General features: G+C 35.3%; 2 pseudogenes; one reads left to right on the top strand and one right to left on the bottom strand.

Moving 5' to 3' along the window:
• Window positions 1-32,437: 32,437 nt before the first annotated feature.
• On the top strand, window positions 32,438-32,577 carry LOC113257152 (U2 spliceosomal RNA; annotated as a pseudogene).
• Window positions 32,578-43,245: 10,668 nt separating this feature from the next.
• Window positions 43,246-43,735, bottom strand: LOC113270343 (ubiquitin carboxyl-terminal hydrolase 46-like; annotated as a pseudogene).
• Window positions 43,736-72,089: the final 28,354 nt, after the last annotated feature.

Genomic DNA, 72,089 nt, shown 5'->3' with positions numbered 1-72,089 from the left:
ATCACTCCCCCCTGGTCTATCTCCTCCCACAGTCTGTTTAATTCCTTCTGAAATCTTTAGCAAATTGATGATACTAAATACTGGATGATAATATTGTTTCCTTAGAAACGATGTTATAAATAATACTGAAGTTCACAAGTTAGCTTTCAGAGACCTAATTATCTGAAATGTTGATATTTCTACCTTCACTTACCTTTACCTTTACTTTTGCTACATATTAAGATCCCCTGAGTAGTTTAAAACATTCTAACGATCAAGCAACTGAATGCAAAACAATTGAGTCACAGCCTCTATGGAGATGATTTTTAAAGCTCTCAAAATTGGTTCTAATGTACAGTCTCACTTGAAAACTACTGATACCACCATTTCCTAGATTCTAATGCTAGAATTATGGGAAGAACATTCTTCCATAGCCTAAGTTAAACTGATTTAATAGGAAAAGTCTATCTTTAGCTTTCAACTACCCTTTTCCAAAACTTTTTTTTTTTCCTCCTTCCCTTGGTAGTACTATCTCCAGGTAACCAGTCTTTATGCCTCTTCATAGCATGGCTCTTTCTTTTTCCCCCTACAGGTAACTTTTTCATCAATACTTATTTTATTCTTCCTGCTCCACATTTAAAATTGTCTTCCCCTCTTAACCCCCAACATATGTGCTTTGAAAGCACTTGTCTCTTAATTGAGTGTTACTTAATTGAGGTAAGGAGCTTGGGTCAAAATATAAGTTTACCAGGTCATTAAGAACACCATTTAGTTCACCTGTCATTCCTTTAACAACTTTCCCCATGAAAGAAGATGGGCATTTACTTATATCCTTGTACAGTTTCTTATCATTGCAGAAGAAAAATAGTTGCCGGACTGCTACAGGTCCACAGCCCCGGCCTCCGGTGTTACAGCTACTAAAAATATGGTCTAGCAGCACCTGGGTGGCTCAGTCAGTTGACTGAGTTGGATTCTTGGCTTGGGCTCAGGTAGTGATCTTCCAGTGGAGAGATCGACCCTGCATTGTGTTCCTCACTCAGCTCGAAGTCAGCTTCCCCTTTCCACTCCCTTTGCCCCTCCTCCTACTTTTGTGCATGCTCCCTCTGTCTCTCTGTCTCTCTCTCTAAAAATAAATAAATAAATCTTTAAAAAATAAGTAAATAAACCATGGTCTGTAAACCAGCAGCATCAACATCACTTAGGAGTGTGTGAGAATTGCAGAATCTCAGGCCACATCTGAGTCAGAACCTGAATTTTATTTAATAAGATCAGCAGGAGATTCATATGTACAGTAAATTTTGAGAATCAGTGATCTACAGTATACTTTAAAAAGGAAACAAGCTGACAGAAAAATGTATGCATACGTTGCTGGTTGACATGCTAACAGAGGAATTATATTTCCTAAATGTAGTAGAGTGATGGCGTAACATTAGGAAGTATGAACAGAACACCATTTTTATACCTGAAGCATATCAACTGTTCTACTTATTGACCATGTGACATTAGGCTAGTAATTCAATCATAATGAGCTTCATTTTCTTATAAAATAAAGTTAATAATACTTACATTTTGGAGTTTTCATAAGAGTTAGTTCTAATGTGAATAAAGCACTTAGTACAGGCCTGACATATTACAAATGCTAAATCTGGAGTTTCTTATGACATTGGAAAGTAAGCCAATTTGGAAGACAGGCCCCGGGCAAGGGTAGTCATTTGATTTATCATTCAGGGGTTATGCTGTCACTTAAAAACAGTGAGCTGATGTTCAGGAGATACGGATGCTAGTTCAAGTTTGCTATTTGCCCAGCAGGCTGATCGATCATCATGGACCTAAATTTTCAATGCTTTTGTCCTCTCATTTATAAAAAGGTAGTTTAAAATGAACAAGTTCAATGCCATTTGACATTTACATTTTTTGAATCTTATAGTTAAGCAACAGTTTACCTCTTTAATTATAACAGTAGTTTCTTTCAATATGTTGAGTTATATTAAATTGGATCTTGAAGAGTTGAAATTATTTAAAATGGCTAGAAACTTGTAATGATTCTCTTAACCCTTAATTCTACTCTTTTTCTATCTGAACATTATACTTACATGATAGGAATGATATAGCCAAATATTGAATGTATTGTTTTAATTTCTCTATCATATCAACATTATACAATTTATCAAAGCAGTGGGCCATCCCTCCCTTTTCTTTCATATTTTGACCTTAAACATGTCTGCTTATTGTCTTTATTAACTTGTTTTTGCAATATAAAACACATTCTTAGCATTGGCTTTTCTGAGACTTTCCTACCAATGTTAGCGCCCCTTCTTAACTGTATGGAATAGGAGATAGCTTTTCCTAAGTTCTACCTTCATTTTCTCTGAGAAGAGACTTCTACCTGCTGTATTATTACCTTGTTGTTATAGGAGAGGAAAAATTATTTTCCCTCTACTCTTCTAAGTTCTTGGCTGAGGCCTTTGTAATAAAAGATTAGAGAAAAAAAAAACAGAATTTTATTAACATGTAAACTTCAAGTATATATGGGACACACCCTGGGAAAAATGAATAACTCTCTGAGGCAGCCCAAGACACTAGCTTAAATACCATCTTCAGCAAAAGACAGAAGAAAGTTGTGGGGAGGCCAGTTATGGTAAGGTTACCAGGAAAAGTCAGATTTTCCTGGTAAGGTAAGGGTAGGATTTCTTATGATTAAGCAGGGTCTTCTCCACTGTTAAGATTTTCTGGTGATTTAGAGTTGTCTTCTCTTCCTGGTACAGAGAGATTACCCTTACAAATGGAGATCTCCTTTGTAAACGTAAATTTCCCTACAAACAGATAACTTTTGCTTTGTGTTTAGAGCTTCTCCTGCACCTACTCTTCCTCAAAATAATCCTTATGCCAAAGAGGCATATTTTGGGTGGCATATTCTGATACGCTTTACTGTATTTTTCATATTTTACCCATAGGCACTGTCCGCAGATTCTTTTCTGCCCCCAAGAATTAGCAACTATCATGAATTTAAAGCAGTAATAGGGCTACATTTTTTTAGACTCTAAGAATACAGGGTGTTGGGGGAGACTTTAAATGACAAAAAACTGAGCTATGCTGTAGATATTTATTTTACCAGATGTAGAGAGCAAGATGGAGTCCCTCATGTCAAGCAGGGGCCTGTGTCAAGCAAGGATGGAAGCAGGTGAGGGCACTGCAGCTACCAGATATCATCAAGACCAGCACTGGTTGATGACAACTCGGAACTGATAACTAGCAGAAGCAGAATAGGGCTGTGGAAGTCCACAACTGATGAAATCCCTTTAATAAGGGAAAATTTTTGCAGCAAACTGTCAGACTCCTCAGATACTGACCAGTGTGACCACTTCAAAAAGGCAGCTGCCACTGAAGGCTCTGCCCAATCCATCTCCCAAGAGAACTAAGATCTTTCACTGCTTGAACATAATAAACAGTAAGCGCCAAGAGCTGACCCAGACCTGACCAAGGGCGTATCTCAACTGCACACCCACAGACTGACTTCACGCTTGGTTCGTTAACTTCCTACACCCTATGTTATCTTGTTTGTTATGTGACTTGTCTTGTGTCCAGCTTCCTGTGCAGTGTAAAAAGCCAAGTTAACCATGTAGTGAAATGTCACTGAGTTTGGAAACCTGAACCTGCTTTATAATTATATTAACCTTGCTTTATGACTGAATAAGCAGACACTGTGGAAAGACACAACTCATGTGTGCACCTTCCTAGCATGCTCAAGACAACAACCCACAAGGTCTCTAAAATCTTCTGATCAGGATGCACAAGCCATGGGTCATGGCTGCTCATCATCCTATTGACCAAAGTAAGTCACATGACCAAGACCAAAGAAAATGGAAGAAGGGACAAAATAATATCAAATACTGCTATCATCTATGAGAACCACAAAAGGGTCATGAATACAAGAGTAAGAAGAAAATAAAGCAGTATTAGTACCGCAAATAGAAATAGTGAAAACTGAGTCTAAGAGAGCTATTATTTTTACTACAATTCTAGCCTATATGACATTCATGAGAGTTCATATTTAATTGCTATATCTCTGGTTATACATATTTACGTATTTTTACATTATGCATAACTTTAGAAATTTGATAACTAACAGTATCAATTGGTCTTATAGTTCAGGATTTTTTCTACTACAGTGAACTAGATCTAGAAGAATGCTACTGTAAAGAATAATAAAGAAAGAGGTAAGAAAGGTAAACAAAAATGGATAAAGGAGAGTCTACAGAATATACAATTAATGAAAAATCTAGTATTACCTACAGTTTATCTTATATGTATAGTCTTGAAAAGGTCATCTCCTATAAGGACTAAAATTTCTCAAGAAGTCTCATCATCCACAGTCTGCTAGCTGGAGAACCAGGAAAACTGGTAGTATAATTTAATCCAAGTCTTAAAGTCTGAGAACCTGGAGGCCAATGGTGTTAAATCCCATTCCAAGACTGAAGGCCTAAGAATTGGAGGGCTGCTAGTTTAAGTCTCAGATTTCAAAGGCCCCAGAACCAGGAGTTTGATATCCAAGGGCAGGAAAAGATGGGGAGAGAATTCAACTTTCTTTTGACTTTTTGTTCTATTCAGGCCTTCAATGGATTGGGAGATGCCCACTCACATCTTCTTTACTCAGTCTACTGATACAAATCTCTTTCAAAAACCCACTTGCAGACACACCCAGAAGTAATGTTTTACCAGCATTCCAGGCATCCCTTAGCCCAGCCAGCCAGACACATAAAATTAACCATCACACTTCCCAAACTACTAAAATCAGCCTCATTATACAGCCTGAGAGATGCTACCACAGCTAATTTTCTTGAATGTTTGAGCTGCAGCTGCATGGAGCTACACCTCCAAATTTCTAGCTTCCTTACACATTTACTTAAGGCAAACCTCAAGAAGGAAATGTGAGTTTATTAGAAGTTGGGATAAGGAAGAACAATAAATAATGTCAAAATGAGAGAAAATGAAAAAAAAAAAAAAAAAGCAAGCTTTAGAGTTCTGTTCCCAGGGTGCTTACGGTTGCCTGAAGGCACTGATTATCCTTATAATGCACACAAATAAATTACTAATATTTTCCAATTGTGTTTGTTGGGCAGAGCCTATAGGAACATAACTTGTAATATAAATAAAATTATACTAAATATAGATTAGCCAAATATAGATGAAAATTGTTTTTTAAATAATACAAGGATTTAAAAATCTGTAAACAAGAAATAAAAACCTCACAAGCATTTCTACGTCCTGCTTTTCCATGCACCCACCCATCCTCTTGCCACACTGCTTTAGCCATATTGCCAGAATCTTTTATATTTCTCATACCTTTTGTGATTTGCTTCATGCTATTTAGTTTATGGAGCAGTCTTCTTAATTTGTCCACTAGTCCAAGTCTTACATATCTGGTAAGGCCCAGATAAAGCAAGGCTCAAATGCCACTATCTTAGAGAAGTGTCCCCAACCTTCCTGTAAGTGTTGACAAATTCCTTTGCTGGACTCCCACAGGCTTTATTTTATATATATCTATCTCCAATTCCAACATGAGTTCTGATGTGTGTGTTATCCCCCACACCACGAAGCAGTTGTCCAACATCAGATGGATGTCCTACAATTTGGCTCAATTCTGAAACTACATACCTGGAGGTTAAGGGCTCAGTCTTACAAGACTATTCCCTCAACCCTACTTCAGATGCCAATTGCAAGTCCAGGTTGTCACCTGTGCTTCTGACCAAACCAGCTATAGATCAGAGGTTCCAACGAACTCCTAGGGTATGATTCATTTGCTAGAGCAGCTCACAGAACTCAGAAAAACATTTTACTTAATGGATTACTGGTTTATTATAAAAGGATAACTTGGGAATAACCAGATAGAAGAAATGATTAGGAATGTTAGAAGGGGTATGTAGCTGCCATGCCCTCTACAAGCAGACCATTTTCCCAACTCCTTCACCTGTTCACCAGTCTAGAAGTTCTCCAAACCACATCCTTTTAGGTTTTTAGGGAGGCCTCATTATATAGTCATGACTGATTTAAATCTTGGCCATTGAACTAAAACTCTATCCCTCTATACCCAGAGTTGGGGTAAGACTGAAAGTTCTAATCCTCTAATCACATGGTTGGCTCCACTGGCAACCAACCCCATCATCAGGTGCTTTCCTAAAATTATCTCATTAATATAACAAAAGACACTTTTATGCCTCTCGTCATCTAGGAAATTCCTGGTGTTTTAGGAGCTATATACCAGAAACTGCGGATGAGGACCAAATATATATTTCTTATTATCAATCACAATATGACAATATGATATATATATAATATTGATATGACATTAAAACACAGTATATAATATTGGGGTGCCTGGGTGGCTCAGTCAGATAAGCGGCTGACTCTTGATTTCAGCTCAAGTCGTGATCTCAGGGTTGTGAAATCAAGCCCTGCATAAGGCTCACCATTCAGCAGGACGTCTACTTGAGATTCTTTTCTTCTCCCTCTTCCTCTGTGCTCGCTCTCTTGCTCTCTCTCCAATAAAATAAATAAATCTTAAATATATATATAAAAAATATAATATGGATTCTAATTACGTATTTGGCTATTTCCATTATGACTGTGTTCTGCTTTAGAAACACAGTAGAAATCATGCTTTATTTATCTATTCCTGCAACACTGTCTGACATGTAGCTGGCATTCAAAAAAAATGTTTGCTTAATGAGCAAGTAACTATAAATTAAGTTGTTTTATGGCCATTGGCTGAGTATATTGACAAAGTATGTAAATTGAAAATTCCACACAGCAAGTAGTATATAAAATTTCCCATGCTTAAGTTTTCCATGGTTAACAGCTCAGGTTTTCTTTAAGTTACTTTGTTTTTACACAGAGTTGTTGCTACCACTTCAAAGCTAGGATTTGGGCCTTGTAATTGATCAGGGAAAAAGGATTAAGAAATAAATAGGAAAGTCAATGGCTCATGTGGGCATGTCTACTGAAAATGTACTCTATATTAACTATTAAATTTTAAATGTACTAAATATTTGTTACATTTTTGTCTTCTTTTTGAGAACTGTTGCTTATTTCACGTGATTTTTTCCCCCAATTCCTTGAATCCTAAGACACAAGATCTTGGATTTGATCTTGGTTTACTCAATGAACCATAGTGATTATTCTAAGAATACAATAAAAAGTACATAAAAGCCCCAATGCAAACACTTATTGTACAATCCCACTAAATGCTAGGGAAAGCAGACCTTTATGTTTTCTGCGATCAAGAAATTTAAGAACTAAGTATTTCTGGATATGTTTATGGTCATATTTTTGGGATGTGAAGAGAACTTGCAAGAAAAAGTAGCACAACAGACAAAAGACCCAGTATAAGAAATGGAGAAAGAGGAGAAACGCATGTATCGAAAAGGAGGATTCTATCATTTGATCGCTTGGCTATAGTGATGCCTGAATCTACCTATTCAATTCCAAGACTATGCTGCTAAATGACTTTATAAATTTATTTTGGGGTTAAGCTGGTTTGAGTTTGTTCTTGCTTCTGCTATGAATTTTCATCGTACCTCTTCTTGTTGCTTTTCATTAGCACTGTTCCTCTGGAACTGATAACATAATTAGTATGATTTCACATTCTAGAACACAATTATTAACATTGAAATTTTTTTTTAATCTATAACTCAGGCTTCACTCCAGACAGACTAAACATTATTTATTAACCACTAAATTCTACAGAACCTATAGTTAAAGGAACCTTGATGTTTTCCAGTCTCCTCTTGGAACAAATGCAACAATTTCACCCATACCTTGGGGAGAAAGATGGCCAGCTTAAGTCTTCATCAAGTGGGAGCTCCCAACTTCACACTGTAAACTATGCCAATAATAAAGAGAGCATGGGAACTTCTGCATATGTCAACTCCAAATCTGCATTCTTGCAATTTCTGACTTCAGAATGATACTGAGTAAGCATCTTCTTTCCTACATTTGACAACTCCTCACATAATCAGATACAGCATTTTCTTTTCTCTTGTGTCTTTTTACTTCTGAGTTAAATTTATTTCCTCAACTACTTCTCTTAAATAAAATCAAGACTATCTACTATTTTCCTTTCTTCTCATGGATGCTCTCTGTTCTGATTAGGTCATTTCCCCCTAAAATGTGTTACCTTGAATCAACATCAATTTGCAAAATGCTTTTCTGGCTGGCTTAGCATATAATGAAAACATTCCTAATCGTGACTGTGATACAACGTAATTACTGGTGCAGTCTCACTCTGTGTTATATTTTAGGATGTTTTTGAACACTGTTGAGCTGTGGTCAACTAAAACCCACAGATCATTTACACATAAATTGCTGCAAACATTGAACTTTACTAACATGATGATGTAGAGAACTAAACAATTTATCTACAATTTGCTTCTCTGCATATTTTGTTAATCATAAACTATTTAGCACTATTATTTTGAAGGTTCTTAGCAGAGTATTTTACAAAAACAATTTAATCTAAGTTGACTGAAATACTTAATTTTAGTAAGCATACAGTAAGCATACAAATGGCTAGTGGATTGCCTTTTTATTCTTAACTGTGTAGTTCTGTTTATTTCATTAAATGAATCAAATAGGTTAATACCTTCGTAGGCCCCAAATATCTTGTTATATCATATTCTGAGACTTAAATTTTCATCAATATATATTTTATATGTTTTCTGCTGGTAAAATTTAAATATGCTAATTTAGAAAATTTGGAAGGGACAGCCAAAGACATGAATTATTTGTAACAGAGTAGAATATTTTATGTTTTAGTAATCAGTCATTAAGAGTTTATGGACTTTTTAAAAAATATGTTATTTCTAAGTAAACCCAAGGGGGCTGTAAAACAAGACTTGTGGCTGCTCTGAGGGCCCATTAGTATAATTCCAGAAATGTCTGGATAACAGATCTTTTTGTCTATCCAGTTCCTGGGTGAAGTTCAGGAAAGTCCTTGGATCTTTTGTTAGTCAGTGGGAGCCGAGAGTGATAAATGTAGGCTCGCTTGATGTCTGTGTACATTGTACTCCATGGTACTCTGTAGTCCTAATGCATATCTCATAATACCAAGATTTATGAGGTGTACCTGGACCAGCGGAGGTAGTTCCTGGCACAAAACCAGATCCATCCCTGTGCTGAATTTCATCAACCTAATGCATGCCAGGTTGAGCCTGGATGGTAGCAGTGGAGCATCCAGATGGCCTGAAATAATCTGAATGTCTTAGACCATGATCCACAAGCTTGTATCTCATGGTCATGTGTTTTGGGGGCCAGAAATTGACACCTCCTTTGGAGAATGTCTCTGATCATGCTGCTGTGTTTCCTGACCATGCTGACTGCCTTCTGACTCTTCACACATTTAAACCTTACTTTATTTACACTTGTGGGCTCCACATCTCTCCCTTCTATTAATATAAACTCAGGATGAAATTTTTTCTTTGTCGTAGTCATGCCTTTGTGTCCTAAAAAGTACAGCATGCAAAAGAAGGAAAAGAGGTCTTTGTTTCTCATAAAAATATCAATCATTAACCCCATCACATTTACAGGTAACAACTTATGGCGTAATTAGAATATATTTCTCTCCTTTTCATTGTTTTAGATTTTACTTTTTATTTTAATTAGCCTTTGTCTAGAATGGGGATTTCTGCTGTTATTGGCCAGACAACAGCAAATGTTTCGAATGCGTTAATAAAAGGACACAAAGTACTTCATATAAGAAGTGCCAAGACCCTTCCAATACCACATATTCTGTGCTGTTTGAAGTGCACTCTTTTAAGTTCTAGTCTACCTAGAATAACTCAGTATTGGGAAAAATACATATTTCCCATAATAAAAAAACCTTGCACAGAGAAGGCGTCCTTTGGAGATAAGAGGTGTGGCTTCCTAAACATGCCATTCTGCTGAGGCTCTGACTGACAGGGAATATGTTCATGAATATGAAGGCTTGTATTTCTTTATCATATATAATGAATCAGATGAGTATAATACATCACAACTATACTGTTCACCCTGCAAACCTCTGGTCTCTGTTCTCTTTCTGGCTTCTAATGTGTATTTATATTTGAGGGCAGCCTGATTCTTCTTCCTTTGCAGATTAAAAAAAATGTTTATTCTAGTTGAATTGTATTTTATTTATGCTCAAAATTCATATTTTATATCTGAATCTCAATTTTACCTTATCCTTGGCAATCCCTTTCTATATTCAGAATCTGACATTTCATAAGTACAGGAATATTGCCTTTTACTATATATTTAATTACTGGGTTTGTTCAACTTCTCTCTTCTTTAGGCATGAATACTAATATTCTGAACTTGGGATTTCTGTTTTCTTTTAGATATATTTATCACCTCTTCCATTATCTTTTTTCATTCGTATCTTCCCCCATCTTTGATTTTTAATGACATTTCTGTGTATTACTTCTTCTAGTGTAAATATTAATCATGCTATTCATTTATAGTTTTCTTACCCCTCCTTATCTCATCTACCTTCAATTTTATTTTTGCCTCATGATAGCTAGTACTTTCTTCAATTTTGTTGGCCTCCTTCTCTTAGGTCACTCTGTGAATCTAATTGACAACATAAAGTAGATGCTTTCTAAATATTTTGCTGTTGTCACTCTTCAACTTGAATATTATTTTCTCCTTTGCTGATACAAAACATTTTCAGAGATCTCACTCTTACCTATTTTCAGTGCCCCACTACTTCAACCATAAAGATCACTCTTAATAAGAGTTTTGCCCATAAACAAGGTGGGATGTTTTCCCCGTTTCTCCTAATTGTGTATTTTGATATTAGGAAGTACTCCCAAACATAATAGCCTGGAAGACTGGTAGACATGTACAACTCATCCCTAAATTCCAGGTAGCAAGAATTATTTAATATTGGGTAGTTACTGGATTAAAGGATAATGTTCTGTTTGGCCTTTCTGGCCATCTTGAACAGTCTGAATTCTTTCTATTAAAGTGACAGAGGGAAAGAGAGAGGGAGAGGAAGTGTGAATGATAATCAAGAGCTCTCAGCAAGCAGCTTTCCTACAAATTATCCCCACATAACGTTCTTTGCACTACTCAATTCGTATGTCTTATGTAAAATTGCAAGGCCTGTTCACTAATGCTCTGGATTTATAGTATTTCTGGGAATCACTATGTAAGACAGGATGGAAAAAAATAATGCTATGGCTGTATAGACATGACGGAAAACAAACAGTGGGTCATAGATAGTAGCTCCCAATAGTAAAGTGACACTTTTCTGGTTGGTGTAGACCAGGAGTTTTCTACTTTTATGGATGTATTTAGTTTGGTATACATAGTTCTTTCAGATTTTTTTTTTTTTATTTGAATGCCTTTGGACAGGCTATTCACTCCCTTTATATATGAGCTCAACTTTCCCTATGGGTGAGAATAGAGTCTGATTTACAAGTTTATGTTGCCTACCTGCCTCTAACAGGTATCTGAATTTATAATTAACAGGATAGATCTCACGTCTACAAAAGAAGGCCAGCAAGTTTAACTGTGATCCATCCAGAGGATCAGCATAGTCCATACATTTGGATACATTTTAGTCTTGTAATTACTGAAAGTGTCTTCCAAATTTAACAATAGTGTGGCTCAATATTATTCTAAGTTTTGTCTTATGCTGAGGTACCACAGATACTTCATTTGGAAAAATAATTTAATCATAAACTCAAAAACATATTTGTACTTTTTGATCCAATCAAATTATTTGATTCCCAGAAAGTTCCTTCAAGGTACTTTAGTCTGACTTCCTTTTATAGGTACATTTCAAAAATCTGAAATTACTTTGCAAAGATTATATTGCCTGTATATGAGAAAGCCAATATTCTTTCCATACTTCTTTGCACATTTTAGATATTTCATATTGAACTTGTTATTTTGCCAATCCTGTCCAGGACGTCTACTTTTAAGTTTTTTTAACCTATTTATTTTCTTGTTCCAAGGGCATACATGAAAAACATCATTTGAAAATTCATGTAGTTCTAATAAAATAAAAACAATTTTAGATCATTTTTTTAAATTTTTAAATTCAATTTCTAAAGCGCCAGCACCAACCACTTATTTTATTTATTTATTTTTACCTGACGTGACATATAATCAATATTTTTGTGATCATTAAGACATTTTGTGGCTTGTGAAATATACTTGTCTAAATCGTATCACCTTTACTCCTAATTTGTTTTCAACTCAGAGCATTTTGAACCCTTATTTGTATGTTCTTTTTTCCCCAGACAGTCCTCACTTCTTATTTGTGATCTTCAAAACTTAACACTTACTTTATTACCATAAGTAGTCTACAGAATATTTGCAGCAACCCACGGTTAAATTTGTAAAGTCAGAGCCATGGGAATGAATAGATCTATATTAAGCTTTTTTGCTGTTCTTAGTTTTTGTAGAAACGATCCTGGGCTTTTCTTTCAAGCAATCAAAATTAGCATTAATTAAAGACATTATAAGATAATGTGTATTATCAACACAACTTTGTTAAGAACAACAAAGTAATTGAGATATTATCCCCATAAATTGAAAAAAAATGTGTACACACACACACACACAAGAATTAAAATAGAAAGCAATTCTCAAGTTTTATAAGTTAATCCTTTCCTTTTATGTGGGCATATATGACTTTTTTTTTGGTCTTCTAATGTTAGTGACAGAGAAAATTATGGGCAATGTCTTTATCCCCCAAAAGAGACATTTTTTATGCTTTCAAGAGTAATCATCAACTTTATTTAGGGGTTTTACTGATACTTAAATAATCGTTTATATTTAAGCTAGTGTCATTTGGGTAACCCTTTGTATACTGTTTAATTACTTTCTCTTCAACATAGTTTCAAACTATCTCTTTGTCAGCTCATTGAGAGTTATGTCTTAGGTCCAACATTTTAACACAGTAGTGAAAAGCTCCATAATACATGCTCAAAGAATATACTTATTTACTGGAATTTATATTCACAAAAATGACCTTAAATTAATTAGAATATACTCTAATTCCACTAAACAGGTATCTGGTTTATCTTAACTAACCTTAAAGAAGATGTTAATATTTTATACCACATAGAAATACCCACTGACTATTCAATCATTATGATAATGAGTACTGTAACTCCTAAATCTACACACATCCTAAGACAACGAAAATTTCAACGTGGATACAGTTTTGAGTGGGTAAGATTTGGACAATATCCCTGGACCACTTGTCATGCCTTCCTTCTTCACTTATTATTTCCTTTCAGCTACTGGATGTAAAAAGGTGGCAAGATCAAATTCTTAAATATTCCACAATTGGTAGAACTGATAAAAAAGATGACTATTTCTTAATACACCAGGTGTCAGAATATAAATTATTTACAATAATGGGCTCAAAAGTACTCAATTTTAAATTTATTTACAGTTAAATTTCTTTTTTTATTCTTGGTATTTGCTAATGCTTATACATTATGAACTTTCAGTAAAATTAGAAAAGGAACTGGCTGTCTCTGTAGCTCATTATATCCACCGCACTTTACTTACAGGCATCATTTAAATGCATTTTATCCTCAGTAGTACTCTCAGTTGTTCTAACTAGTTGAAATTGAAAGCCTAACCGCCCAGGGCTTATCTCATAGCAATTTCCCTTTTTGTCCTGGATTTGAAGGTCTTTGTAAAGGAGCCTAGCTATATATACACTACTATTTTGCAAAGCCCTATTACTATTCCGATTTTGCCCGACCCATATATTTCAAAACAACCAGTAACTTGACAAACACATTCACATGCTTGTATGGCCTCAAGGACATATCTGAAATTAAATAAAGTAACCACCTCAAAATAAAAACTTCCTTTTGTCCTAAAAGTTGGCTCCCTTTCCTATACCAGGTGTAATAATTAAATTTCTATTGCATTAACCAGGGACAGTATCTAAGAAATATGAAATTAGACATTTCTCTTCTTCTTCTTCTCCTTCTTTCTCTCATCCATTAGGACTTAGACACCAAAGAAATATTTAGCTTCCATAACTTAACCTGCACATCAACGTGTCTTCAATTAAGAGTTTATTATCCAGTATAGCCCTGATTCTCAAAGTGGGGTTTAAAACCCTTTGAGAACTCAAAGGGATCTGAATTATTTTTGTTCCCTCAGAGTAGGCCCTTATTTCTATCCTTGCAAATATGTTTCACTCCCTCTAGAGTTTAAGAACATGTCAATGTCATCTCTTTCAAAGTTGCTCTCCTTCCTGGAAGGGTCACCTATGGTAAATTTCTAAGTCTGAGTGATTTTCATTAGTGTGTTTTTTTTCCTTAAGCGACTATTTGACATATCTTAGATATTTAAACACCTTTAGTATGGAATTATCTAGGAAAGGAACTGAATGAAGAACAATAAGGATAAAGTGCCCTTTGAAAACAAGCAAAAGAAACATTTTTCCCAAAAAAATAAAAATTTTAATTTATAAATGAAAACAAAAGCATGATTAATTTAATACTTATGGATAATTTGGAACTTTTTTAAATATAAAAATAAGAAAAACTGAAAGTCTTAGAAATGGGTAAAGGAGATTATTGGGTTTTCCTTCAGTGAAAGCTGGGCACTGTCTAGTGGACGCTCTGGGGTCTTCTGTTACTGCAGAATATATACCTTTGAATGTCTTCGATTAAACTATTTTATAATTCTGTAGAAGTTAACTTGTAGAAAACTGAAAGCAATACAGATTTTTCTTGTTCATAATAATTACATGGTTCTCATTTGTGTTAATGGAAATGAAGTTTAACTGGTAAAGGATGTAAATCTCTGTAATTCAGATTTTTATTTTATTGATTTTAAACTCTTACTAGTTCCCTCATTAACTATGAGTGAAAAAATATTTGACGTATGTTCATTTTACATTTGCATAAAAATAATGGTTGACTTTTTTAAAATCACTGAAACACCTTTGGGGTCTCTCCAGACAGGGCAGAGCAGGAAGGAATCTCAAAGAAAAGCCTGTTCACTTGAGTCTGGCAAATATGGACTTTATTCTTGTGACCTCTTTTGTTTCCATAAACTTCTGAGACCTGAAGGATAATCCTTGAGGTTATGACAAAGGCCTGGAGATATCACTTACTAAATGTGCACTGACCTGCAGTGGAAGAAATTTCATAGACGTTCTTGACTAAATAGCTTTTATTGAAAACTTTCTTCAATTACTAATGATATCTCCCTAAAATTGTTTTCTTACCCACCATCAAAGTTCGTATTACTAGTAGCAGATGAAGTTAAAATTAATATATAAGTTGTTTTGTTGAGTTTTCTGCTTTCTCTCTCTTATATTTAAGAGCTGTATGACCAACTTTTATAATTTTTAAAATACTTATAAATGGGGTCTGGTAACATTTACCTGAGGGACAGAATACGAGAGATCATGGCCAGGGAAAAATTTGAGAAATCCAAGCATATAGGTATATTTATGAAACATTTATGCAGTATTTTGCTACATGAATCTATTTTAGAAAAAAAAATGTTATCTGTTGAAATATAAAATAACAGAAAACTGTTATATCTATATTATTTCCTTAGAAAAATTATTTCTTATCTCCTTCCTGGAATAATTCTTAGATTTAAATTTAGATATTAAGGAAGCATTCACCTTAGTCCCAATAATTAAATATATTAAGTTATATATAACACGTACAATATTCTGAACTAAATTCTTAATTGAGCTGCCTCATACTGTATGTGGAATGCCTTTCACGTTAGCATTCTATTAATATCTGGAAAAATGCATTCATGATTTGAAAACAAGAAAAAATACTTGTAACTTAGGATCAAATTACTTATGTATCCACTCAATACATTTTTATTGAGCTCTGCCTGTGTGGCAGGGCAAAGGTAAGGAGGAAATTAGAAAAGCATGTAGTCTAAACTTTAGGACCTTGCAATTTAGTGGTTTTAGGGCCCTGGTCAGGCTGCCCCAAGGTGGGCCACTTTGGCATAAAGATTTCGAGTTAAAGGTAACCAAAACTCAGCAGATGCAGGAAAAGCTTTGTGCCTCCCCCTCAATGCCTAAATTCAGATTGGAAAGAAGACCCTATAACAAGAAGAGAGCTATTAACAAAGACTCCCCTTTACCTAAGGAACTTATCTGCGTGATAGGGCAACCTTGTTTTTCTTTTCCTTTTTCTTTTTTATTTATTTATTAGAGAGAGAGCAAAAGCAGGGGTGGGGGCAGATGGAGAGGGAGAAGCAGTCTCCCAGCTCAGTAGGGAGCCTGACTCGGGGCTTGGTCCCAAGACCCAGAGATCATGACCTGAGCCCAAGGCAGATGCTTAATGGACCGAGCCACCCAGGTACCCCGGGCAACCTTGTTTTCCTAAACATCTCCTTTCACCTTCCTGCTAATGGTCTTTGTCCCCTTTGTATCCTCAGGCCCTACCCTTATCCTTAGCTCATATAAGCATCAGGTTGCCCCACTGTCTTTGGAATTTCCACGTCAGTGTGGACTCCCTGTGAGCATGCTATTAAATTTAATTTTCTCCTGTTAATCTGCCTCATGTCCATTTGATTCTAAGTTCAGCCAGAAGGACCTTTTAAAGCAGAGGAAGGCCTTCCTCCCTGACACAGTAAAGGCAGACGCATATGCTCACAACTGTATTTCAAATCACACTGTGCCTGAAACATTAGAAGAGTGGTGAACAGAGCACTAGACAACTTATAAAGCTGTGAGTACTATAAGGAAGAAATTAATTCCAAGTGCAATAACGTGTTAAGATTTCAAAGAGTAAGTAGTATTTTACTTGAGCTGTAAAGATCGGTAGGAGTTTACAGAGCAGAGACGTAGAGAAGATGGATGAGCACGCAGGAGCCAGGCAGAGACAGAACAGAGTCAGAGCCATAACAATACATGGAGAACGGCGGAAAAAGTAAGTCATTCAGCATGACCAGAGGGCTGTATACATACAGAATGAGAGAAGAGACGCAGCTAGAAATTCAGATTGTGGAGTATATACTACATGCCAAAATAAGGAATACTGATGATATTAGTGCCCAGTGAGGAGCCACTGATACATTGTTCCATTGTGAAGGAATATAACAAAGCCTCGTTATTTGCGTACTTCAGAGTTTTATAATAATTATATTATTCTCACAAAAATTCACGTCTAGATTAATAACTTGAAAATAGTAGTGGAACCCAAATCTTCGCTCTGTGTCAGTTCAAATCTAAAACTGTGGAAGTTTCCTTAAGTTTCAGGAAGTTTGTACCTTTTCAGAAAGGTCACTTTCTTTTTAAACCATGGACCTCAGTATCCAAAATCATTTGTGGGGGCACCTTGGTGGCTCAGCCATTAAGCGTTTGCCTTCAGCTCAGGTCATGATCTCAGGGTCCTGGGATCAAGCCCCTCATCGGGCTCCCTGCTCAGCGGAAGCCTGCTTCTCCCTCTCCCACTCCCCTTGCTTGTGTTCCTTTTCTCGCTGTCTCTGTCAAATAAATAAATAAATAAAATCTTTAAAAAAAAACAAAAAAACCCCAAAATCATTTGTGAAAGTTCCTTCAAACTACCGGCATGTATTTAGCATATATTTTCTGAATTTTAAACATACTAATTTAGAGCTTTATCTTTTAGTGTGCAAAAATTCAACAACCTTGGTAAAATTATACAAGTACAATGTAAGTACATTTTATTCACAAAACATACCCAAACATAGGTTTTAGTTTTAAGTTTTATGAAGTGAAAAATTACCAAAAAGGGCATCCTTTAAAGTTTCTTAAACCTTTCATTTCTTTTCCCACAAAGCCTTTATTACACACAGCTTTAAAAAAAAAAATAATTAAAACCCCTCAAGCTAGAGTTTATAGCAATTTATGTCACACTGAAAAGTCAAGTGAACTACAGATCTGAATCATGGAGATTTCTCTCCTGTTATGAAATGGTCAATATTATGAAGTTTGCTATTATATATTCATGATGCTGTTCAACCCCTACATACAAACATTTACTATCTGACAATAATACTCAATTTGCCAAACTAGCTCCAGTCATCTGAAAGGGCTCAGTATGCAGAGAAGCATTAGCTATTTTGTGTTGGTTTTTATAGAGGGTCTTGTAGGGACCAGACAGGTTCCTTCCATTTTTCTCTTTGAACAGCTGGGTTGCTGATCTCACAAATCATATTTTGGTTGGAAATGAAAGGTGCGCCACTGCCAGCATTTTGTTAGAAATAATGACACACTTTACTACCTGTAAGTGCTGACCGAGTGGTTCTGCCTTTTCTTCCCAAGGTGACTGTAACACAGATTGATGAAAGATTCTGCAGGACGACAAAGGTTAAAGATGCAGACCCGGAGCTAGAAGCCGGTGCTGACACTGATGGAGTGGACTGCGATGAGGATGCCCACATTATTGTCCTATCCTCTGATAACCAATGTAATATGAAAACTGACTACAGAAGAAAGGAACAAATTAAATCCATTAATCAAGCATATCTCTGCTAAACAGTTGTTCTAAAGAGATGAACAAATGAAAAATTTACTGTTTGTTTTCATGCTTTCAAGGATTGGGGAAGAAAATTAATTATAAGGTACTGGCCACACTATTAGTTAAGTTTTTCTTGAGGAAACTATTTATTGCGTTGTCAAAGGACAAATGAACCTCATTAGGGAGATTAGTTTCAGCTGGTAGTTTTGCATTAGGACAAACTAATAATACACACTTCAAAAGATACCCTAAGTAAAATTATGGAAATTGAAAATCCATTTTTTACTTCATTTATGAACTGTTCAAAAATGACCACTCTATTACCTAACATGCAACCAGAAGGAAATCGAATGTAGCCCCACTTTTCACCCAAGTGCCTGAAGGAGAACTATTCCAGTGTGGGTTTTGCAAGTGTTGAGATGATGAACTTATGTATTCAGGGGTTAGAACTCAGCAATGGCATTTTACTCTTACGTTGAAGCATGTCAAGCAGAGCTCCACGCCAAAAGCAATTTTTGATAAGCTCCTTTGAAATCCTTTTCTTTTCAAAATGTTTTAAGTGCCCTGGATAAATAGCAAGCTGACGTCTGGTATTCTGAATTTCCCTTTCAATCCACACAGGTCAAGGCAGGAAAAGGAAAATGCTCCTCTGCTATCAATCCTGTCTGGCCAGTGGACTGAAGCTCCTGAGTTGGCCACGGCCAGTACAGCTCAGTTTCCACGTTCATTTCCACCCTGGCCTTTCTGTCGAGGCAGCTAACAAGGGGGCCAATTACCGAGCTGTGTGAGAGGAAGGGCTAGGCTGCGGACACCTGTCTTCCAAAACCTGGAGTGAAACCAGACTCATTCCACAGAGTGTATAAATCAGCTGTGAAATAATAATGACTTTTTTGGATTCAACTGACCTGGACTGGATTCAGACTGCTGACCCAGAAAGAAAAGGCTTCACATATCCCATTACCAGTCCAGTGAGCCATTGAAGACATCCCTATCCTATTCTGACTCGCTTTTATTTATAGAAGTCTTGCTTTTGTTTATGGGAATGCAAGCCAAATTGACATTTACTTACTGTTTGTGTTTGGTTTGTAGTTTAACTTCTCTAATTTAACAGTAGCTTTAGGGGCATGGCCGTTGACTGAATCAGGTCAAAATGGTATCAAAGTTCACTGCTTCAATCCCTAAGCCCTGCTATTGAGGAATGATGAAGGTAGAGTTTTAAAATATTTTTCTTAATATAAAACTAAAGGGTTTTCTTCAGACAGATTATCTCATGATATTAAAAAAGAAAGAAAAAAGAAAGAAAAGAAAAAAGTTCCAGCTTATTTTTTTTTTTTTTAAAGAAAATTATGTGTGTCTATAACAGTCATTCACACTGCCAATCCCATTGGCCTGGGGTGGCTAGGGATCTTTCAGAATTAGCTAAGAATTTTCTTTTTCCAAAATAAGTGTGCCACCTGAGAGGAGGATCCCAGTTGTGTAGGGCTTGGAGATTAAACAATATAGGGGCTCCTTTTAAAGAAAAATAATATAATTTGCAAATACAAAACCAGATCTCTTAGTTTGGGTGTCCCAAAGGCAAACTTCAAAAGGAGAATATGGGTAAAATTAGCTTATGTGGGAAGCGACCCAATAAGCACAATGAGGAAGTGAAGTAATGACATGGAGAAGGGAGAAAGCCAATAAAGGAGCACCAATAATAGAGTCAAAATTCAAGCAGTTGGGGCTTGCCCTTGCTGTGGGTACTCTGCAAGAGAATTTTTTTTGAAGACTGATTGATTGAATGATTGATTGATTGACTGATTTACTGTAGAGAAGAGGGGAGGGGCAGAGGGAGAGGGAAAGAGAGAATAGAGAGAATCTCAAGCAGACTCCCTGCTGAGTGCAGAGCCCGATGCCAGGCTCGATCTCATGACCCTGAAATCATGACCTGAGCCGAAATCAAGAGTCAGATGCTTAACCAACTGAGTCTTCCAGACGCCCCATTCTGAGGTCACACCTCAGAATCCCACATCAAGGGACAAGGAAACTGGGGTCTATACTTCTCCTATTCCTCACTGATTGAAAATTATAACTGAGAGGGGTAGGAAACTCCCTGGCATTTGGGACCTTCTCTATGCTTGTGTATATTCATAGGCTATGCACACTCACAACCAGAGCAAGTCCATAGGAAGGGAAGGCTTTGAGGTAGCAACCATGGAAGTGGACAGAACTGCCCAGCAGAGCCCTAGCTGACTTCTGGAGGAAGCCTGGGGTAGAGAATACAGGAAGGGTACTGACAGCTCCTTCTATATTAAGTATGAAAGCACATATTTAATTAAATAATAAAATGAACCACAGCCAATCACGAATTTTAAAATGTGACAACTATGGTTATTTCAGTGTTACCCACAGTGAAGGTAAGTATGACACAGGGAAGGCCAAAATGGGGTGTGATAACAATCTTAATTGAGTGCTAATTTTATTGTTTTATTGTTGCCATGGCATAATAATGATGATGATGATGATGATGATGATGATGATGATAGTAGTAGTAGTAAATGCATGAACACATTGCCAGGGTCTTTCCCAGTATGTCAAAAGGGATCAACATTAAGTGAGGGCCCCTGAAATTCGGGCTTAAGTAAATTCTCAGTAAACTGCCTATGGCTGCTATTACTGAGTTTTTCTTATAACCCTCATATGCATAATTCAGAAATTAAGTTGAGCACCACTTGTCAAAGTATTTTTTTTTTAAGATTTTATTTATTTATTTGACAGAGAGAGAGGCAGCCAGCTAGAGAAGGAACACAAGCAGGGGGAGTGGGAGAGGAAGAAGCAGGCTCCTAGCAGAAGAGCCTGATGTGGGACTTGATCCCAGGACCCCGTGATCACGCCCTGGGCCGAAGGCAGACGCTTAATGACTGCGCCACCCAGGTGCCCCATGTCAAAGTATTTTTGAGTGAGAAAAAGAAATACAGGGGCATCTGGGTGGCTCAGTTGGTTAAGTATCCTTTTTTTTTTTTTAAGATTTTATTTATTTATTTGACAGAGACAGAGACAGCCAGCGAGAGAGGGAACACAAGCAGGGGGAGTGGGAGAGGAAGAAGCAGGCTTCTAGCAGAGGAGCCTGATGTGGGGCTCGATCCCAGAACGCCGGAATCATGCCCTGAGCCGAAGGCAGATGGTTAATGACTGCACCACCCAGGCGCCCCTAAGTATCCAATTCTTGATCTCAGTTCACGTCTTGGTCTCAGGATTGTTGCGTTCAAGCCCTGTGTTGGGCTCCATGCCCAGCATGGAGCCCACTTTAAAAAAATACAAAAATTTCAATACATGCAAATATTTGTGATAATAGATAAACTATTTATACCCTAATTGCTCAACCATGGCACTATTGCTACTTTGAGCTGGATAATTCTTTGTTGGGGGGGGGGCATCCTATGAATTTTAGGATGTTTAGCAGCATCCCTGGCCTTTACTACTGAATACAATAGCACATCTCCCCCAGTTGGAACAAACAAAAATGTCTCCAGACATTGCCAAAATGTCCCCAGGGCCAAATCACCCCAGTTGAGAACCAATGAATTAGAGGACAGGAGAAGTTGCAAACTAGAGATTTGACAAATTAAAAATATCTGGGATTTGTTTCAATTTGGTTCACTTGCCCACACATCTTAAATTTACTTCTATGCTATTGCATGAATAAAACAATCCTCCTACTCATTTTTTTAATATTTACACTAGGATATTACCTACACATTGTGTGAAGGAGGAAATGTCTTAATGACTGAACCATAAACTTGTTTTGAAGTTACAATTGAAGATTATAAAGATATAAAGACCCTTTAAGGAGCTACGTAGTTATCCCAGATTGCTCAACATTCCAGAAAAGTAAAAACATCTACTGTTTTTAAACAATTCTGGGATAGAAGCCAAATATTCTATTAGTTATTTAAAATGTTTATGTAAAAATGGTGGGCTAAGGGCAATATTAAATTTCTCTCTGGTACAATATACAATGAAAACTTTAAAGAAATATTTATGATCTATGATACATGTATAAAAAGTATTTAACATAAAATATACACTAATAAAGAATAGTGTTTCATTGAAAACCATAACTGTATAGTAAAAATTCCATTAAATTCAACTGTCACTTCACAAACAGCTCCCATATGCTATAAAATTTTGCCAAGTTCTTAAGGTAAACAAGTAGGTTGACCCTTGAACAACACAGGGTTGAGGGTACCCAATCCTGTGGCAGTCAAAATCCACTAATAACTTATGACTCCCCAAAAATTTAACCACCAATAGCCTACTATTGACTAATAACCTTACTGATAACAAAAACAGTTGATTAACACATATTTTGTATGTTATATGTGTTATACACTGTATTCTCACAATAAAGTAAGCTGGGAAAAAGAAAATATTATTAAGAAAGTCATAAGGAAAAAATACATTAACAATACTGTATTATATTTTTCAAAAAGTCTGCATATAAATAGACCTACATAGTTCAAATCTGTGTTGTTCAAGGGTCAATTTTATAAGCAAGATAAACTTTTTGCCCTTAGAAATTGACAATCAAGTAAAGGAAGGAATACAAGTTCATGAATAATTACAAACAATAAATGTAACAAAGAGTGCCCAATGATGCTATTCCTTCCAAATAGTAACCTAGTAATACTAAGAAATGTCCACAAAAGAAGGTAAGCTCCATAGTTAAATAACTTCGGGAAATACTGGATGGCATATTCATAGAGACATCCACATTATCATATAAAAGCCTCTGGGAGATTTGTCAGAAGAAACATCTATTGGAGTTTGCTTAACCCAACATTTTACAAACTAATTTGTACAGAGCATAATTCTTTCACAAGATTAAAATTTGTTGAGCTATCAAATCGGAAAAGATGTATTAGAGAATTTAATTTCCACCAAAAGATGAAAGAAGTATAGTAGAGAAAGTGCAATTTGAAGGAGATACTATACAATGGAGAAAATTTTCCTGTAAAGAAATGTGGACAGAGACCACAGACGGTAGAGGAAATACCAAGATTTAAAAAATTCAGGTCTTATCATGAGACAGCCTGATGGAATTATAAATACATGTGGGAAGCTATTCCAGCAGAAGTAAAATCTCAGCAGTATAAGGCAAGTGCTTCTGAAATTTTAGGTTAAGGTCAGTGAATTCCAGGGGAAGGTATCTGGACTTTATTCTGTAGGCCATGTAGAGACACAGATGTTTTGTAAGAACAAAATGATCAGAATAGTAGCTTAATATTGGAAGATGAAAAATTAAAGTAGAAAGCAAGTTACAAAGTCCCAGAGAGCTTAAGAACATTTATTCTAGAACCACACCTTGTGAAATATAAGCAAGTGCAGAGTTCCAACCAGAGACCCTACTGGCCTCTTCACTTGGAAATAAAGGCCATGATCCTTGGCCTGATAGTTAAGGCCCTTCACAAACTGACCCGTTTTTGCTCATTTAATAGCTATCCTTCCCAGTCTTAAGTCACACACCCCTTCTCATACAATCTACACTCTATAGTCTAACTGAATTACTCAGTCCTCAAGTAGTTCATCTATAAATCAGAAAGGAAATTAGGAATAGAAATTTAGATATAGAAGTAATCCATTTGAGATAGAAATAAGTTATGTTACATAAAATAACTCTTCCAAAAAAGTTACTCACAAAGCACATCTGAATAAATTGTGGTAGAGTAATTATAGCACATATTATTCAATTATTGCTTTTAGAATAGACGAGTTCAGGTCCTGGCTATCTCAGTGACTAGCTGAATTTGGCTGGTAATGTAACTGCTAGTTGTGTGCTTCTGGAAAGGCCTCAACCCTTCTATGTCACAGCTTTCTTGGTTCTTAAATGGGGGTCATAATAGAATTTATCTCCAGGGTTGTCATGAGGATTAAGGAGGTAATTGATATACATGCTCAGTGCAAGTTCTGGCACATATCCTAAGTAATCAATAAATGTTAGATCTCATTCTCATTATAATATGATTAAGTATTACATGAGTATCACTACTTTCCTCTGGAAAATGGGTCTACTGATTCACTGAGCTCCTCACAAAGGCATTACGAATCTCAGGTATCTACTTTATGTGAAAGTTCTATTTATACTCTAAGATGCTATCTAAGTGGAAAATACTATGAGTATCACTTGACTGGCTTTTACTTCCATCTACAGTGACTCAATGAATCAAACTACCTTCCTCTTCTATCCTGATTAATCAGGATTGTTTGGCATGAAAACTGGATTTTCAAGTCTAGGTTTTGCTAAAAGAGCTTCTTTATTGGAAGAATGTTGGGGTAACACTGAGTTGAAGAAAAATCTGCAGAAACTAGGGCTCTTCTGGAGGCCTCATTGACTATGAAACACATTTTTAATCCAAGAAGGACTTTTACCACCTTTTCCCATCCCATCTCTGCTTCTTATGTGGGTCACCTTCATTCACCTTCATTCACTTAGCCTCTTCCATGGAGGCATGAAAGCTGATGGCTCTGAGACTACATTCTCAGAACTTAAGGACCTGAAAAAAAAAAAAAGGATTTCCCTTCCAACTAACTATTCTTGGAAAACTCCAGGAGAAGGAATTTGATTGTGTCTTATATAACTTTTTTTTTCATGTGTCATTCCATTAATTCAGTAAACATTATATGAAAACCTATTAAATTCCAGGTCATGTTCTCAGCCTATGTATAAAGGAATGAACAAGACTGTCTGTCTGTCTGTCTGTGTCTCTCTTCGTGTGTGTGTGTGTGTGTGCGTGCTGAATTACAATGGAGGAATCAGAGAACCATTAAGAAAAAAAAAATAAAATTTAGTTAAGTAAAAGTACAATGAAGAACTTAATACAGAATGGTGTGTGACACAAAGAGGGCACTTTTAGATAGCCAGAAGAATGGCAGCACCTTACTGGGTCAGTTTAGTTAGGGTTTTCTGAAAGAAAGTGGATCAGAAACATAAAATTGAGATGAAGAAGCCACAGTTCCCTCAAAGGAAAGGGGTGTGGTTATCTCCCATTTTGTTATCCCCAAAGACAGGATGCTAAGTAAACAAAACAAAGATGTCCATTACATCCTCCTGTTCTGGTTTTTTCATCAGTCTAGGTAAGTTTAAGCTTCAGACAAGACATGATAAAACCCCAGGGTCACATTACAGATGGCCTCCCGGCCATATTAGCTATGGAGGATTGTAGCCACAGAAGATGCTGCTTAGCCATTCCATCATTTCGTAGTTTACACAACAACACTAAAGTTTCCAATCCTCTCATTCAGGAAGTAATAAAATTATTAAGCAGTTATTAAGCAGTAATCTTGAGAAATCATTTTAAACGGGGAAATAAAAGTATATTCCTAAAAATGTATGGAAAAATTATTACTTAATAATACATATGTTGGAGTATATCTCTTGCACAACTAAAAGTTTTAAAAACTGATCCTTGAGATAGTGGTTGAAGAAATAAAGTGTAATGAATGACCAAGCTACGTTCTAATTTAGATATTGACAGTTCTTTTGTACACATTTCTTAAGGCTGCTAATAAACTTTCCACTCTAATTTTCATTCTTTTTATGTGTTTTGTCTTTCTACTGATGGAGTTACAAGAGTCTGGAGGTAATAGGAAGAATATAAAGAGAGACTCCCTCCTCAGTACTGCTTCTCATCCTTGTACACAATCTTATTAAAGCACTTCTTATACATTATTTTAATGTATTTGTTTATGGCTCTGTCTCCCCTACTGGTCTGGATGTTTATGAGGGCTGGTACTACTCAGAGTTTTTTTTTAATCTCTAATTCTTCTCCTTAAAGAACGTTTCACCTTACAGAAACAAAATGGATGAAGCAAACTGATCACTTATTTCACTTCTCAGCATAATGTCGGAAGAGTCATAAAATTGTTTCCCTTCATCGGGGGTGCAATGTGGCAATACAGGGGTGGTCGTGCAGACTCAGCTCAACCTTTCCAGCAATTTAATTGGATGCCATTGGGTGCTGTCTCAGTGGAGCATTTCCCATAAGAAAAGGATTCTTTTCTGTGACCTCCGATGTAGTGAAAACTATTTGGCTCAATTTCATCTTTTCCAGAAGAACAGATCCAAAGAGAAATTACAAAAGAAATGTAATAGCATTTTTACTCCTTTCTGCTGGAGGGGTTTGCAATGTGACTGCTTTAAAACTTACTATTTTGCAAAAGCCAATTTTCTTCAAGAGGCCGTTGGCACTCAAATCAGCAGCACAATAAACTTGCTAGAATCAGACTATATGTTGAATGATGAAAAAAATCGCTGCAATTTTATAGAGCAGAATGACTCACTTTGTTATATTATTTATTTATTTTACTATATAATACATGTTAGAATTGAGATGAAATGGGTGTTTCTGGTTTAAGTTCAATGCTTACTCCACAATTTGGTGAACCCAAAAGCAGATACTCTATTATACTTTCAGAATAGGTGGCATCATAAGGGTTGACTATTCAGACATCTGAGCCTGACAAGCCCGGATTCAATCCACAACTCTGTCACTTACTAGCTCTATAAAATTAGGTAGCTTCTCTGTGCCTCATTCTTTTTCTGAAAAATAAGAAAAATATATATGCGTATCTCTACATAAATATATAATATACTAAGACATATTCATAATATATGTTCATATCTATGTATACATGTGCTGATATGTCAATCCCAATTATATATTCAAAAACTGGTAAACATTCACCAGATTGGTCCACAAAGCCACTGGAACCACTGGACTTTAGCTATTATTGGACACTTGTGAACTGGATTTGCCCATTTGTCACCCATCCTCTACACAGCCCCATTCCAAGAGGAGGGCCATAATGATTTTTCAGGTCTTGATATCAACTCAAACCCGGTATGCAATAATCCTGGGAATACCTAAGCATTGCCCTTTCCTCAGTGAACAGTCACCTGAGCAACCCCCTTCCACAGCTGCCACACTTACCAATCACCACGTTATAAACTTGTTCCTTACCTTTACCTGAAGTAACTGCTTATTAAGGTTTGATGAAAATGTGCTTCAACTTCTGTTTCCCTGAAATCCAAAACTGTGACTATCTCTTCTTACTTCTCACTCCGTTTCCTTTCTTACTTATAAACTTGTGTATATTTCAGGCTTCTAATCCCTAACCCCTCCCCTATATTTTGTTCCCAAACCTGGTTTAAGTTCCCCAATCTGGCCCCTCAGTGACACCACGATGTTCTCCTATTACGGTTCCAGTCCAAATAAACATCACCAGCAAGACAGTATCCCATAGCAACTCAGCTAAAATGCCCACCTTTTCCTCTTCAAACTCTCTAACTCTTCCCCTCTATTGCTGAACTTACTAGTATTCCTCTGTGGTATCAATAAATGTTGACTTCTCAACTTTTCAAGCTACTTATATAGCTGTGCTTACATGTGATTTTACAAAAGACACAGTCACCTATGTTCTTGTTTTCTTACTGTCATTCTCTAAATGGATGTTTTTTTTAAGATTACCACCACCATCTACTCTGTTGTTGTTGTTGTTGTTGTTGTTGTTGTTCTGAATGTTAAAACAAAAACTGGCTGAAAATTCAGAATACTGTGAGGCATTAGAAAAATATATGACATATAATTCTAACTGAATGCTCATTCTGCTCAAATATTTTAAGCCCTAGAATACTCCCCTGAGTACTGTTTCACACTTTTATGATTTTCTAAATCTTTGCAGTTGGCATCATAGTCACACAACATACAGATTTAGCATTCTGATATCTTCCTTTTGAATTGAACTCTTTATCATTATGTCATGCCCTTCTTTAGATTTAGTTATGCGTTTTAGGGCAGGGCTCTATACTGGTAAGACTCCATCAACTGGTGCACCTTTGTTCTAAAGCATTACTTTTCTTCTTGGGCTTTTAATTGACATCTTATGGATCTTTATCTCATCACTGCAAGATTGCAGGATACTGAGTTTTGCCCTTCAGAGGTTTTTAGCTCAGCTCTTTAACATTTCACCTCACACAGTTTCAAAGTTTGATTAAGGTCTTGAGATTAAAAAAAAAAATGGGTATGTATTTGAGTTCTCTCACATGGGCCTTTTCAGTCCCAGATGAAGGCCAAAGAAACTCCTGGATCTCTATCCCTCAGCTGATTTTTTACCAGGACTATTTCTGGGTTCTCAGACTCTAAATAGCCCAAAAATAAATGTGTACCAGCAAGAACGAACTCTAAATCCCTCCTGTCACTTCACTCTTGCTTTTTATCTTATCTGATCTCTCTTGTTCTCAAGCTCCTTCCCCCCAGGTGGGTGGGCCTTTGTTTTTAAGCACTATGTCATTTCACTGGCCCTTTGAGTTTCAGAAAATGTCTGGTACAAAAACCTAATCATATATTCAAAGCCCTCCACTCTCAGGTGGAAAAACAAAACAAAACAAACAAAACAACAACAACAACAACAAGAAAAAAGCCCTCCAATCTCCAAATTTATCATTTTAGCAACTCATACCACCATTAAAATATTTGATGATTTGGCTCTTGATCCAGGAGGGGCCTTTGGCTTGGTCCATGTTCCCATCTACAGTCCATGCCCAGCACCAGAAAATTGCTTACACAGAAAAATAATAGCTGCCAAACATCAGTTCACATATGAACAATTCTCCCTTCAATGGAGCTTTCATTCACTTTAGTCCTTCCACGCCTTCCACAGCACTTGGCTTTAAAAATACAGTTTTTGGAACATATCCAGGTTTCTCTAGTAGTTGTCAGAGAAAGCACTGCCCTGCCAAGACCAACTACACCTAACTCAAAAGCAAGAGTTCAGTTTTGTTTTAATGTTCAATTTGTCCCTCTTGGCCTCTAGTTTTCTTTCCTGAAAGTTGAAATTTCTATCTGATCCTATTTAATACAATCTTCAGTACCTGTGAAAAAATATCTTCCTTCTGGCAAGGCTCACCTTGAGTTTTACTATCTCAAATACCAAATCAGTTATTTCACTAAGAATCCTGGTTCTTCTAGTAAAGAATAGCATTAGAGCAGTAGAGACCAAAATCTTGGCACTGATGTTGTATTTCAGATTGTTTCAAGGGACAGCTGGGTAAGTGCTACCAGAAACTCAATAGTTATAAAAAATTATCCCTTGAAAAATGATGAGTTTGTGTTATTTCTAATTTGATTACAAATATTACTATAATAAATTTATTGACATACTTCCTCCTTTCAATGAAATTTGATGTACTACTTTCTGATATTATAATGTATTGTTTAACTTATTACCAAATCTCCCTTTTTTTTCTTCCTTTTAATTCTTGAATTAAGTATCCAGAGATTGGTTATATGGCAAGAAAGTCAGTAGATAACATTGTCAAACACATTTTAATATCAATTATCCAGAAAATATTTAAAAAAAAACTGTTAGCCTTTCTCTGAAAGCAAATAATACAGACAAATTCACTAACCTAGGTCATATATATTTCAGATAAAGTCATAAACAAGGAAAAGTATAAGCAGACCAATATAACATTTTGGTTTTGTATTTTGCTTTCCTAAAATTCGTCTTCTCTCTGTGACAGTGCCATCATTTATACGGTCAATTGCTCTGATCTGAAAGAATAAATATTCTTTTATCTTCCCAAGAGAGTCCAGTGATTGTAGCCCACACTAGATTCTTACATTAAGCTCCCTCAAATGCCAGGAGACTGGAATGCTGTCTTCCTAGATACTTACATTTCCAAAGAATGAAGTACAGACCTGAGAGACATCTCTAGATCATAAAAGCCAGAGACAGTAGGCATTTGTCTAGTCCTTGGAAAAATGTATTTACATTCCAAAAAGTTAGTATGAGATCAAAGGACCTTTCCATCAAAGGAACAAAGGTGTCTCCCTTCTTTTAGGAATCTCTCTGTATATATTTTTGGGAATAAACACACACACACACACACACACACACACACACACACGTATATATACACATGTATATACACACACACACATATATATATTCCCAAATACACACACACACATATATACACACATATGTATGTACATATGTATATGGATATAAATGTGCATATATGTGTACATATATGTATATATTTATATGCATATATATGTATATGTATACAAATTGGGGAAAAACAACCACCTATTTTTGCCCTTTATCAATGAAGTGCTGGCCATTTATGTAGATTTTTCTGGCTGAGTTTCATCATGTTACTAGAGGTAAGGTCTGGGGCAAGAAGGGCTGAAGCACTTCTTATTTGCTATACGGTAATCAATTAGAAATATATCTTTGACCCAGGGCATACTCAGGAATGTATGCAAGACAATAGTACTTTTAGTTACTAACATATTTTATTTGTAGCTTAAAATTTACATTATATTTAGGAACCTACAATATCAAAACATGTATAGGGGCATGGTGTATCTATGGTCTGCTGCACTATATTCTGATGTAGCTGTTCCAATGCAAGTTTTCTCCATTGATTATTGCCCTAAACACTCGGCTCATAAGCTCATATTTAGAACTCCTAATGCCATTAGATTTATGTGTATGTGGCATGTTGTGTATCCAATATACAGCAAAGCAATATAATGTGTGTGTGTGTATGTAATCTTCACAGAGCTACCCAATTAGTATCCTCACAACTTTAATAATTTAAAAAATATTCTACAACATGTCACTTGGGGTTTTTTTGCCCCCAAAGATTTGTAGACAGATACAATGCTACTATCCTCCACTCACTTCCTAGTTCAGACGCTACCAAAATTATAGCCATCAGTCAACCTAAACAATTTCACTGTTTATAGTCTTGAAGAGGAGTAATCTTAAAATAATTACATAAGCATTTTTTGAAACTCCATCTTATTTCTAAACTAAGAAAGTCATCTTCCCCTAAAGAAAATTATAATAGGAGGAGAAAAGTCAGGCAATATATTAGTTATAGTGCCTTGAGACTATCTCAATGTATTATATAGAGTAACACCAGGAATGAAGACACTTCTCAATTTCTCAGGTATGAATAAATCATTTTCCCCAGCCTGGCATCACATAGACATTTATATATCCATTTAATGAAATCAGAGGTTTCTTCTTGTATACTCTGTAAAATTTTTACTGCCAATTGAAGAAATTCAGGACAAGCAACCTCAAAATATGATGCTTTGGTATATTGATTATTTTGATCTGAAGGCACTTGAAAAACAACAAATGCAGGGAGAGGCTTTCTCTAAATTCCCTTTATCTGCTTAAAGAAGGATCCTCCAAAAGGAAATCAATGGTTATAAATCCCCTCCCAAAGTGTTTCACCAACCAGGGAAGTCTGACTCTTTTCACAGAAGAGGAGACAAAGAAGTCAACACCATAACCACACAAATTGTCACAAATTATCATACTCCCCCCATCTATTCTTCTAAGGGCCCATTCATCTTTCCTAAAAATAATTTATACTCCCCTAAGTTACCCATTCCTCTATCAAGGCGATATATAAGCTCTTAAATCTCACTGCCTTTTTTGCTATTTTTGCTATTTTGCTTTTTCTCCTGTGATGCCCCCATGCATGTAATATTAAAAATAAATAAACTTATAGACTTTTTCTCTTATTAATATTAATGTCTCTTGTCAGTTTATTTTATAGACTCAGCTATGGAAACTAGGAGGGTAGAAGGAAAGTCTTGCCCTCCCCTACACAATTAATAGTAGTATCCCTATTTTTACTTTTATGCACAAAAGTGTTCAAAGTTTCTCTGTGATAATGAGATAAAGCTTTCCAGGTCTTCCTTAAACTAGCTTTGATCCAATTTTCTGCCACTCTGATCCTTGTTCCCAGCAAAGAAATTCTCAGATCCAGTTTGATTTGATACTCCCCATCACCCAAATGTACCACAGGAATTGTTGTATCATATTTTCTTATCTAGTTTCTCCTATCAGTGATGGCTTTCTCTAATTTCTTTCACATTAAACTTCCTATTTTATAAACAAATTAGAGTATCGCTTCTCGGCCTTTTGGCTAAGATCAAGTGTAGAAACAAATTAGAGTAAACATTTGAGATTTTGTAATTCAAATACCATTTCCCTTTCACCTTGTGAATGAACCTATATTTTCCTTAGGGAATTATATATTCCCAATCATATAATCCCAATTAAATATATAATTCTCCACTTACTGTGATTTAAATGGCACTGCCCCCCATCCCTCACTGTCTTAACTGAGGTAGGCAGTGGACTCTGCCCTTCGCAACCCACATATCCCACTTTTCTGACTACAAGTCAGTGATGGTCACATGACTCTAGTCAGTCTAATCATACATATCTGTAGGATTGCAGCTGGGTAACCTCGAGGAAAGGATTTCTTTTTCTAATGTGCTTGGGAGTTCTGTGAATTTATGCCTGAAACCGTAAGGGATGAAATGTGGAAAATGCTTAGTTGATACTGTTGAATGGGAAACATTTTTCCCTATCCATCAAGGTTCTTCCAGGTGGTCTAAGACCAAACTGACATGAGACAGATTAACAGAAGAAAATCAAACAAAATGTTAATAACACATATATCTTCTGTATACATGGGAGAGACCCAGGAAAACTGAATAACTCCCCAAAATGGCTGAAGCCATCACCTTAAATACCATCTTCAGGTAAGGACAAAAGAAGATATTGGGGAAAAGAAAAAGATGTAGGGGGTGAGGAGTCAATTATGGCCGGTTACCAGGAAAAGCATAGGAAGTAAAAGTAAGGTTTTTATACAGATTTAAGTTCATGACTTTTCCATCGATAAGTATTTAGAAATTTAAAGTCCCTCTCTGTTCCCTGGTACAGCTCTGAGGAGACACCCTTACAAATGGAGATCTCATGTACATATCTTTTACAAAAGGGTAATTTCTACTTGATTTTCAGAGCTCTCTTGTGTCTGCAGTTTCTTAAATATAATCAGCCTAAAATTATCAATATGCCAAAGTACAGCTTCAGGTGGAAAAATATGCACACCTGTACAGTACAAGGGCAGTGAAGAGGTATGCAGAGAAGAGATTGAGAAGAGATGAGGGAAAGAAAACTTGGGTTTTCAAGACATGGTAAGAGCCCTAAAATCTAGCCTTGTTTGAAGAAATTTCTTTGCTTAAATATTCCCTCTGCATTTTTTCAATCAAGGGAGCATTCACATCCCACATCTCTTTGCCCTATACCAAATGTTTAGAAGGAATAGTTCCTGAATGATGTACAGACTTATCACATTTATATCACATTAAGTATGATATATATTTTATCTTTATAAAATCAGGATTGCAGTTTTAAGATATAATTTCTTTTAAAGATTGATTTAAAACATAAATGCATGATAGTCAACTGAAATGGTTTATTTGTGAAAGAAGTAGACATTCATAGATTTTATTTTCCTTTTATCTCATGGTTCAAAATTTTAATTATAAAGTTACATTCATCTAATACAAAAAGGCATAACATATACTAACTTTTTACTATTAAAAGTAGTATTTCACTCAAAATTAATTTAGGGATGATTTTATTTTCTTCAAGCAGTATCATTCACTTCGTGTTCATCATAATTACAATAAATGTCACAATTCTAGGTAAAAACCAAGAAAATATCCTTAAAGGAAATTATTTTATGTGTTATATTATTGAACAAGCACATATGTCCTTGACAAAGAAAACAATGTTTTATATAAATAGGATAATTAAAAAATAAAAACATATTTTCCTACAAATCTACTTTTTTCTCAAAATAATTTAGTCATGAAAATTATATAAGAATATAGAAATGTAATTGCTATTTTAATAATTCCATTTTCACTGTGTCTTAAGTTAATATAAGATTTTTTATACAATCTTTGCTATATTTGATTTTCAGTCCTATAGCCTGTTAGATTAACTGCATATATAACTATTTACCTTAATCTTAGTAGTGACTGTCCACATGTATGATTATTTGACATACCATCTAATCACGCATTGTCCTAGGCTCTGTCACAGAATTGTTAAAGCATTAGGAAAAAGCCCCACTTTTAATATAATAGAGTAGGGACAAAAAGACAGATTATCCAATTATACTATGATTCGTGCAACTTTCATCATTCTAACGCATATTAGCATTGAGGTAGGTGTATATATCTTATTAGTGATAGGAAGTCACATAACTTTAAGATGCCACTGTAAATATTTCATATTCTAACAATATGACTTTTCCTTATGTACATTAATTTCTTTTTCTATACCTGAGGCAAAATTTTCATTGCTTCCTAAATAAGAGATATGAGAAAATGCAATATAATGAGCAACAAGCCTAGACAGGACTAAGCTTGACTAATAAAATGTTCTATAAAAGATATATTTTCTTTAGTGGCCCAATTCTGCATGCTAAAATATTACTTTCATTCTGAGTTAGGGCCCATGAGATTGAACCACCTCTCTATAACAATATTAGTAAGGAAAATTTTTTAGGACTTACAGAGACAGCCAAAACACTAACATATGATGATTAAACCTACATTAAATCATAAAAACAAATACAGTTTACTACACAATTAAAGCATATATATATATATATATATATATACACACACACATGTATAGGCAAAATATTTACAGGTAGGTTTATCTTTAAATCTCATTATGCAAGTGTATTTTTATCACAGTGGTTTTAGAATACAGTAGGTTCTTTCCTGATATGTTAGGACATAAGAAAAGTGGCAAAGTAAATATATCTTTTTGGAATGTTAATTGAGGAACATTATTCTGTTCAGTTAGGGACCATATTTCTGGAATATAAACTTTTGCAGAAAAATCTTCAATACTAAAATCAGGAACTGCTTGAAACTATTATTACTTTCACATGGGTTTTTCAACTTTCATTTTTTTAAGTACATAATACATTTAGATAATACATATTTCAAGAGATTTAAAAAAAATTTGGGTCCTACCTCTATCCTTTGTCCCAGGCTATATTTTCAATGATGTTTCTATAGTGACAAGTCTCAGAAGATAGTGTCTCCTTTAGAGCAAAGAAGGGGCGTGTTTATGCCAGGATAAAAGATTTTGGTTTCCAAATCACAGGGCTCCTGAAGCTCAATAGTCCTACCCTATAACTCAAACCACTGCATATACAGGTATCTAAGCCCTTTACATCACCTTCAAAGGACTTGGAGGCAAGAGAAAATGCCAGAAATATGCCGATGCACATGTTGCTTGCCTGACTTGAGATATAAAGTCCTTTATCTCTGCCCTAAGAGCTTGTCTCTGTCAGCACTGATGAAATTGGAACACGCTCACTTATTAGCTTGTTAGTAGGTTAAAATCCCAGAGTTTTCATAGTTCTTCACAATTCTGCAATAAGAACAAAATGCTAGCAGACATGGTTTACTGGATAAGGAAAGTTAACGGCCCCGATAGCACTTGCAGGTATACAAGAAGACTCTCCATGATCTGGCTGTGAATACTCTGGTCTAAGTTGTGCGTGAGGAGGTTGAGGAGTCTGTCTCTCACTGTCCTAATCCTCCAATGAAAGTTCAGAAACTGAGTTATGAGAAGTAGGCTTGAAAGGGTATCTTGGGGGACGCCTAGGTGGCTCAGTCAGTTAAACATCAGCCTTCAGCTTAGGTCATGATCCCAGGGTCCTGGGATCAAGTCCCACACCAAGTCCCGCATCAGGATCCTTGTTCAGCCACAAAAACAGAATGAATTCAGAGGCTTGCTTATGAGGGTAGAGCTGCTCTCTCCCTAATCACCTCCTGATTCCTCCCTCTCTCTCCATTTTGACTTAGCTGCTTTAAAGGGAAAGATAATCACAGTTGAGGTCCGTCTGTCCCCACGGACAACTAAAGGCCATACACACCCATCCATGTACGCTTAGAAACTTTGAGGAGAGGAGGAAACTCAACTTTTATGGCTTTGTCGGAAAACATCTCTAACCTATCTCACCCCATAAGAGAATAAGAGGTGCTAATTTAGGTAGGAAAGAGAAAATAATCTGACCTTGCGGGTAGAGCCATTTTGATCAATTTACTTTTGTTGCTATACTAAAAACTCTAACAATTAAAAATAATAATGTTAATGTTAGTTATTATAAACATTTAATGTATTATGTAAGAATCTTTGCTATATTAATGACCTCAGTTAAATTTACTCATTCAGCGACAATTTCCTGAGTTTCTATAATAGCACATTGCTAGAGTTATAAGGATATGGTATCTTTTTTTTTTTTTTAAAGATTTTATTTATTTATTTGACAGAGATAGAGACAGCCAGAGAGAGAGGGAACACAAGCAGGGGGAGTGGGAGAGGAAGAAGCAGGCTCCTAGCGGAGGAGCCCGATGTGGGGCTCGATCCCATAACGCTGGGATCACGCCCTGAGCCGAAGGCAGACGCTCAACCGCTGTGCCACCCAGGCGCCCCAAGGATATGGTATCTTAATACCTGATACCCGTAGGCACTTAAGTGATCTATTGAACTGATCTGAAGTGAGGTGAAGCAAATTTCATTAAAAGCTTTCTTATTAATGGAGCTTACAATGTATTGGGTAGTAGTGGACTGACAGAAATTAAATATCACACTGAATGTCTGTTGAAGTTCTCTGGCAGAGGAACTAAAAAATCAGTAAATATTTAGTTGCAAAGCAAATAATTATCAAGGGGATGACAGAAGCATGGTTCTTGGAGGGCATCTGCTAGATTTTAGAGCAAGTGAAATTTCAGAGAGAAAATTAATTTGAACCATACCACCTCTATCCCCAACCATCTAATATTCAATTTTCTACCTATAGTCACCAGCCTGAAATGCATCCCATGATCTGAAAACCACTTGATTTGGGCAATGTAATAGTATATACAGCTATACCTCATTTTATTGTGTTTCACTTTATTACACTTCATAGATACTGCATCGTTTTTATAAACTGAACGTCTGTGGCAACTCTGGGTTGAGCAAGTCTATTGGTGCCATTTTTCCAACTGTATTTGCTCACTTCATGTCTGTGTCTCATTCTGGTAATTCTCACAATATGTCAAACTTATTCATTATGTTTATTATACTGATCTGTGACCAATGATAATGACTCACCGAAAGCTCAGATGATTGGCATTTTTTTAAAAAGTAATTTTTAATTAAGGTATGTACATTTTCTCTTTAGACATACTGCTATTACACACAGAACAGACTGCATTATAATGTAAACATAACTTTTATTGTACTGGAAAACCAAGGAATTCATTTGACTTGCTTTATTGTGATATTTGCTTTATTATGATAATTGCTTTCTTGCAATGGTCTAGAACCAAACCCACAATATCTTTGAGGTATGCCTGTATTGTAATGATACCAGAGTTTAGGGTAAATTACCTCACAGATTTTTCACAGTACTCACAAGCAGTTTTCATGAAACAGCCTGGAGAAAGTGAGCTCTGTGTGAAGCAACATAAACAGATATCTACTCTTCCCTGAAATATTAAATTCATAGGAACTAGAATTTTCAGAAAACTCATGTATAAAGTGGGTTGTAAAATTAAGGTAATTAATGGGATACAAGGCAAAAATTTTAAAACGCAAATCAAATGTCTACTAGATGACTCAGAAATCAGGATATTTTGTCCCCTCATATACATTGAGTTGTCAAAGTCACAGATATTCTGAATTAGTCAAGATAACAGAGGCCAAAATGTGTTCCACATGTTGAGTAATTTAACTACAGAAAATAATTTTTTCCTAAATTCCCTAAGTATCTAGAGGAGGCGAAAAACTGAAGGATAGGTTTTATTTGCCTATTGAGGTATCACATACAATTATTAATATAATTCAGATAAAAATCAAATTTCTTCTAGGATTACCCACAAAGAATTCCACAGAGTTTTTTTTTTTTCCTTTTGTTATGAAGTACCAACTCTTATGATTGTAAAACTTTTCTAGTCCAGCTAGTTTGTCTCTGGGTGGGGAGAGGGAGGACTGACTTATCCCAGGGACTCTCAGCACTGGCATTGGCTAGAATTAGGAGCTAATTAGGTCTGCATAGGTTTAACAGTGAAATCACTCTTTCCCAGTGGTTAGGCTCAACCTTGGGAAAAGGTGTAGGTCAGTTCTTAATTTAACCAGAGTGGGTAGCTCATCCCTAATGTGTTACAACATTAGTATGCTCCTAAAGTTAAATGTTGGGTTTATTAATTGGGAAGAGCTTTAAGAGGCAATGTTGTGGAGTGCAATGTGAACTTTCCAGGTTTCTGCTCACCTCAAAGTCCACTGGGACATTCTTAGAATATAAGTGAATTCTGCAGTTATGCTACATTGACCAAACACTATAAAAATTGAAGATTAACTTAAGTCGATTGTAGCATAAGAAACTTTACATTAAGTTAATAAGCAATAAAACTAAGTTTAACTTCTAACATTTTCTCTTTGGGGCAAGAATTCTCAGCCTGCATGAATTTTTCCTAAATATTTAAAATTAGCAGACTTATGGAATGCAAGTTAATTTTTCATTATAACATCTAGCATATGATCAATAGGTATAATTCCATTTTGAGGATTTAGATTAATATTTTTATTATCTTCTCAAAATACTGAAATATACACATTTGAGACCCAATCTTTATTTCTCAATGTCACATTTAATAGATGGCACTTTGGTCTCCATTATAAATCAGATTGTGTAATGTAAACAATTAGTGCTTAGAAATCATTAAGCAAATTCTGACGCACAGGTAAATATTTTACATAAACAATAAGTTCTCATTATCTTAATAACTTCAACCATCCCACTCACCCAGTCAGACCATACCAATCTCCCCTTAGAAGTAGTAGTACAATTATCTTAAGAATATGTTGAATTATCTATCTTCCTCCATAGATTTCAGGCTCTTTGAGGACAAGGATCATCACATTCAACTTGTACAATGTTGGGTCTCCAGTACATAGTACAGCCTCCAGAACCAAATGGGCATTTAATAACTCGTTGATGAATTAAGTTAAACAGAGAAATGGAAGCAGCCCAGCCAGAGGACTAAGATATAACATATGTTTCCAAGGCAGTCCTCTTCTAAGCCAAGACCATTTGTGCTGATTAACTCCTGCTTCTAAGCTTCGGGCTATTGTACTCTCTGGTATTAAGTCAGAGCTAAATATTTCCTTAAACCACAACTGTGAGAATCCCTTTCTTGAATGTTATACATTTGAATTTGGTCTGGTTAATATTTAGACATTGTTTTGTATGTTAATCTATCACCCACTCATATTACCCAAATTTTACATGGTATAGAAAAAAACTATCTGACTTGCATTTTCGCTAAAGTATAAATATAGTATTGATTGATAGAAATCATAATATTTCTAAATAATTTTGCTCTGAAGGACACTATTAAAAAATTGTTAATCACACTCTCAAACACTAATTGGAACAGGAGAACTGGATAACTCACTCACTTTATCATTCTATAAGTCTTACCTTCATTGTTTGTAATTCACTTAAACTTCCATTTCATCTCATTGTTATATTTATGTATTAGATTTTGACAATTAATATCAGCAAAATGCCACTTACAGATACGTTCAGCTTCCTTCATTATTCCTTTCATTATATGTATGGTTAGTATTATTGACATTTAAGTATAAGGGATCAAACAACTTATTAAAACTTTTTGCCATAAAATCTTCACTGTGTGTATGTTGTGTATGAAATATATCAGTATAGGACTTCATTTCCGGAAGGTCCTGTCTTATTCTGGTCAATTTTATTCCCCTCACTTTCTAATCGTCACTTTATTTTTTATCAACTTATCCTTTTTTAAGAAGTTTGTCTTCTCAAGGACATTTCTAAGATGTGATAAAATAATTGTTCTCTTACATAATGTGGTAGAGGTGCTAATTATCAGCACAATGGCAATCATCTTACAATATATAAATGTTTAAATTAATATGTTGTGCACCTTAAATTTGTACAGTGTTACATGTCAAATATATTTTTTAAAAAGTGGAAAATTATTGTAATCTGATATAATTGAACAAAATCCCTGCTGAATTTTTTTATAGTCAATATTTTATGCCCTTTTACTCTCATGAATCTGTCATAATTGGTAAAATAATGCATACCATCTTCTTCTGGAAGTGCTCATTTTATCAAACCTAATTAGTGCACTCTCTCTGGTACTTTAGATAGAGAGGAGAGCTCAAATGAGTAAGTACCTCCATCGTTCATTCTTATCCCTGTCAGAGAGTGCTCGTTAGGTGTCTCCAGGTATTTCTGAAGTTTGTGTCTCTAGGTAATCCCAAAACAAATGAGGAGAAAATAAGAGAAAGAAGACAGTCATTCACTTAATCAAAATAGTTCTTGAACTCCTACTCTGTGCCTGGCAATATTCTAGACTATAGGAATACCTCAGTGAACAAAACAGACAAAACTCAGCCCTCATGAAGTTTTCTCTATACGCTACGCTGGCCAGTGGAACTTTCTATGATAACGGAAATGTTCTATATCTATAGTTTCAATACAGTAGCTAGCCACTAGCCACATATGGTTATTGAGCACTTAAAATGTGGCTAGTCTGACTAAATCTTAAATTTCTACTTTTATTTAATTTTAAGAAATTTAAACTTCACCCTGTGGTTAGTAGCTTCTGTACTGCACAGCATGATCCTATAATGTTTGTATGTATCTTTGCCCCGGGGTAGGAGGGTGGGGGTATGAAGCAAGGCAAGTTGGGTGGACATGGCATAAGAAAATGAAAATGAATGAGAATTCTTCCTTCAGACTTCTTAGTCCTTTCCAAGACTGAAAGTCTGGTTAAAATGATTCTGAAAGCCACAAGATATATGAGTCCCTGAAATACATAATTAAGCTGCAAAATGGTCTTTTTAACTGATAGGCAATCATGTTGATGTCACAATTAACGCCTGAACACCAGTTAATGTCCACATAGGGAAGAATAATTACAAAAAGTCATTAATTAGGACCTATTTACTATTCCATTGTCAAAACTAATTGCCTGGAGTAAGATGTTCTCCCTTGATTAATGGCTTTATAAGTGCAAGGCCAAATATATGAAGGCTACTGTTTCCCAGGAAAAGTGCTTAAGGTGCTAGGACCAGCTAATACCAGGTAACAACCATCACATGTGCTTTGGCTGCCCAGGCCAGACTTCAGTGTTAACTTCTAGACAGTTAATTGAGTTTGGGGCATTCAACAGATGATCCAAATACCACTTTTTCTATAAAGATGCAACCCTTTCCAAATACAGAACCTTCTGTTCTTATAGTATTGCTTTTATTTTGGAAACTTCAGCCAATATGTAATATGGAGTTATAGTGAAAAACTTAAGTCCCTCTTTGGTACAGACTGCTGTGTGCATTCACTACCCTATTCAGCGATTGGTCTACCTTAGATTTTTGGTGGGGTTTTTTTGTTTTGTTTTTGGGGGTTTTGTTGTTGTTGTTGTTGTTGTTGTTGTTGTTGTTTTCACAAATGGACCCTTTTAATAAAAGTTACCAATACTCAAATGATCTAATAAATACATATATAACAAAAGTGAATAAGGTAAAAGTAACTATAGCGAGACGAGGTCCTTCCAAAAAACTGTCTTGTCAAGCATTCTAGGAGTCTGAGCCAAAGACACATCACCATTTTGCTCATTCTTCCAACCACCCACTCATACTTCCTTTGACCCACCTTCATACCCAGCAAACTCTAGTAATCCCTCTGGGGAAGGTTCCATATTAGCCCCGGGGCTCGCCAGCACCTCATTAAACAGACTGATATTAAAAAAGAAAAAAAAAAAAAAACAGCTGTACAATGTGGCCCATGGTGGTGAAGGTGCAGTGCCTCTGTCCTTCCTAATAGTGAAGCATGTGGGAACCGACCAGCTAAAGAGAGCTGTGCCAGAAGCAGTCACCACAGTGTCTCAGCCCTGAGACCACAGACTGCAAAAACCAGCAGGTCTGGAATGACACCCGGGAAAGCTTAGCAGTGCCAAGTAGAGGACAGATACAACTCACAGGACCTCACAGAAGTGTAGGGTCACTAAAAGCAAATAGCATAGGGTTATTTTCCCGACCCATGGTTTGGCAGAAAGACTGTGCGGGAAAGCTTCCTCCTCTTGGCTTCGCCTGCCCTGAGCTCCCTACTTTCTTAGCCTCGGAGATTCTAAAGGCTGGGAGAGCACAGCCCGGGGAAAGCGTGAGTCTCTTCATTCTGTCCCACCTGGAGGATGGTTTTAGTATTTGAGGATACTCACTTTTAAACATTTTCACTTGCACAAACTTAAAGCTATAGTTGCAGCCCTAAAAGATGAACATCTACCCAATTCTTCTGTCCTTTTGTCAGAAAAGAGGCAGAACAGCCAAAATTGGGTAGCGGTGCTTCCAGGACAAGTTAAAGGAATGCACTGAACTGCACTCCGGAAAGGCAGATAGGGCATTCGTTCTGCGGAGACCCAAAACAGACTGTAGACATTTGCAGGAAATGTCACTCAGATTCAGCCAGACACAGCCAGTGGTGGAGCATTTACCCGATCCTAAAATTAGCAGCTGTTACTCATATAAATCTTACTACAATCTGACTGCAGTTAACTCTACCTCAGACTCAAATAAAACCATAACTGCTGCATGTAAAAAACCAAAGGGAGAAAAAGTCTAACACAGCCAGACCATCGCACTTGGTGTCATACCATTGGTGGGCTGTTGGGGAGGAAAGTCTGCGGGGAAACCACGTAATACTGCTGGGAACGTTTCCCCCCCATTTTAATTAGTCCTGTAGTTCTTTAAGTTATTCTCTTCACTGATAGAATAAAATATATCCAGATTCTGATTTTTTTCATATATCTGATACCAGGCCATAGAATTCCTCAATAGCTTGGTCATCCATTTTCTCTACAATGTCATCGTCAAACCAAAGCCCGAAGCCATGACTCTTCACAATAGTTAAATAATGTTCACCATTAGGACCACTGCCACAGTGAGCCACCTCGGCCACCAGGTCATATATGCAGTCCAGGTTCACGGCATCGCTGGAAGTGCTGTGAGCCGGAGTCAGCGCGGGAAGACCACCGAGTGAGACAGCTTGGTGTGCCTGTGTACACCATGTACTCAAACTGCGTTAGGTGCAGGGCCAAAATCACGGGCAGCTTTGTCACTCTCATCCTTTTCTGGGCCTCCTTTGTGCTGCAGCACATGTCACAATAGTATGTCTGTTCACTGCACAGTGTTTCTGTGTTGCTAACGTCTCTCAGACGGTGGGTAATAGATGTATTCTGCGCCACATTGATAGAAAGGTCAAGAAAATCTTCACCTTTGCCCTGAAGCATATTACAGCTGGAGGCGATGTTTCAGTCACCCGTCTAAAGTTTGCAGCGATCCCGCAATGCCATCTTTGTAAGGTGAAAACAGGACTGTCCACGGTGGAGTGCTGGCGGGGAGGTGGTCTGGGGTCCGGCTTGAAGTGTGGCTGGGAGAGGGAGGTCGTGGGTGGGTTTGTGTTTTTTTGTAGAATCCAGGGTGCACATACTTACTGGGCCCTTGGGTGTTGAGGTGGTATCCAAAGAGCAAAACAGTCCAGCAGCAAAGATGGATGCTTTCTCTGCTGTCTCTGGTTGTAATTCCTACAACCTTCCTCCAAGCTCCCAAAGCTTCATTCCTCTTCCACGCTGATTCATTCCATGAAACCACTTGAGGATTGGGACAAGTATCAAACAATTGCAAATATTTCCCAGTCCAGTACAAACTCATCGAATAAATGAGTGAGTGAATGAATAATTGAATCCCACGAGGAACTAAAAGCACATTTGAATCTCCCACATTTTGTATTTCTATAACAAAAACTGAAGCTTAACGAATAACTTCATATAATTTTGTTCTCATCAACATATTAGAAAAACAGAGCCCTAATTCAATGGCATTCCCCTGATGATAGCAAGTGCTACCATTCAGTATTTGATTCTGAACTATTTACTGTTTATTAGTGGTTTCTAATTGTGGGGTGATAATATACATAGGACCCCTCAGCAGGGGGAGGTCATGATCCCCACATTTGAGAATAATTTACTAAACCGTTATACATTACTTTAGTGTCCCATGACAATAAAATGGAAAATGTTAAATATAATAAATACAATAGAATGCTATTGCTTTCCATTTATTTCCATATATTTTCAATATATATATGTATATGTGTACATACACGTATGTGTGTGTGCGTATAAGAGAGAAACCAGAATGAGTGCAAAGATAATTTTCCAAATTCCTCACACCATTTTTAAATTTTTTTTAATCATTTCAGGACCTCCAAAAGTCACCAGGACAGAATTAGATACGCAAGAAATTGGGTAGAAGGAGCCTGGCAAGAGAGAGTTAAGGCCACTGAGTGAAAGCTGAGGTGAAACCCGAATGTACAGCAATTGAAGGCTGTCAGCTAACCACACCCTCCACCGCAGGGTTTCTGTGTGAGGAGGTCTCAGCAATGTTGTCCCGTAGCTAACCACCCTAACAAGATGACGGGTACAAGCGCCATCGTAAAGTATTCCCCCTTATAGTACTTCAGTGACTATCATTACAAAATCCCATGTGAGAATTGTTCTAGATTAAAGGACTAAAGAGACATAAAAAAATGCAATACATCTTCCTTGTATGGATGCTGGTCTTATAACAGGATAAAATAGCTATAAAATATATTTTGGGACAGTTGGTAACATCTGAATATGGACTGGATAGTAAGTAGATGATTTTAGGAAAAGATTTTAAAGTTTCAGATGAGCTAACAGTACTGTGGTTATATGAGAGACTTTCAAATTTATTGTAGATGTATACTGTGATATTTAAAGATAAAACGCCATGATATCTTATAAATACGTTGATAACAACAAAAAAGTAGCAAAATTAGTCCAAATGTTAATAGGTGTTAAATATCTTTAAGTGTATGTCTGTTCATTAAATATTTCTCTACTGTAATGTGTGTTTGGATATTTCATAGTTAAGATTTTAAAGAAAAATATGAGCCAGTGTCTTTCTTTTAAAACATATTCTAGGGGCCTGGGTGGCTCAGTTGGTTGAGCATCCGACCCTCGGTTTTGGCTCAGGTCATGATCTCCGAGTGATGAAATGGAGCCCCCAAGTGGGGCTCTGCACTGAGCATGGAGCCTGCTTGGCATTCTCTCTCTTCCTCTCACTCTGTCCCTACTCCCCCATGTGGGCCTTGCATTGTCTCTAAAACAAAACAAAACAGAACAAAACATATTCTAATCAAAAGAAGAGTTATAGTAACTAATGAAACAGAATGTTAGTACTCGGGAAGGCTGGGTGGCTCAGTTGCTAAGCGGCTGCCTGCAGCTCAGGTCATGATCCCAGAGTCCTGGGATTGAATCCTGCATTGGGCTCCCTGCCCAGCAGGGAGGCTGCTTCTTTTCCCCTGCCTGCTGTTCCCCCTGCTTGTGCACTCTCTCGCACTTGCTCTCTCGCGCGTTTTTGCTGGCAAATAAATAAAATCTTTTAAAAAATGTTATTACTCTACATTCATGGTAAATTATGAATAAAGATATAATTAAAGAAATTATTTCATCTACAGATGAAAACTTTTTTAAATTTTATTTTCTGACAGAAATTCACTTTATTGTAACTACTTTCAGAATCACACATGGGGCACCAGGGTGGCTCAGTCCATTAAGTGAATGACACTTGATTTAAATGATCTCAGGGTCATGAGATAGAGCCTGCATGGGGCTCTGTGCAGAACATGGAGCCTGCTTAAGATTCTCTCTCTCCCTTGCCCTCTGCACCACTTCACTGCCCACATGCATGAGCTCTCTCAAAGGAAAGAAGAAAGAAAGAAAGAAAGAAAGAAAGAAAGAAAGAAAGAAAGAAAGAAAGAAAGAAAGAAAGCCACACTACAATGAGATGTACTTTTAATATATATCACTTAGATGCCAAAGGATCCATTTTTCTATTATATAACGGAATATTTGTTGTGAAATTTATTTTAAAATGTTAATTTTGCTTTAGTTACAGAATCTTTAAGAAACAAATAGTATTACTGGTATGTGAGTGGTAACAGATTGGCAGGTCCTAATCCCAACAATATACTACATCTCTCATTCTCTGTGGTTACCTCTCTAGTCTCAACATTACCCTGTTGAAGTGTCTACATCTATCATGGCATATAAAAACAGATGGTGTCTACACCTATCATGACAAAGCACTGCATAATGTACAGAATTTCCAAATCACTTTGTTGTACACCTGAAACTAATATAGCATTATATGTCAACTATACTTCAACAGTAATAATCTTAAAAGCAATCAGATCATGAGATTAAGGTAGATTACCTATAAAGTTTACAGTATGTTAAACAGTGAGAGAATTACTCTAGTCATCTAGATACTAACAAAAAAACAAAAAACAAAAAAACAAACAAAAAAAAGCACTACCTGAGAAGGATGCCATTTTTGCCAAAAGCTAATATTGTGGTTACAAAGAATGACTACACAAAGAGAGTGAAGTGTGTGCCATATTTAACATCAAAACTTTAGTCCTCCAAATTAATACTTTCAGTAAGATCTGAATTCATATACACAATAGAGATCATTAAAAAAATGATAATCTAGTTTAAAAAAGATAAAATTCTCTGAGATTCTACAACAACATAAATGCAGCCGATAATTAAAAACACATTTATTTTTCATGTGCTTTTAGCAGAAGCATCTTATACATATGACAGGGAAAGGAATTTAATTCATGCACGTTACTCAGTACAATGAAACTAAATTATCAACACAGCATCTTACACTTAACTTGAATATTCCTTTCCAGATAACATGATGGATTTTTAATATTGCCTTAGTAGTATGTTTCAAGCTCTGCAGAAGTCCTAAACAGTATTTCAATTGACGAAGAAGTATCAATGTCTTGATAATACAAAATATCTATTCTTATGTCATCTTAGCGATTATTCTAGGCTATATTAAATTCTGCTTTTCTGAATAGGATCCACATCCCATCTGCAGCGCAATCTAGCAATCAAATACTCCAAGTGCTTCAATTCTTAGCAAACATTAATATTTTTCCCTCTGCTGGCAGAAACAATTACCAACACAATGTATTTATTCAATTATTATTTATTTGCTCAGTCATACGTACATTCACTCAACATTTCAATATTACACAAGATTCTAAGGATATAAAAATAAATAGTCGAGGCACTTTCCCTAAAGGAAATATGTAAAGGGAGATGCAAACTATTAATTTTAATACAAAATGATAAGCACTATCATAGAGGTAAGCTGAATCTCCCCCCTATTGCATTTCCCCAGGTATAGGTCCATCTCTACAAGTAGAAAAATTCAATCCTTTTAGATTCAAATTTGTTAGAGTCTATGGCATTTGTTATTGTTGTTTCCACACCATTGCATCAAAACTGTGTTTAAGGATGAGTGGCCCATATTACAAAAACTACAGTCAAAATGCACATCTCCATCCCCACTCCCTCTAATTCTGATTCCACTGATTTTATACAGGTTCCCTGTTCATTTTCTGTCTCTTCTGGGGGCACAGCCATAATGGTAATTTTCCACATACCTTTACTTGTTATATAATGTTTTGGGTGGGAAGGATATGTTCTCACCCATCCTCTCGCTACCATATTCCTCCTCCTCCCCCACACTCTCTTCTAACCAAGGCTAGAATCTTCTCCTTTCTGATAATGTTTGCCTTATTTGTGTCTATATTCAAGGCAGCTAAAAATTTATACAATACAGTACTGTCTACTGCAACCTTAGACGCAGAAGTTATGGAAGGCAAGGACACCAAAGTTCTTTTATAATAATGTAGGGGTAGGGTGACATATGTTCAGGTCACGAACCATTTACCAATATGCACATAGAATTATGATAGCAGAAAAGCAAAAATAACTAATATTTTCTGTGAAATTCAAAAAATTTGTCCTATGAGCTAAGGATGAGTATACCAGGTTGTACAGCAAAGAAAAGACACTTCCAGAAGATAATATGCCTCTTTTTTTGTAAAGTAAGACAGAATGTGTTGTATATTGGGAATGGCACATAATTTATTATTGTTGGATTACAAGGTTTGTTGAAGAGAGTTTCAGAAATTAACCCAGACAGGTAGCAAGTACCCACTAATAGAGGACTTTATACTATGCAAAGTCTGGATTTTAAGTTATATATGAAAATATACAATAAATAACTTTAAGCAGAAAACTTACATGATTTAAATTTGAATTTAGAAAGATCATCCTTTCTCAACTGTAAGGATGAATAGTCAAGAGTAGTTCAGAATCTATGAAGATGGAATTACCTAGCATTGAGATGAACAAAACCTAGAAGAATATGATTTATTTCCCTTGTCTTCTTATGGTGTACCTGTTAGATAGAAATATACGGATATATGATTGTACGTATTCCAATAGGAAATAATACCCATAGCAAAAACAATGCAATAATAATCAATGATTTTTTTCATTTGTTTGTTTGGTAGTAATCTCCCAGCAAATCTAACATCCTGACTTTAGACTTTATCTATAGAACATCATCAGGCAAATCCCAGCATTCCTTACCTGACAGACATCTAACCAGCAACCTGCCAGCAAAGACTAGGCTAATGATGGAGAAAATGTCCCCTACTTATTCTAAAAGCTTTCAACTTTTAATACATCCTTGAAGTTTCATTTAATGAGTGTAATAGATAAAGTGTAACATAGGTAAAAATGCTTTCTAATCCACAGTTCATGGTTTTTTGTTTTGTTTTGTTTTTGCTTCTCAATGACTACTTAACTTACCTATTTAGTTAGCTTCTACACTCTCTAACTCCACAACATATGGGAAACCAACATCAAGAAAAGTATAAAGTCAACTACAAAGTCTAAGTGAAAAATGGTACAGGGGAAAGAAAGTGTTATGGGATGAGAGGAGTCACAGTAAACAAACATGCAAGACCTAAAGGCCAACAAGGTTGCCAGAATTAACCCATATTTGAAGCTTAGCTCCTTGTTTACCAAAGAGAAAGGAAAATACTATCAGTTATAAAAATACTCACTGTCAAAAGAACATATTTTAACTTCAAAAAAAAGAAAAGTTTGTCCTAATGCATGGTTCTAAAAATGATTTCTCAGAGGCAACAGTCAGAAATTACTCAACTCATTTACTGGTTTTAGATAAATAACTGGCTTTATTTTCATCTCTTAACCTTCAAAAAAGTTGCTCAGGGCCAATTAATTCTCAGAGAGGGTATATTTACATGTTAAAGGTAAACATTTAGATTATAACAGGCAATTCTTCAATTTGCAAGACAAGATAGAAATCTTAAGTTTTACTTGGATCACATGTTTGTATTTAACAAGACAAATATTATTTCATATTATCTATGAAGATAGATAAACCCATACAAATCTTTAAAATGTTTACTATAAAAATATTATTTTTCCAGGTTAATTTTTAATTATTTATTGTGTGAATAAACCTGAACCCTTAAAAACTATATCAAAGATTTGTTACTATCAAAAAGTGAGGGGCAAGAAAGCATTTTTTCTCATCACACATGAGAATATAGCACCATAAAAAAAAATAATAATAAAAGGAAAACTGGTTCAAATGGGTGCAAATGAGAGTGACAGTTTTATACATTCTCTCCATACAAATGATCTCTTTTTGATCTTGCATTATAATATTGCTAATAGAAAAAACAAATTTTATTTAGGAATCACAAAACAAACACAAACAATATAATAGCATGGGAAGCAATAAATGTTAGCAATTCTAAATAAAGAAAAATCAAAGATAAGTTCTCCACAATCGAATGAAAAATATATATACCTGATAGATATATATCTACCTAAGTGATAGATAAATAATAAATTTATAAATATAAATTTATAGATCTATATAGATAAATAGACAAATAGATAAATAGATATAAATAGATAAATTTAAAAGAAGTTTGAAGAAGATTCTGGAAAAAATGGCACTTTAAATTAGCATCCTTCTGCTAAATCAAAACCATTGCCTCTTCTGAGCCATGCTAAGGCTGCTGCTGGAAGGCAGTGGTGCAAGAATGTATGAGTGAAGCTTCAAGGTTCTCTTTTGCGTTCTGAAGGAAAGAAATGTTACTGAACTCCTTTCTGACCAGGAGGAGATGCTGAGGAACATCAATGGATCCTGAGGAGTGGTTAAATCACCAATCTAAAATGATACCCCGGAGGAAAGTTAACCAAAGCTGGAATGAATGTATCTCTTTTCTCTAGTCTCACATTACTGAAGAGACCTTATAAGCAAAACTACATTATCACTAATACTAAGAGTAGGAAAGTGGCAGTAGGGAACAAGATAAGGGCTTTCTGCCATCTCTAGAAGCTATTGACAACAGACTTGCTAATATCTGCTAGTTGCAATAAGAAGAAATTTCTACCATTTGTGTCATGATTTAAGTAGCCCAGAGCTGGGTCAGGCCCCAGGCCATGAAATCTGTAAGAAATATAACACGCAAAAGACATCGTTAATAAGTTTTTGAAAAAAAGACCAGAAAAGAACAGGAAACTTATACCAATAATTAAATCACTTAAGGGACCAGATAGCATTCAAATTAAACTTTATGGAAATTACCAAAATTAAAAGTTTATTAAATGAAAAAAATTGTTGACTTTTTGAAATGAAAAAAAAAAGTTGATGAATTGGTGAGGACTGAAATACAAATTGAAAGTCTGGAACATTAAGTTAAAGAAATAAAGCAATCCTTTAGACAAACTCATCAAAAAGAAAAGAGAGAGATGATCCAATCAAACTCAGAAATGAAAGAAAAAAATAACAGTGAACACCATAAAAAAATAAGGGATTATAAGAGAATACTATGAAAAATTATATGTCAAGAAATTGGACAACTAGAAGAAATAGATACATTCCTAGGAACATATAACCTACCAAAACTGAAACAGGAAGAAAGAGAACATTTGAACAGTCTGATTACCAGCAAAGAAATTGAATCAGTAATCAAAAAAGTTCCTACCAATGCTTCACAGGTAGGTTCTATCAAACATTTAAAGTAGAGTTAATACCTATTCTTCTCAAACTGCTCCAAAAAGAGAAGAGGAAGCAAAGCTTCCAAATTCATTCTAAGGGGCCGATATTACCCTTACCAAAACCACATAAAGACCCTACAAAATAAAGAGAACTATAGGCCAAAATCTCTGATGAAGATAAATGTCAAAATGCTCAACAAAACATTAGCAAACTAAATCCAACAATATATTAAAAAAAAAAAATCATTCACCACAATGAGGTGGGATTTACTCCAAGGATGCAAGGGTGGTTCAGTATTTGCAAATCAATCTACATGATACATCACATCAACAAAAGAAATGATGAAAACCATATGACCACTTCAATAGATTCGGAAAAAGAATATGGGAAAGTACTACAGCCATTCATGATAAAAAACCCTCAACAAAGCAGGTTTAGAGGGAATGTACCTCAACATAATAAAGGCCATGTATGAAAAACCCACAGCTAACATCATCCTTTAAGGTAAAACACAGTTTTTCTCTTAAGACCAAGAATAAGAAAAGGATTTCCATTCTCACTGTTTTTATTCAACACGGTACTGGAAGTCCTAGCCACAGCAATCACACAACAAAAATAAATAAATAAAAGGCATTCAAATTGGTAATGAAGAAGTAAAATTTTCACTGTTCACAAATGACATACTATATGTAGAAAACCCTGTTGACTCCACCAAAAAACTACTAGAACTGATAAATGAATTCAGTAATGTCACAGGAAACAAAATCAACACAAAATCTGTTGCATTTCTACACACTAATAATGAAGCAGTAGAAAGAGAAATTTAGTAAACAATCCCATTTACAATTGCACCAAAAATAATAAAGTACCTAGGAATAAATTTAGCTAAGGATGTGAAAGACCTGAAAACAATAAAACACCGATGAAAGAAATTGATGATGATATAAACAAATGGAAAGATATTCCAAGCTCATGGATTGGGAGAACAAATACTGTTAAAATGTCCATACTACCAAAAGCAATCTATAGATTTAATGTAATTCCTAACAAAATACCAGCAGCATTTTTCATAGAACTAGAACAAACAATCCTAAAATTTTTATGGAACCCCAAAAGAATAGCCATAGCAATAGCCAAAGCAATCTTGAAAAAGAAGAACAAAACTGGAGGTATTACAATTCCAGATTTTAAGATATATTACAAAGCACTGGTAATCAGAATAGTATGGCACAAAATAGACACATAGATCAATGAACAGAAGACAGAACCCAAAAATAAACACACGGTTATATGGTAAATTAATATTCAATAAATGAGGCAAGAATATACAATGAGGAAAATGTTCTTCAACAAATGGTGCTGGGAAAACTGGACAGCAACATGAAAAGAATAAAATTGGACCACCTTCTTAAACCATACACAAAAATAAACTCAAAATGGATTATAGACCTAAATGTGGGACCTGCAACCATAAAAATCTTAGAAGAGAGCACAAGCAGTAATTTCTCTGACACCAGTAATAATAACATTTTTCTACATGTGTCTGGGAAGGAAAACAAAAGCAAACATAAACTATTGGGACTACATCAAAATAAAAAGCTTCTGCACAGCAAGCAACAATCAACAAAACTAAAAGACAACATACTGAATGGGAGAAGATATTTGTAAATGATATATCTGATAATATATAATATATAAAGAACTTACACAACTACACACACACAAAACCACCACCAAATAATCCAATTAAAACATGGGCAGAACACATGAACAGACATTTCTCCAAAGAAGACATCCAGATGGCCAACAGACACATGAAAAGATGCTCAACATCATTGATCATCAGGGAAATTCAAATCAAAACGACAGTGAGATATCACCTCACACAGGTCAGAATGCTTAAACTCAACAACCCAAGAAACAAGTGCTAGAGAACAAAGAATCCTCATACACTGTTGGTGTGAGTGCAAATAGGTGAAGCCACTGTAGAAAACAGGAGATTTACTCAAAAAAGTTAAAGTAACACTACCTGGGCGCTTGGGTGGCTCAGTTAAGCATCCATTTCTTGATCTGGGCTCAAGTCATTCTCTTGGGGTCATGGGATCGAGCCTTGAGTCAGGCTCTGTAACAGCAGAGTCTGCTTGTCCCTCTCTCCCTTTGTTCCTTCCCCTCCCTCCACTTGCCCTTTCTCTCTCTCTCTCTCAAATAAATAAATAAATAAAATCTTAAAAAAAAATAACGCTACCATATGATTCAGTAATTCTACTACTGGGTATTTAACCCCCTGCAACAAAAAACAAAGAGACAAAAATACACACACACTAATTCAAAAAGACATATGCACCCCTATATTTATTGCAGCATTATTTAAAATAGCCAAATTGTAGAAGCGGCCCAAGTGTCAATCAATAGATGAATGGATAAAGAACACACATGTGTGCGCGCACACACACAATGATATATTACTCAGCCATAAAAAAAGAATGGAATCGTGCCATTTGCAGTCACGAATGGATGGATCTAGATGCTAAATGAAATAAGAGTCGGAGAAAGACAAAAACCATATGATTTCACTCATGTGGAATTTAAGAAACAAATGAGCAAAGAAAAAAGAGACAAACAATAAAAACAGACTCTTAACGTACAGAAAACAAACTGATGGTTACCACAGAGGAGGTGGGTCCCCCCACCCACCTGGGTGAGATAGGTGATGGGAATTAAATAGTACATTTATTATGATGAGCACTGAGTAATGTACAGAGTTGTTAAATCACTATACTGTACACTCGAAGCTAATATAACACTGTATACTAATTATACAGGAATAAAAAATAAATAAGTAAATAAATAAAAATTTTAAAAAGGAAATGCATATGTAATTTTGTTAGGGATTGCCAAATTGCCCACCATAAGGGTTATAGCATCTGCATTTCCACTAGCGATAAAAGAAAGCGCTACACAGTCTTGTCAGTAGAATCTGTTGCCAAACTTTTTAATTTTTTTTGCCAACCTGAGAGAAGAGCAAAAGTATCTCACTGTAGTTTTATTTGCTTTTCTTTTGAGTAAAACTCAAATAATTTCATAAGAGGAAGAGAAATATATTAAGAATAGAACCAAAAAAACAGAAAGTCTGTGAAAATGGAGTCAAAATGTAGAACGACAAGCCTCACTGTTTTCAAATTACTCCTCAATATGATAACAAAATAGTATTCAAAGTCTAGATTAAACCCAATTTCAGTAGACCCCATGTTATTTCTCTATTACACTGGAGTTGGGTTTAATATTGCTTAAAAAGATGTATCATTTGAAATTCTATAAAGAAAGAAAAAATAACCAAATAGAAATCATAAATTGTAACTCGGAGGATAGACACAGGAGACAAAACATAGGTAAGTAAAAGAATCTAAGAATACAAAGAAAAATATGGAGGAAAGATACAGAGACCTGGTCCTGTAGACTGCAAAAACTCAGAGTTCTAGTTGTGATTGACTTAAAGGAAAAAAAACAAAGAACGAAAACCAAGATATACCTTGATAAAATTCCGGAACTATAAGCTAACCAAGAATGTATTACAAATAAAAAGAATCTGCTATGGACAAAGAAAAAAAATTCCACCCACACACTTTACTTGAGAAAACAATAAAGAAATGACCCTGATAAAATAGCAAAATGAACAAGCATAGAAATCTTAACAAAGATAAAGAAGAGATAAAAGAGTGGAAAAAAATACACTCCTCTTTATAACTTAAGAGTTTATTTTAAATGGATAAAATCAGATCTCTGTATATTTAACGTAAGTACTGAAAGATCCTTTCAATTGAAGAGACATGTGACAATAAAAATGCTTATGCTAATTTAGAAAAAAAAAGGTACTAAATCTAGGAGAGCAGAATTTAGGGAAAAGAAAAGTAATCCAGCATTCTTAACTGGTGGGGAAGAGATAAAACAGAAAGATAATACATGCAAATATTGTGAAGGTCTTATAAGGTGATGGGAAGGAAAGCAGATGGGAAAGAGTTGAGAAAGAAAGTATATCACTGGAACCAATGGCTGGAATTTCATTTTCGTATAAAAGTAAAGACTACCAGGTTTTGTTATGAACATTGGAAAATAGCCATTAACAATGGGAAAAAATAAAGGAAAATTCCCAAATTAACACAGGGGGCATAAAAGGAAGAGTTACAACATTATTAGACCTTATCTTAAGAAGAAGAAAAAGATAACAACAAAGCAAATGAAACTTAATATATAAATTTAAGTTGGAAGAAATACCAAGTATGTAAGTTATTACACTGAATTCTCCATTAAAAGTTGAAAATCACAAAGATTTTTTTTTAAAGTCTGAAAATGAATGGATTAGACAAAGGGATATTTAATAAACATAATACAAAGCAAGTATTAAAATACTGATACCAGATGGGGTAACTGGGGGATGGACATTAAGGAGGGCATGTGATGTAATGAGCAGTGGATATAAGACTGATGAATCACAGACCTGTACCTCTGAAACCAATAATACGTTATACGTTAATTAACTGAATTAAAAAAATAAAAATTAAAAAAATAGATACCAGATAATATGGAATTTAACACTAATTAACAAAAATATGCAAAGATAGACATTAACAACAAATTTGTTTGTATGGATAGTCTATTAATTATAAAATAATCAGTATTAAAGAGATGTTTATATGAAAGAAATCTCAATTATCTATATATGTATGATATGATTTTTGTGGATTAAGATAATTTTTAATGCCATGATTATAGTTTCACTAAATACTGAGCATATTCACTGGAGCACTTTATCAGTTTGATGAAATACATTTAAGGAACACAAACAAATTCATATAATACAAATAAAAAATGTAAACATTTGAAAAATTTTAAAAAGACATATTAATAAAAAATAATATAAACATACATGTGTATGATTATCTCTCATTAATAGTCAAAGAAGGAAGGAAGGAAAACCATATAAAGCATAGAGAGAAAAATGGAAGAATCTATCAATGTGCATTATTCCTGTGTGATCAGGGACATATTGATTGGAGAGAAGAGATAGGGCAAGCATGTAATAGAAAATAAAGTTGTTCAAAACTCCTTGGTTATATGAAACGGTCCCATTCATGTAAAATGATGTGTACATGAGTATGCAGAAAGAAAACAGGAAAGTCTATGCAGTTAAACATCAAGCCTTTCTATCAGCATTGGGAAAGCAGAAGAATATCCGTAAGACTTAGATCAAGGCACTGGGGGTTGGAGAGGGCAGGAGAGAGCTTTTCGTGATAATGCTTTTATACCATTTTACCCTCTTTCATATGTGTTGCTTTAGCAATTTTAAAATAAAACCTGCTTTAAAAGTAAATAAATGAGTATATACCAGAATATATGCAATGAAAAAGCTATCGCCCTTAAGATACTTTGACCCATATATAATCACTTTCAAAATTATCTTGACAGAACTACAAACATTCACATAGTCAAGAATAGCTCTTTTAAATACTGCCTTGTAGTTAGGAAATAATCATTTAACCAGAAGCTTGTTTTAAAAGTCCCCCACTATAAATAAATGTTTCTAAAAATCCCCCAAAAAATAAAAATAAAAATAAAAGTCCCCCCAAAATAAACAAATGCATCTGACTTTCCTAGCAAACAAGCTGTGTATATATCTAGGACAACATATATAATTTTGTTGACATAAGAAAACAATGCTTAATTTTCTTAACTCCAAATGAACAGTTTAAAATCCCAGCAAAACATTCATGCAAGTGAATCTGACTTGGATATATACCTTTGCAGGAAAATATAGACAGTTCGATCTTGTATATGGTTCCTAACAATCAGTATTTCAGAAGAATAAAAGAGCATTTCTGGAACATCCCCTAGAATCTTCTTATTGTCCTTGTCGCACTTGTTGAGGGACTTATGTTCCACTTTCTTGCAGAAGATTTATGTGCATGCATGTGTTGTACACATACAGATACAGAGTGTATAGGGAGAGGTGTTTTGAAATTGCCAGAGAACTTACATTCTTTCCTGTAAAAAAAAATGTCTTTGTATTTTTGGAGAAGTATCCTATGTGACAGCTGAAAGTTATCTTTGAACTTATATAAAAAGCTCCTCACTAGAGAGAGATCTGATCCGACAGCCAGGGGCAGGTGACAAGCCAACCGCTCTGCTGCCCGAATCAAAATTCTTGGAGAGACTGGCTCACATTGGTGCATCTTGCTACCTGTTAGCATGATATGTATGTTTAGTGGGAAAGAGGCTGTGCCTATATTGAGACAAAATGCTGGTCATCTCAGCTAATGCAAAGTAAAGTGGTGTAGTTGAGAGAGAACTCTAGAAATGAAAGACCTGGCATGACCAGTAAGCCCCCTGTGGCTTTGGCACAGCCACTTAGCCTCTTCGAACCTTATTTCCTTTACTGTTAGGACTGTTTTTCAATGTGTCAATATTTTACCGACTTATCTTTGCTTACGAGAAAAGTTGAGTCCCTGAGGATGTTAACGTCAGCACCAAACCAATTTAGGAAATGTTGCTGATCCAATGAACATCATGGTACTAAACACTGTGTGAAATCACGCATTAGATAAACCAGTGTAAATGGTTGAATTCCAGATATCCAAAACCTGTTTAACTTCAGGCAATTTTGTTTTTATTTTTTTGCTCAGAGTTTTGAAACTTCACACAACACAATTTGGGAAATGATGTGCTAAATGATATTTAACATCCTTTCTAGGTATAAAAATATATAATTTATTAAATAAATCATTCTAAGTAGAAAAGTTATATCACCAGTATTTTTGCATCACAAAGTTGGCAAAATTTTTTCACATTTAGCAATGTTCTGGCATAACCTAGACTAAGCAATGAGAGCACTTTCTCCCTTATAACATAAACAGCACCAACAAAAAAGAACAGTTTTCTCCCTACAACTTTTTTCTTACTCATATTCTCACCAATTTTACTTAACATTTATTTTTAGTACAAAAACACATTTCTCAGGATAACACATAAGTATGATTGCCAAAAATATTTATTATATCCCATTAAGTAGTGATTTCATGCACTTTTTCAAAATGCATATAAATTATCTGTCTAAATCAGTTGCTGCAAATTATAGAACGATAGTGCCGGTTTCCACCCCTCTAACTGAAAATTACAGAAAGATTTTTTTTTCTGTAAAAGCTGCCAAAGTAGTTCTCACAGGTATACTGAATATGTACGAATCCAAATTAATTATTTTCCTGCCTTCTTGAAAGATGCCTGAGCCCAGAAGATACTGCCATAAAAGGAACATACTAAATTTACACCAACTTTAAAATAACCCGGCTGTGGCAAAGCATGACCAGACAGCTGCCTGCAGCCACAGTCCTACAGTCACTTTCCATTTAATGAACGATTTTGGTTATATAATGAGTATCACTCAGCTCCCCCAGACCTGTGCTATCTTGAGCAGCTTCTAAGGCTTTGAGAGCTTGAGCAAAGAAATAGGAGGCAGAAAAAGTAAATGGTTCCTGATAATTGCCACCTCTGGCACCAAACAAAAGGGATGGTAGGCATCGCTGAGCTGACTTGACTGTGCAGAACGTATGCTCACCCGGGGTCAGGGCATCACACAGCACCTCTTCAGTGTACATGTTTTCCTTCTGTTTTCTCCTCTGTTAGGTCTTTATTTAAATGCAGAGATCTGACTGGAACATCAGAGAATTGCTTTCCATGGAGTGGATATCCAATTATTACGACAATAGTCAGCAAAGAAAAATTAATTTCATGTGAAAAGTGACAAAGCTCAAACAAAATGTGACCTTGAATACAGATGTATTCATATTGGGGAAAGAAACTGCTCTTTCTTGTCAGTCATGCAGATATTAGCTTAGTTACACAGGGGGATGTGGCTTCTTGTAAATTTATTTTAAATTTTCAATATTTAAAAAAAAAACATGTGGGGGCGCCTGGGTGGCACAGCGGTTAAGCGTCTGCCTTCGGCTCATGGCATGATCCCGGCATTCTGGGATCGAGCCCCACATCAGGCTCCTCCGCTGGGAGCCTGCTTCTTCCTCTCCCATTCCCCCTGCTTGTGTTCCCTCTCTTGCTGGCTGTCTCTGTCTCTGCCTCATAAATAAATATAAAATCTTAAAAAAAAAAAATGTGGGTATATATGTATTACATCAAACCTGAAAATATTTCATCAAAATATGCAAAACTTTACAGTTTTTTACTATATATTTACTTACTGTATATTCTCACACTATTTGAAAGTCTTCTAAATTAGGGAACAGAAAATATATCATCATAAGATACATATGAACCTAGTTTATTCTAGGAATAGAAAGAAAGAAAGCTGGTGCAAATGTAAAGAGGTGGAAGAGGGGGTAAAATCATGTGAATAACTATTAGCAAAGTTCAGAGGTTTGCTTTTTGTTCTAATGCCATTAAGCCACTGTAAATTTTATAAACAAAGTAGCATGATACAATTCATAAGGTGAAGAAGTCAGTCGCATGGCCTGCCATCTAGAAAATGGATGTTAGGGCAGGGTGGGGTGATGATGCCTTACACTAGCACAGAAATACTAGAAGTGAAAGAAGTAATGAAAGAATACATTTTTAGTGGTGCTGATTTTCAGATAGATTAGATATTGGAGAGTGGGGAGTCAGTTCCGTTAATCGATTATGACACCTTGAACCACTTCCTGTTAGATTCAGGGACAATATGGTGTTGAGGGGAAATCACTGGGCTGAAAAACTAGAGACAGTTATAATATTCCTAGTTCTTTCACTTTGATAAGTTGTGAAGGCTCCCTACGTCTCTTTATTCCTCTGTAAAATGACCTTCACATCGCCTTCCTCCTTGAGAATGCTGTGACTGTTAAAGCAATCTACGCTACTGCTCATTGTTCTCCTGCAACTCCTTTCTCTGTCTTAATTGCATTATGCTACACTTGTTCCTACTGAATGTCAGTTCCATTTGTTTTTCATAACTTCCCCAATTTATCAAAGTCAACAATCCAATCTTATCCTCCCAAGGTGTTGACCTTCCTTTTTTCCCCCTCTTATTCCCACGTGTACTCCTAATGAGGTAAATTTTCTACTCTATCATTTAGATTCCGGATTCTTCTTTTGTTATCTACCTCCACTCTTTACTCACTTTTCCCATGGCCCGATGATAATCAAGCTTTTAAAACCCCTTGCTTCCTATGTGTACTATCTGTAGAATGGTTTTAGCTTTTAACACAAAAGATAAAGTCATGCTTACTAAAGCTATATTACAATCAAAATTCTCCACAATATACTGTATCTAACATCCTAGATTCAGGATAAGATTAATCAAACTTCACTGCAGAAACATAAGGCATCATGTCGTGAATTCTGCCCATATAAACACATATTTCACATTGTGATAAATCTTTCAGACGTAGAAAGTAAATGTATAAGTATCTATCTTCAGGTTCTACAGGTAACCAGCATAGGTGGGCTGGCTCAAAAATCACATATGTAAAATATATACTGAAATAATATAAATAATTAATATTAAATAATTAATATAAATATTACTATGTGTATGTATTTAATATGTATATATAATTAAAATGTCTTTCATCATGTCACCCCTTTGCCTGCTTTTATTTAATGCTCTTTTTTGATAAAAGTAGAAGAGAAAAAACAAGCGTTAAAAAAATCTTTTTTTTTTCACTACAGCGACTAACTGAACATAATTTTTAAAAAGTCTATTTTCCAGCAGCAGACCTAGTGTATTTATTATCATTTCTCATCTTTTATATACAACACAAATATATATGGCCTATATTAGGAACATAATTTAATGTATAATGCCCTTTGCTTATATTTAATCATGACCTTTAAATAATAAGTATTTTAATCCTGTAAACTCCAATCTGCAGAGAACGAATGCCTAATTACATGAGGAAAATAATTAAAAATACAACTGACCTTTCTCTATGATTGCATATTGTATGTTTTTAATTAGAAAAAATTAATATAAACCTATGAATACAGATAATTATTTTAAAATATCAGTGTGTGTCCAACTTAATTTGGTTTACTTTTCTGGATCAATGACTACTTTCTATTCATTAATGCTAATATATCAAACTTTGTAAAAATATGACATTTTATAGCAGTGAGCAATTCTTGTATTTGTCATTTTAGAATTAAACATGGAAGAGTTAGCCCTGAATGTTAAAAGAAATCTAACCCACCTAAAAATACACTAACAGCATGAAGTAATATAGTACAGAATGTAGTTTTTCTAATACCTCTTATATATATTATATGAAAGTTTATTTCTAAGATTTCTCAATATTTCTCAGCTAACCCATGTCCTAAATGACACATATATAAAATAGTCCATATACTTGTGTGTTTGCCCTGAAAGTATACAGCTTGACTGCAGTAATCACTTAACTATGTATATATATATATCAAATCATAATATCAATACAACTTATATGTATGTGATTTTGATCTAAATAACAAAGTATAAAAGAAAAATTTTACCCTAATAGAAAATGTATGTTATTTAAAATAGCAAATATAAACTCTTCCAATGTTAGATTCATTCTTATATATTTCCTTTATGCAAATAAGATCGTATGATAAACACATATAATGTGACTAAAAACAGCAATTCCTTATCTACTAAGTATCTTTAATATGACTAAAAATAGTGATTCTTCATATTTTTCCACCATTGAGACAAGAAGTTTATTTTCTTTCCCTTTTGTTTCTATCCTCCAGAAATAGAAGCCTTAAAATTTATCAGTAGAGTAAAACAGGTAGCAATAGTGCATTATAACATGACTATAATAAACCACAAGGGAGAGGAAATAAAAATTCTAAGAATGAAATTTAAATTCTTTTTATTAGATCTAAGATATGCCATCCATCACTAATATGAGGAATATGCTCAAAATAACAGCATGTCAGTTACTCTACCCACAGTTCAGAAGCATTTTGGGACAATTCCTATGATATGAATGTCCTTAGATACACAATAATAAAATGTCTCAATTTTGTGACAGGTTTTATAAATTATTTTGGCTATATAAAACTGTGTCTGTCGCTCTCAAAATACCAACAAATGAAACATGTATTTTAATCAAGTGAAGACTTCATCATTAAAAGCCTTGAAATAAATACTTGAAAAATGTATTTTTAAAAACAGGCATTCAGCAAGAAGTCAATTGGTCCTAGAAAGTGTAATGGATGTCTTTATGAAAAGTCATTCATTTAAAAAAGAAATGCCATTAAAATTTGAAAGTGGTGATCATATAAAAGAAACAATTATGGAAGAAAATTATTTTGGGTAACATAATTATATATGTTCTTCTATGCTCATCATCATTTGAGTCACTTATTTGAAAACAGAACTTTGTTGCGCTACCTAATATTAAAGATAAAGTATTAGAAAGCTTTCATGGCTTGTAATTCAAACTGATCACTTTCTAAAGTCATAATAGTGACAGTTGTCATATATTCCTCAGTAATGTTTGATATGTTAATTAGAAAAATATCTGCATAGCTTTAGTAAAATACTAAGAAAAACAGGAAGGTCCAAAGTTGATAGAATGTTCTCTCTCTGTACTGTCCAATATGGCAGTCACTATCACAACTATTTAAATAAAAATTAAAATAATTAAAATTAAATTAAACTAAAGATTCAGCCCCTCAGTTATACTACCAACATTTCAAGTAGCCAACAGCCACATTGTTACAGTCTATAGTAATGGGCAATGCAAATAAAGAACATTTCCATCACTGCAGAATATTCGTTAGGAAGCATCAAATCACACTTTCTATGTATCTATAATTTTCAAGTAAAATTCAATTTTACTTCATATTTTCTATGAATGTCTATACACCAGATGAGATGAAATTAAATAATAATGATGTCCTGTTAAAGCTGAAAACAGTTAAAACTTATTCAGGTTGGATATGAAGCCTATTCAGAAAGCCAGAAGACAGGAAACAAATGCTAACTCTATATATCAGTGATTTCTAAATCTGGCAAAGTAAAGTAGTCATTTATAATAAAAGACTGAGACTCACACTACCAACTGATAACACTAATCCATGTTTCTCATGAGTTTGAAATGTAGGGATATATTTACAAAGAATTATTAACAAAAGTCTTCAATGTCTTTTGCTAGGAGTAATATGGAACAGGAGTCACAAAATTTCAGTGATGAATGGTTCTATAGACAAACACAAATATAAACTGACTCAATATTTCTTCAACCCTAAATCAAAACTGTGATTAAACACTGTATATCAAGTACTCCAACACTCTACAGACTAGTATGCCAATGCCTCTGGGAGTACATTTTCATGGAATACTAATTAGCCACTCATTTAGCAAATAAACTCTGACCTTTTAGGGTGAGAAGAAAAATAAATCTGACACTTTAGTTTTGAGACCCTTTAACAATTCTGAATCACCCATTCCATCAACCTATTATCATGTTCAAAATGTTGGAAGGAGGTGAAGTCTCTCACATACATGTCCTCAATATAAGGTGAATTTAACACATAATTTTGTTAATCAAAGGAGTGTTAGGAAAAAAATCTACTTCCCTTATTTTAAGCCCTGTCTTTTTAAATATATCAATCATGTGAGGTGTTTTGTTTTGTTTTGTTTTTTTGTGGAGGGGATCTCTTCTCCTTTTTGGTTGTGATGGTAAAGCACATGTTGAATCCTTCGGATTTTAAAAAAATATGTAATTATTTATTAACATGTTAATATATGTAAGATATGGAACCCCCCCAAAATAAGTAAAAGTAAGGAGGTCTAAAGCTGATAAAAGGAATAAGAGAGGGTGCAGAAATAGATGGGATCTGGATGGTAGCTACAATACCGATTGCCACAGCCAGCAGCTATGGAGTAGTCTGGAATGTGTCCAAGACCAGGCAGAAGTCTAGAAAAAAGACTAAAGAGGAGGAAAATTTCAAGGAAAATCTCAGTAATGTCAAAGAAGCAGGTAGTCAAGCACCAAGTGGCAGTGACAGTGGTAATAGGTATAAGTGGACAAAGGAAAAAATTTCAGCAGAGAAATGAAATTAATAGCTTTAGCAGTAGGGAATTCTGAAACAAGTATCATTCTTTTAACGGTATGTGGAACCTCAAGCACTTAATGATAAGTTGGATTCCATTAGAAATTATCAACAGGCTATAATTGGCTTTTGTTTGTAACTTGAAACATTAAAGTCTATGGCACTTTTCCTCAGTTCACCGTCTTTGTAATATATTATACTAATTCATTTTCTTCTCATAATCTCTATTTCATTGATGTCCTCATTATCTCTGACCTCAATTGCTGGGCAACTCAACATATTCCCACTTGTTCCTTCCTTCCCTCCAACCATGACCATGACATTTATCTCCTAATCAGTGTCCAATGGAAAAGGACAGAATGACTCCATATGATTAAGTAAAGATTTATCTGAACTACTCAACCCTTCTATTGATACAAATTCTCTCTGACTCAAATTCTCCACTGTAGTAAGAGTGATCATCTTAGGGTTCTCCAGTCATACCAGCATTAAGATGGGCACCAAGTCTTTGTATATGCTATATCGTATCTACTTGAGACTTTCTCTTTGTTTCTCTTCCTTGGGTTTCCAAAATTATTCCTAAAAGAAAGCACAAAGTCTACTTTCTCCATAAACCAATTATAGTCCTATTTACATGATAACCTTTCTAAACCAGTATCTTTAACCTTTGGACCAAAGATCTAAGAGGAGGAGCTGAATTTCTGAAAGGAATTACAAACCCATAAGTACACAAAAAAATTGCCTATAAACTGTATAAACAAACACCACACAAAATTATTAAAAATATTTAAAATACATATATAATTTTATGTGTATATAGGTACAATTTCATTAAAACATATTTTATAGTCATTTTTTACTTAAAAATATTTATTATGCAAAATATAGAAGTTTTTTACCTCCTTCCTTAGAGGTCTTTCATCTAACTAATCAAATTACGAGGATATAAATTCTACTATTATTTAAAATTTGATGTTGGTTAAAGTTTTGTTTTTAAATTCAGGGCAGTGATTCTGGGGTAAAATACTAATGAATCACTTTTTTCTTCTATAGATAAAACCTCATTATTCTGAGGTTAGATGCTCTGAGCAAGATGTAAGGAACTTCTCTTTGTTTCATGTATTAAACAATCTATAGTCTTAATAATTTTATGAAAAATATTTTCTTGGGAAAAGGAATATCGACAAAAAACTTGGACATCCAAAATTATATCTGATTTTATTGGCCTATAAAGCATATTATGAAACTGTACTCCTAATATGACTTAGATAATAAATACTAGTATTTGCTCTATTTTCAATTTGATATGTTATTGTGTACCTGCATCTATCCATTATCCCATTTTATTTTAAATTAGAAGAATGGTTTTATATTTAATTTATTTTGCCAAGACCTACATGCACTCTGACAACTGAAGAAAATCACAAAAGATATAAACTGTTCTGAATCTTTTTGAATGATAAAAATTTACCATTATTCATCTAGTCTTTAAAATACAGTATGTAGGGTATTTATATTACTTAAAAATACAAATGACATTACTGAGCATGTGTCATGAGAGGAATAGTTTAATATATACTAGTTATACTAGTCTAGTATTTTAATGGAAAAAATGAAAAATGTAATAACAGATTCCTATATCCTCAACATTTCTATTTTCTATGAAAAGCTCCAAATCCAATATCCTATGAAATTCAACATGATTAAAACATTTTTTAGGGGCACCTGTGTGGCACGGTTCGTTGAGCATCCAACTCTAGGTTTAGGCTCATGTCATGATCACAGGGTCATGAGCTCAAGCCCCATGTGGGGCTCCATGCTCAGTGCAGAGTCTGCTTAAGATTCTCTCTCCCTCTCCCTCTGCCCCTCCCCCCTGCACTCGCACACATGCTCTCTCTCTCTCTCCAAAAGAAATAAATTTTTAAAAAAGAAACATTTTTAAAATTTGAATTGTTGACAAAATACAATCAACCCATATAAATACCTAGATCAATTTGGATCAAGGTTTTAAGAAGAAAACCTCATTTCTGACTGAGGGTAGAATCAATACTTAGATGATTCAGATATGGGATGATCTTGCAGAAAATAAATAAAGATAATTTATTCAAGGGATGTCTGGGTGGCTCAGTTGGTTAAGTGTCTGCCTTCAGCTCAGTTGATGATCCCAGAGTCCTGCGATACAGTTCTACACCGGGCTCCTTGCTCAGCAGGGAGCCTGCTTCTCCCTCTGCCTGCTGCTCCCCCTGCTTGTGTTCTCTCTCTGACAAATAAATAAATTAAAAATCTTTTTAAAAAAATCAAAAATAAAGATAATTTATTCAAGTCATCTTGACTTTGATTACTACTCAAAGGTAAGTCTGGACTTGCCTCTAGTAGGGTATTTCAATCTGCAAGGAGAACAAATCTAAGACCTCTCTGCTGGGAGAGGGATGGTAGAACTAGGATGAAACATATTTCTAGTTTGTAGAAGATGACATAAACTTTTTTCTGAACGCTCTCCAAAGCCAGTATTCCATACTTTATTCATGAATGAAAATGCTCTCTACCATGTAACTCACTTCTGAATAACTCCTCCGAAGAAATGAGTATCAAATAAGAGTGACAACATGTGGAAACAAAAGGAAGGCCCAGCTCAACTGAAAGATTCTTTTTCTATGTTTTATATAGATAAAAAATTTCTATCTAATATTACTGGTTATTATCTCCTAACTAGAATATTTGGTTCCAACCCTGATCAAAATACAAAGTTGGTTCAAATAAGCTAGTAAATTTGCTAGTTGGTTATCAATATGACTATCTTCATGGTTTTTTAAAAGTTTTCTCTAAAACCTTTCCTCATTTAGAACACAAAATTTTCTTGAAAATTTGTGTCAATACACAAACATAGCCAAAAAGATCAATCAAGGAAAGTATTAATTTGAATGAAAAATAAAGTAATACAGATTTATTTACAAAATAAAATAAATTTTGGTTCACCTTCTCCTTATAAAGGGATTTTAGTAAAAACTTATGTAGCAACTTAGCAATGACAAGATTACAAGTAAAATATTGAGTTCACAAAAGAATATATCATTAATTACTATATATGAATGATAATTTAGCAGGATATAAAGGTCACAGAAAAATACTGACAAACTGGAAATCTTTTGTTTGATCGTTTTCTTCCAAGGAACTGGTTGGCACAAGGTTAAACATAAAATTCATGTGCTTGAAAATCTGGTGTTGAAAAAGATTTCTAATATATATTAGTTGATCTTTTTTCTTGAGTCTCAAGGCAGTAGTGATGAGTTGTGAACTCTAAATTTAGGTAAATTTGGGTTTGAATTAAGTCTTCACCCTTTACTCCTTCTGAACTTACATACTATATTTCTATTCTTACTCAGTAGAAGTCTAAACTAAATGCTTTCAGGGAGACAGCAGTGTGTAGTAGGGAGAAATGGGGGGATACAAATTGGTAGAGTAGTGACAGAAGAATAAATAGTCTGCCATCTCCAATTTGTAACTACTAATATTGCCTGGATACTGCTTATGAAAGAAAAAAAAGAGAATGCAGAATCAAGTGTCGAAGTTGTGTCAATCACATATCACTTCTGATCATCTTCCATAGATTAAAATTTAATTAAGTGACCACACCTAACTGTAAGGGAGGCTGAGATGCTATTTGGCTATATGGCTAGGAAGAAGAGAAAATGGATTTATTGAATAGATAGAAGACTCTGCCACAACGTAATATAATGCTACCTACCACATAGAGCTGTATTGCAGATTAAATGGCATAATGTACAGTTCAGTATGCACCATGTAGGGGTTAACAAAATATTTGCTATTATTATTAATGTCAGTGTTACCATTCTGAACTTCATTTCTCATTATTGAGCTTTAAGGTTGTGAAAGAGATTGTAAATTGGTTAAATATTTACTCTTTCCCAGAGAGAGACTGAAAAATTTCCTTTCTAACCCTCTGATACAACTTTCTCATTTTGATATAATGAAAAGAGAATAAACTTTGGAGTTGCACTAACTAGAAACTAAACCTCTACTTTCCCACTTAATATCTGGGCAACTACAACTTAATAAATAGTTACTGAGTACCTACAAAGAGTTGACCTTGTAGTGTGCTCTAAGAACATAAAGGAAATTGGTTTTGTCAGGTAAACATTAAACAATGGCAATATATTTAAATGAGTCCAATTATGGTAGTAAATTCAGAAAGCAAATACAGTTACGGTGAAATATATCAAGGACATCAAGGAAGAAGATTATTGTGCTAGTGCAGGTGAGAAATGACAGGGACTGAAACTTGACTGGTGGCTAAAAAAAAGAAAAAGAGGGGCGCCTGGGTGGCACAGCGGTTAAGCGTCTGCCTTCGGCTCAGGGCGTGATCCTGGCGTTATGGGATCGAGCCCCACATCAGGCTCCTCCGCTATGAGCCTGCTTCTTCCTCTCCCACTCCCCCTGCTTGTGTTCCCTCTCTCTCTGGCTGTCTCTATCTCTGTCGAATAAATAAATAAAATCTTTAAAAAAAAATAAAATAAAATAAAAAAAGAAAAAAAGAAAAAAACACATTTGAAGGGCACCTGGGTGGCTCAGTCAGTTAAGCATCCAACTCTTGATCTCAGCTCAGGTCTTGACCTCAGGGTCGTAAATTCAAGCCCCACATTGGGCGCCACACTAGGTGTGGAGCCTACTTAAAAAAAATTATTAAAAAAATAAAAAACAAAAAGAAACCCACATTTGAATAGCATTTTAGAGGTGAAATAACAAACAATACTTGATTAATTGAAAGCTGGGGAAATAAAGAAAACTTCAAAGGTATCTGGGGGATTTTTCTCCTGTGGAGGTATAATATTACCGAGACAGAGAACACATGAGAAAAAGTAGGCTTACTAGAGAAGGTAGTAATTTAAAAGTCTTATGTGTGTAAGTTGGAACATCCTATACGAATTACACTGAAAATGCCTTGTTGGTATTTTAAAACTGTCTGGAAAGGAGAAGCAACTCACGGTTAAATATTTCAGAGTAACGATCATAAATGTGAATTACTGCTTAAAGGTGGTCAGAAAAGGCAAAGAAAGGAAGCCCGGAGTGTGGACTAAGAGCAATTCTTGGAGGGCTGGAAGCAGGCTGTGATATGCAGAATAAGAGCGAAACTGAGGGGGGGGGAAGCCCACAAAATTCTTAGGGACTTTTTAAGCATTAATTTTTAGTTTGGTTAAGTATTTTAGAAATGTCAGTTTGCCCCATGACCAAATCAACTAGAGGTCTAGACTGCAGTGGGTTGAGAAAGAAGAGCGATGAGAAGAAATGGAAGGCTAGCTGCAAAAAACTCACTCAACGACATTCTTATAGGGAGAAGGAAAGAAGGACACAAGTAACATAAGGGAACATGAAAACAGGCCTGAGATTTTAATTTTGAGGGCAGAGGCTACCTCCATTTGTTTGAAAACTGAGATCAAGAATGTCAGTGAGAAAGAGATTTACTTCCCATAGGAAAAAAAAAAAAAAGACAATGTGAAAACCATCAGCTTGAAAAGGAGTTGAAATACTGCTTCCAGTAAGACAAGGTGAGTGAGAGATGCCCCATGAAGGATGAAAGGGAAGATGAGCAAATTATGAGTCTGTTTCTCAGTGAATAACGAACACGGTTTTGTGCAGCAGGTGAAGAAAGTGTTTTCAAGGTGCGGATTTTACTTACTCATTTATTCAAAAAAATACACTGTGAACACTAAGTTCCAAACACTAAGATAGGTATCACTGACAACACAAAATTGAATTCAACATGCTTCCTAACCTCAAAGTGCTTACGTTTCAACAGGGAAGACAAATCTGGAAACCACTGATTAGGGAACTGTGTGGTAAGTGCTATAGTGGAGGTGGGAACAGGATGCTTCTTAGGGAGGCAACGCTAATAGAATGCATGGGGAGAAGTAAAGGAAGGAATTCTTCCTGAGGAAAGAAAGCTGGAGGTGAGTCTTAAGGGTGAGTAGCCTTTAAGTAGGCAATTAAGGAACTGGGAAGTGTGTTCTTGGTAGAGAAAGCAGCAAGACTGAAGGCAAAGTTAGAAAACAGCATAAGAAATTCAAAACATGGAATTTGTTTATACGGCTGGAGCTCAGAACTTGAGTGAGGAATTTATAAGTAAGATTAGAGGCACGCAGGAGCCAAATTGCAAAAGCACATTTGCAGTTTAAGTTGTATTTTCAAATAAGGTATGGGGAACTATTTTAACACTGAAAATGTGAAGGTAGGCTCACTAGATTTGCAATTGAGAAAGGAAGAAAATGATTCAAGGAAGAAAATTGATTCAAGGAAGAAAATGTCCTCCTGGAGGAAGCAAGTAGTTATGGCATTACTGCCTAAACTGATCTAAGGCAACAGAGATGGAAAACAGATGAAAAATGTAAGAGCACTTTAGGACTTGGAGCTTGAATGATCAAGCTTGGAAAAGAAAAGAAGTGTCATAATATGAAGCATGGGTCTTCGGCTGATGGTGGTACCAATAATGAGATAGGGACTAGAGAAGACTGAATTGGGGAAGATGATGCTGTAGCATTGGACTTCTGTTTATACATCTAATTCAGCAAATTATAAGCACATACTCTTTTCCAGGAGCAATGTTAAATGCCGATATATTGAACTTGACTTATCTATGGAACATTCAAGTGGAGATTTTAGTAAGTGAATCAGTCATAGTTCAACCAGAGAAGCAGAACCAGCAGGAGATATAAATGTAATATATCCTATAGGTATCCTACAGGATATCATATCCATCTATCTATAGCATATATATCACATATTTATATCTATCTGTATCTGTGTCTGTATAGAGATATAGATATCATGATACATATATGGAGAGGGAAGGGGAAAGAGAAAGAAAGAGAGAAAGATTCATTGTAAGAAATTGGTTTCATGATTATAAGGACTGGAGTGGCAAAGAACAGCCAAAACCCACAGAATTCCCTTTATCTCCCTCTCCCTTCTCCTTCTCTCTCCCCCTCTCTCAGAAGCCTCAACTCTGCCTCAACCTCCTAAGTAGCTGATTAAATTAGGCCCACCCAGATTATCCAGAATATTACCCTTTACTTAAAGTCAGCTGATTTGGGACTTTAGTTACATCTGCAAAATCCCTTCACAGCAACTACTAGATTAGTGTTTCATTGAGTACAGAAGCCTAGCCAACTGGTCACATCAAGAAAAGCCATTACCATTGGTAAATCAGAAGGGAGGTGTGGGCTAGGGATATATATTTTGGTATTATCAGATTGCAGGTGGTAGTTTAAAGCATGAAGTTACATGAGTTCTCCCAGAATTAAAATATAGTGTATAGTATAGCAAAGTGTAGCAGTATAGTCATTACTGAAAACTCTCATATTATCACCTCATCACACACACAGCAGAGGAAGGTACAAAATCTTTAAATAAGGGAGTCATTTCTGGAAACGTGTGGAGTAGACAGAGGTAGGATTTCAGATGTGCCTGCTCTATTTAACTTGTCATTGCCAGTTCCATAAGAGGATGGGTGTACTGACCACTACTCTTAGGTCCACTGAAGTAAATCTCCTT

Source organism: Ursus arctos, unplaced genomic scaffold (assembly GCF_023065955.2).
Source record: "Ursus arctos isolate Adak ecotype North America unplaced genomic scaffold, UrsArc2.0 scaffold_4, whole genome shotgun sequence".
Taxonomy (NCBI): Eukaryota; Metazoa; Chordata; class Mammalia; order Carnivora; family Ursidae; genus Ursus; species Ursus arctos.
This window is presented reverse-complemented; position numbering and strand designations above follow the sequence as displayed.